This window comes from Scleropages formosus, chromosome 8 (assembly GCF_900964775.1).
Source record: "Scleropages formosus chromosome 8, fSclFor1.1, whole genome shotgun sequence".
NCBI lineage: Eukaryota > Metazoa > Chordata > Actinopteri > Osteoglossiformes > Osteoglossidae > Scleropages > Scleropages formosus.
In genome coordinates this window covers 16683947-16736449 of record NC_041813.1, presented here as the reverse complement: position 1 = coordinate 16736449, position 52503 = coordinate 16683947, and the positions used below count along the sequence as shown (strand labels likewise).

Sequence of the window (52503 nt, the reverse complement as noted above, 5' to 3'; positions counted from 1 at the left end):
AAAAAGATGGTATTCAGGTTCCCACATAGTGTGTGAGTGACAGAGACAGTGTGTTCCACTGATGTATGGATGAGTGACCCATTGTAAGTATTGTATCCAGCAGTGTAAATCACCTTGGTGAATAGGGTGTGTGGGCTGATAACCCTACATAGGGTTCATTGGAAGTTGCTTTGGAGAAAAGCATCTGCTAAATAAATAAATGTAAATATGGTATGAGGGCACCAGGTCAGGAGTGTAGGGTAAAGATGTAAACTACTGTCTATCAGCAGCTATGACTACAACAGCATCAAGGGACAGAGACAGCTCCTTGGTCAAGATGAACCTCAACCCCCCCACAGGACACCAACTAGAGGGTTGAGTCTCATACATTCACTCACACACACACACAGCATGAGTACATACTCCCACTTTACCTCCATGCAAACTGAAAGATGGGAATTGGTTGAGCCGCAGACCAGTGAAACTGAAGGTCACTTCTCAATCTTATCTCAGTAAGCCTTATCTCATTAAACAGTAAGTAAGTTCAATGCTTTAAAATCTAATTAATCATTATGCCACCTGGTTATATTTGTGCCTCATTTTCTACCTTGACATGGCAGAACTATTGAAAACATTCTTTAAGGGAATGGTATAATCTTAGTTATTATTGAGATTGCAACTCTTCAGGCTTTCCCTCAAAGCAATTTAAAATAAAAAGATGTTTGGGACGCTAACTCGAACATTGGGAAATGAGTCGCAGAGTTTATGAACCCCTAAAAAAAAAAAAAAAAGGTACCTTAGTTCCTGTGGCCGATGTGCTCTTCCTGCATCCAGCTGCGCAGGAGATGTGTTTGCAGGGAAAGACATGAGAAGAAGGAGCCGAAGATCCACCTTTTGTCACTGGAGAAGGTTTCAAACTGTAAAGCTGCTTTTATTATTGAAATGTATGCGTCACTCATTTCTCAATAAGCACCTACGACATTAAATGCTATTCACCGAAATTTTTCAGATCTATGAAATATTAATTTCACATACGCTGATTTCTTATTGACAGTGAAAATGACCCACCTTAAGGGATCAAAGATGAATAAAAACACCATGTACCAACAAAGTTATTTTGTTGTTCAAAAAATGAAAGTTGAAATTGGAAAATCTTGACAATTTCCACTGATTTTAAATGTGAGATAAACCCGATATCTTAAAATAAAATTTACTGGTATAACTACGATTTCACATTTAAAATAAATAATTTGTATCATTTAAGACATATATATTGTATATGTGTATTATTCTGTATTTGTTTCTATACACATTGCAGTGTTTACTGTACAGATGATCATAATGATCATTTTCTTTTAATTTCCTGGTAAAAGTTTAATTTTTAAGTGAAAGTCCAAAAGATTTTTGACAGTAAAAAAAAAATCTTTTTATGCCAGTCATTTAGTTTGGTGAGTCACCAGCTGAAGAATAAAACTCTGTCTGGGACTGGTGTCTGTATCATATAAAACACAAAGTGAGTGCTGTTTACAATTTATTCATAATATTATGGACTGAAAGAAAAGATCTGAGAAAAATCAACAACAAACGAAAGGCAATGCGAAGAATGAACTGAATTAACGGCTCCTTGGTTTTCCGTGGGAGCGTGAGGAGAGAATGGCCTTCTGAGAAATCCGTGTTCACCAGGGCACGGGGTTGCCCTTGTAGTCCAGGAATGCGCCGTTTTGCTTTTCCGTCAAAGAGTTCATGACATTCAGGAGCCCCTGCACGCTCTCTGGGGCATCGATTTCACCCTAGTGGTCGAAACCAGAACACAGAGCACATTATTTCTAAGAGCGTTATTTCTGATCATGTATGTGCTCCATAAACATGTTCTACATTATCCATAAAAAAGCGGTACTCTAACAATTCTCTGTGCAGCCACCCCAGTAATATATGCTGGTTAAATGGTGCAATCAGAGAAACTGACTACTTTGACGGTTGCGTCTGCATCTATGTTTCTCTCTCTGAAGTGTCAGCTAAATGAATGAGTATTCTGGCTATTTATTGTTGCTTATTGTTATTGTTACTGGCATTATTTATTGTTTTTTTGTGTAGTACTATTGTGTTGTCAATAGTCTGTGGAGAAGCACCCAAGCAAGAATTTCATAGCACTTTGTACATGTTACTTGTACTTATGACAATAAACCTTGAACTTGAAAAACTAATCACTGCTCATGTCCCCGGGTACTTGTATTCTCGAAAGCTACAGCACTCACGTCTGGACCCCCCATGTCCGTTCGGACCCAGCCGGGATGTATGAGAACAAACATGATGCCATCCTTCTTGAACTCATATGTAGCACATTGGTTGAACATGTTGAATCCAGCCTGAGAGGGAAACAGTACAACGTCCCTTTATCCTCTCAGCACTTGGCATCATGGGACATCATGGCACCTGGTGAGGCCAGGCGTGGTAGTGTGGATACCGTGTGTGACTGTACGAGGTGTACTAACACAGCCACGCGGCCCGTACCTTGCTGATGTTGTAGGGGAACGCCGGGAAGAAGCCATATATTTCAGGGATCGTTGCTATGGAGCCTCCAATGGTGGAGATGTTGATGACGGCAGCTTTGGCGCAGGACATGCCTTGCTCAGGGCTGGCTTTGGCTGCTGCGCGGAGATATGGGAGGAACTCCTGTGTAAGGGAGGAAAAGAAAACATGTTCACATCAATTACATGTTCATTTTCTCATTAAATCAGGGAGCAGGTGGAGCAGTGGCTGGAGCTACCACCTTCCACTCAAAGGACCCAGGTTTGAATCCCACCTCCTGTTGCAGTACCCTTGACCCGAGTGACTCACCATTAAACGACATAGTAAAAATTGCCCCTGTGGAAATGGGTAAATCACTCTAAGTAGCTTATCACTGTAAGTTGCTTTGGATAAGGAGCAATATCATATCAATCAGATAAATGAAGACATGTAATAAATGTACTTTCATTGGCCAGTTGAGTACCATAGTATTGTCAGTTAAGCAGTGCGCTTTGGAGAAAAGCTTCAGCTAAATAAAGAACTAAAAATTTACTCTGTTTTGACAGCACTTTTAGTGAGCGACTTCCGATTTTACCGACAACCTTCAGGCTACCAGTGCGTTTTAACCACTACACCACCTGACCACCTGGTGTCCGTCTAGATGCACATGCTTGGCGACACATTGAAAGGAAACATTTGTCTCGTAGTGTTTGAACTAATAACTGGAGAAAGTATTGAGAGTTCACAGGTTTGCAGTCTAGTTGGGTTAAAAAGAGCAGTTCAAAATAACACACGCAAGCACTGCAGCGGCTGCAAATTTGCAGACAAGGTAAAGGTACGTTGACGAAACGTCACCTTGAGTGCTGCTATGTGTCCTAGAAAGGAGAAAGATCCTTGGTCCTCTGGTCTTTGCAGCCTTTTCTGGTGCACTGGGATGTTAACTGAGGCTCTGCTTGTTGCTCCAGTGGGTGGCAGTGTGACACCTCGTCTCTACAGTGACCCTTAAAACCTCAGCTCTTACATTGTATCTTCAGCAGGAGGCACATGGTGTGACATTAACATCACACGAAGGTCTAAGCCCTGGTAACCAGCAGCAGCTGCCACCAAACAAAATTACACCTGCAGGATCCAGTGAGGAATGTGCCTCATAGTGTTATAATTGCAGTCATATCAAAGAGGGCTTTTAACTCTGAACCCTGAGCAGGTGCCTCTTGCCCCACACCTTAATGCTCTTACCTTGAAGACCCTCACGGGTCCCATCACGTTGGTGTTGAAGGACTCCTGCACGTGTTGATCGGTGGTGGACTGCATTGTGCCACGTATCAGAATGCCAGCATTGTTGACCAGCACGTTGAGTCGGCCTCCCTCCAGCTGCGCCCCCACCTTCTTAGCAGCATCCTTAATGCTGTTGGGGTCCGTGACATCTGGCAGGGAAGCAGGGCGATTCACAATGGCAGATCTCGATTCACACCTTTCCTTCTGCACCAAACCCTTCCAAACATTTCTGCATGACCTATCTCATTTCATTCTCAATCCTAGACTCATTCGTTCCAGAAAGGTCTGAGAGAATTCTCTGCTGGTGCTATCAGGGCCGGCCTTAGAGGCTCCACATCCACAGGGGGCCATGCACTAGGGTTGCTACCTTCAGCTTTGAAAAGTAAGGCACGTCCTACGGAAGGACGAGGAGAGTGAAACTAGAAAAAATGAAATAAATATACACGTTGTTTTGTTTTTAGTATAGTGTAGTGCCATATATTCCCGATACCTAATTTGAAATAATCTTAAATCCAGAAGGATCTGTCGAAATGGTCCAAATCGGGCCCCGCGGTTGCTAAAAGCAGCCCTCGCAACGTGTCTTAGACAGTTGCTGTGTTGTGACTTCACATGCTTCGCAACTGAGATGTCAGCGAGCAGTTTCTCACGTTAACAAACACAAGTGGGAACAGGTTTTGATGAAGGACATCGCGTTTGTGTTCCTGCGAGCTTCACAAAGAGCACTTCAAACAAGGCGGAGACGGAAAAAAGTGTATTTACCAAGTTTGACAACAGTAATGACTCTGGAGTGTTTCTTGGCCAGTTCCTGCAGGGACTGAGTAAAAAGCAAGCGAACAAGAAGATTATTGACAAAATTACCATGATTATGTAACAAGTGGCTTTGCAGATGCCCTTTCTGAAGTTTCTCATGCTTTTTTAATTTATTCATCTGTACAGATGGACATTTTCTGCACCTGTCGCTGGGGCAAACTGAGATGCAGGCCCCTTGCCCTCCCTTACCTTGGACTTGGCGGCATCAGGGTCCCGGCATCCCGCAAAGATGCGGCAGTTGGGCGAGCGGGACTCTGCCAGCTGCTTGACCATCTCGAAACCCAGGCCGCGGTTGGCTCCAGTGATGACAATGCTGTGAATTTTGCTGACAGCCATTGCAGCGAGTTGAACGCTTGTTTGCTCTGCACCTTCTTCCTTTAGCACTTGGCAGCCGTGCTGCCCTGCGCCCTTTTATACCCCCCATTGGCGGTGTTTGCCCCAGGGCTTCTGCCACGCCCAGCGACAAAAATGTAAGGTCGGTGCCAAGCTCCGTGAGTTTCTTGAAACTGTTGATGCCGTGGATGACGGGGAACCCAAGAGACGTCTACAGACCAATATAAATCTACGCTGCAGTTAAGTGTGTCAAAATGAAGTGAACTGATTTGAAAACCAAGCTGTTACAAGAGTAATTATGCATAGAAAACTCACTGATTGACAGTGATGGTGTGAGGGAGACTGCCTGCCTGCTAGGGTACTGCCCACCTCTGCTACTGGCTGCAAGCTCTCAGCTTGGGGTGGTGCCTAGTACTGATTATTTGATTCACAAAGATACGTGGTCATGGTGTAGAGACAAAACTGCATCGTCATGATGACTTTGCATTATTGGTGACACTATTCAACCTGCCACTGAGCGGCATTTCTTCAGTAATGACAGATTTCTCTCATACAATCAGTCACATTTGTGCTCAACCGCACTGTGAAGCACTCACATGGCACAGGCCTCCTTTTGACCTGGGTTCAGAGCCTTTTATCCCCCAGTGTAAGGGTAAGGTGAAGCAAAAGGCCGTTCTCTTGGAGAACTTCCCAAATATTGTGAATCATTTGTACACAGTGAAGGAAAAAACAAACAGAAAGGGCGGTTACCAAGGAAACAATCAAACTGACATGCTGGATAAGCAGAGATTGACACACAGAGGTTCATGGTCCCTGTGTTTACTGTGTCACAGGTCTCATGTGATTCTTCTCCAATGACAACACAAAAAAAAAAATTATTGCATAAATCAGTGTTGATTTCTGGTGCACCACAAACACCTGTATGCATCCTGCAGCTGATGCAATAAGAGCTTACATTTATTTATTTAGCAGACACTTTTCTCTAAAGCGACTACCAATTAACTCTATATAGTGTTATCAGCCCACATACCTTATTCACCATGGTGACTTACACTGCTAGATACACTACATACACTGGCTCACTCATCCATGCATCAGTGGAACACACTCTCTCTCTCACTCACACGCTATGGGGGAACCTGAAGAGCATGTCTTTGGAGTGTGGGAGGAAACCAGAGCACCTGGAGGAAACCCACACAGACACGAGGAGAACATGAGAACTCCACACAGGCTGAGCAGGGATCAAACTCACGTCCTTTGACACCACCCAGGTGCTGTGAGACAGCGGCGCTACTCACTGCCCCACTGCGCCGCCCAAGTGCTTGAATGTCATGGCGCTGCTCTATTGTTCCTTAAACTCAGTATCTGACTCTAAACAAACATTCCTTTTGTCTCAGGAAGGAGGAGGCAGGAGATTAGAGTGACTCCTGTTTTCAGGGCGTGTTTCTTGCTTTTCACCATGAATGTGTGCTTTATGCTACTGTCTCTGCTGCAGCAAACACAAAGAGCAATTCACAGAATCAATTCCGACCCTGAAAAGGACAAAAAAGACAGTTGAATAATAACGCAATATCAATACTAAATGAACTGTAAGATCAGTTCGTGTCAGCGAAAATGCAAGCTGTCCTCTAGGGTTTACATTTATTCGTTTAGCAGAAGCTTTTCTCCAAAGCGACTTCCAATGAACTCTATGTAGTGTTATGAGCCCACACACCTTATCCACCAAGTGACTTACACTGCAGGATACACTACTTACAATGGGTCACTCATCCATACATCAGTGGAACACTCTCTCTGTCACTCGCACACCAGGGAGAACTTGACCAGCAGGTCTTTGGAGTGTGGGAGGAAACCAGAGCACCTGGTGGAAACCCACACAGACACAAGAACATGCAACCTCCGCACAACTGAGTGAGGATGGAACCCACGTCCTCTCTTACCACCCAAGCGCTGCGAGACCGTAGCGTTAGATTCACTGCTAAACAATCTTCATGCGATGGTCAAACGCTGGAATTCCGCACCAGAAGAGTCAAAGGAACGAAGCTGCAACAAACGAGCCACGCATGGTGGACACCTGCACTGAGAGCAGACCAGACCATGACTTTGCTTAAACAGGCCAGCAGGACCATGAGAGGCAAAGCTAAAAGGCTTATGAGGAGCACAGGGGGTCCAGCGACAACCAATGTGCTTAAACACAGTGCATAGCTGTGTGCATGATAGGCCTCAGATTGGAAGAAGAATGTCCTAGTTGTTCTGTCATGGAGGTGGTGGAGCAGGTGCTCTCCATGCATCAGGAAATTTGACCATGCAGCGATACAGCATGTTAACATGGCAGCCAGCCAACAGGGACACCACCATCCATTGGCACCAAGAAAAAGCCCCAGCGCAAGGAATTTGCAGAGTTCACCTCAGATGTGAGCGGCTGGAAGGCCAACAGTTCCACTGAAGTCTATACTTATACCTGACAAAGTGTAACGTATCAGATCATACATGAACCTAGCTGGATTTCATCTGTGCAAAATATCGTGACATCTGTATAAAATCCAGTTCCCATCACTTGACAGCTCTGATTACATGTCCAGATAGCTCTGCGTGGGCTGTTGGATCACATTTCTGAAAGTAAACATTCCCATTGTTGAAAAAGGGAGGCGACGCAATCCAGGCACTGAGTCTCTCCAAGCGCGTGTGTGTGTGTGTGTGTGTGTGTGTTACAGCTGAGGTGTAACTTAGCAAATATACCCCATGCCAGCCATGACGAATACCTTTCTGGGTCCAGAAAGGTGCTCATGCAAAGATCTGCATAGTGTACAACAGACACAAAGTCGGTTTATGGTGGATTTAGAACCAGGGGAAATGAAACTGGAGGTCACCGTTTATCAGAAGTCAAAATGATGCCTGGGGGGCATCTTAAAATTAGGATGAAATGATCCAAAAAATTCATAAAATTAACGACAAAAGCATTCCCCCAATGCTGCACTTAAGCCATGGCACATTAAGCCATGGAAGTCCTGAACCTCTGTCAAAATTCAGCACAACCTGGACCGGTTCATCTAACTACCTCTGCAGGGGAATAAAGGGCAAGAAATCAAATCTCCTGTTTTACCGCTTGATTTGCGGAAAAATTTTGGCAGCGTTGCCGAAACAATAAAACCGTGTTAATGATTGAAGGCAATTAAGCAGAGCTTTAGGTCCAGTTGTAGTTAAACTGACCCTGAAAATGACACAGTGCCTAAAGCATGGATCACTGGGGCAAAGTTTGTAGGATATCGAACAACGATGAACAAGTAGCTGCGCTCGGGGTGGAATCAGTGCCTGTGTGTGCATGTGCGTGCATGCACATTGGGTAGGGCTACACTCCCGCTGCACACTCTTCGTAACTTCTCTCTCTTCCAAACATTTACAAAAAGTCATGTTGGTGAATGTCTCATGCTGGGAATTCAGAGCACACGGCTTGCATCCCACCCCATTACCTTCACTTCACTTATTGCTAGATTAATTCAGTATTCGCTTATCATCCAAAAAGGGGGGTGTGGTGGTGCAGCGGCGCAGCAGGTTTGGCTGGGTCCTGGTCTCTGGTAGGTCTGGGGTTCGAGTCCTGCTTGGGGTGCCTTGTGATGGACTGGCATCCCGTCCTGGGTGTGCCCCCCTACACCCTGTGATGCCGGGTTAGGCTCCAGCTTGCCACGACCCCGCTTGGGACAAGCAGCTTCAGCAACTGTGTCTCTTTTATTATTCAGAACTTACATTTAAATCCATTTCCACATGCACAGCTATTTTAAATTAAGATTGCAGCATTTAATCCCATAAATTCTTCTAAGTTTCCTGTTGCCAATTAGCAGTCACATGATCTTGAGAGGTATGGCCGCATTTGTCTCCTCCTACATGGAAGAGTCCATTTTAGTGAGTACGTGATCTAGTCTACTACTGGGGTTGCCAAGAGCTTGTCTGTCCACTTCTTACAAAAAAAAAAAAAAAAAAAAAAAAAAACACAGTTTGCCATTTTATCATTCATTTTTTATTAGCTGAAGTTGGTAGCGCCGTGAGAATCCAGAAGAGCAGTGCAAGCGCAGCCAAGCATTCGCAGATCACCAAAAAAAAAACTCCAGTCTCACCTCATGTTCACGTCTCTCTGCCCACAACAGGAGAACTGGTCAGGCTTGACTTGGTGGAGGTGGAAGAAAGCGGGAGAACCGGTCTGGCTATGGAGGTGGCCCCGGGAGCAATGCAACTGGAGTTTCCCTGTCCTTGGGAGTGCATTGTCCCTGGGAGGTCTATCAAAATTCATGCTCGGGACAAAAGAACGTCCGCCCAGCGTGGACCTTTTTGGCGGTGGGTTCGACTGGCAGTGCGGATGTCAAAGGCAGTGATCAGCTTTCAGCATACCTCTCGCTCACCATTTTTAGCGCCGTTAAGTCAGAATAAGAGTCCATTATTCAGGAGAGCGAGTAAATACCAGGCAAAGAGAACGTTCGTTCCATTAAAAACTCACGAAAACCAGCAGTTCGCAGGTTTTACATGAGGCGCAAAACAGTTTTAATGCAAAGTGCCACCAGTCCTGTGTTGTGCGTTGCTCTTTGCTTCTCCTCCCGAGTCCCATTCAGTGGTCCCTCCCACCTTCTGTTGCCATGCTCGTTTCCAGGTTTCTGCGAACTCCTCCTCACAGGTGGGTGCTGTCCGATCGGCCTGCGTTTCGAGCGCTGCTCCGGTTCGGCATCTGAGACAGGGGGTCGGGTCGGATCAGATACCTGCAGGGGAAGGAGGGGAGCCACAGGGTTATTCCGTTCATCGATGGCATCGTACAGAGCCGCTACATAGCCGGTACACACCCTCTATGCTTCATCAGAATCGGAATGAGTTTTGTTGACCAAGCGTGCTGATGTACACGAGGAATTTGCTGTGGTTCTAGATGCTTCCAGTATTTAGACAACAAACAGCTGACAAAGAATTAGAGAATAAATAAATCACATATTTAAAGAATAAGGGGGTGTGCAGTGGCACAGCAGGCTTGGCTGGGTCCTGCTCTCTGGGAGTTTGAGTCCTACTTGGGGTGCCTTGCAATGGACTGGAGTCCCATCCTGGATGCATCCCCTCCCCCTCTAGCCTTGCGCCCTGTGTTGCCGGGTTAGGCTCTGGGTCGCTGCAACCCCACTTGGGACAAGTGGTTTCAGACAATGTGTGTGTGGGATTCATACAAAGTGCAGGAGTATGCAAACACACACACACACACACACACACACACACACACACACACACACACACACACACACACACACACACACACACACACTTTCAGAACCACTTGTCCCATACAGGGTTGCAGGGAACCAGAGCCTACCCAGTAACACAGGGCATAAGGCCAGAGGGGGAGGGGACACACCCAGGACAGGACACCAGTCCATCACAAGGCACCCCAAGCGGGACTCGAACCCCAGACCCACCGGAGAGCAGTACCGTGGTCCAACCCACTGCACCACCACACCCCCAGTATGCAAACATGAGAGTATAAATAGTAGTATAAATACAAAAAAAATGTAAATAAATAAGAAGTAAATTATGAAAAGTGATGGGACGTTGCACTCATGTACTTACACGATGTCATGAAGCTCCAGTCGAGTGTCAGGAAACGGGTTGATCAGAATGTATGACAGCGTGTTAGCCTGGTCTGTCATCCCATCTGGAAGTAAGACAGCACAGCATGGGACACAGTCAGAGTGCCAGCAGAGGCCAAGAACGAATTTAACAACAGCAACACGGGGAAAAAGTGCCCAAAACATGGACCATAAACAATGCATGAATGCAGGAGATTCCAAAAAAAAAGCAGAGTTCATCTTTTTTTCTAAAATCCATGCAGCAGAAAAAATTTTTGCAAACTTACCTGATGGACACAAACACGTTCTTGACAAACTCAAACGGAAAAAAATGTCGAGGAAACACAAACAGGCAAACGCTTAAGTAGAGCTGAGCCACCAGACTCAGCCCACATAGTGTCCTAGGAGACGGTCAGACATTTAGCAGCCTGTAGGGGGCAGCAGCGAGACTAGCAAACACGATTGCTCATCCACATAATGTCAAGCATATTTATATTTATTCATTTAGCTGATGCTTTTCTCCAAAGCAACTTACACTGTTTAGCTACTTACAATTATTTACCCATTTATACAGCTGGGTAATTTTACTGAAGCAATTTAGAGTAAGTACCTTGCTCAAGAGTACTACAGCTGGAGGTGGGATTTGAACCCGCAACTTTTGGATCCAGGTAACCACTATGCTACCAGTTACATATACTCACACGTACACAAGCGCACACACTCACTGTATCCAGATGGCGACAGGCCCAGGTGCTTCATTCGAGTGCGGACCAGGGAGTTAAGCTCCTGCCTCTCGGAGCGGCGGAAGAGCGTGAGCCGCTGTTGACTGATGCGCTCGGCAGCGCTCCCGGGGCCTTTGGCCCCTGTTGGGCCCCGTCCCCCCTTACGGCTCAGCCGCCGTGCCCACTGCATGCTCTTGCGGCGCAGGAGCGGATGGTCTGAGGAGGAGGAGGAGGTGGGTGGTTCAGATGATGTCGAGTTGCGATGGGGAGCGGCTCGGCACAGGAGGGGCTCATGGCCCTCGCGGGTGTCCTCGCAGTCCTCTACGCTGATGGACACCTGGGACTGGGGAACATCGCACCTCTAATGTGTTAGAACATCGGACGCAGGTGTGTGCATGTGGGCAGTGTGGCGTGTGTATGTGCACGTACCTCCGAGGCAGGCAGCGCACGGGACTCGGTTCGATAGATGCCGATGGGGATGTCCCCAGTAGAGGAGCAGAGCTTCTGGTACAGTCGGCCATAGGTGCGGATCCACAAGTCCTCTTCAGTGATCTTCATCTGCCAGACACACTGATCATAATCATCGTTGTTCCCCCTCCAAAATACCCAGCATCGCTGCAGTCCCCCACCACAATACCGAGTTAATGATGTCAGCTTCAAGCTGTTGCTGTCATTCATCACTATCACCAGTATACTTACAATGCTCTTATTGACTTTCTTCACCAGCAATGCCCCTTGCAGCACGAAAATCTATTAAACTCATTTCTCTGCAATTATTCGCTGTGACTTTGTGAAACTTGCTTTGAACGATGTTTGTGCGTTACTCTTTAGTTGATAAGGAAAACTCACGTGTGTGTGTGTGTGTATGAGTACTTACGGCACACAGGAAGCCTGACCCGGGTGTGGAGTCAAGTCCGAGAAACAGCCTTGTGATGGAGATCATGTAGTCCTTCACAAAGGACTAGTGGAAAGACACACATGCACCGAGAAGCACACAAGGAATGGGTCACATACACCAGCATTTGGCAAGCCAAGTGGAGAAAATTTGCACTTGAGGTGCAGACCAAGAAAACTGAAAAATTCTCTTGTTACGTGTAATGTTGGCTCTTTGTCACACAGAAGCTGAGCAACGAGGAGAGGATGAGCGGCTCTTAGCCCGGTGTAAACCAGGATAGCGCGTGGGTTAAATTTACCTGGTACAATAGGGTATCCAACATGCTCACGCTGAAGACCTTCCCTGCGGCGAAGGGCAGACGGAACATGAAGACCAGATTGGAGCCTTTCTCTCGCTCCTTCTGTGGGAAAGGTGTGTGATGAGGCAGAGATCGAGGGATGAGATGAGAAATGAGCCCCACTTTTGCACTGTAGCAAAGGTACCCTCAGACAGAAGTGCTGAACGTTGACAAAAGCTGCAGAAAATATGCAATGGGTGAAAATCATGTCAGATATGATTTAATAAGCATATCTGCTGTAAAACGAGCAGGGATGTTGTTTGTGATGCAGCCGAACAGACAGCTGGTGTCAGATTAATAGGCCACTTTTCTTGTTTGATGTTTGTCACAGAGTCATACATCTTCATTACTTCCCTTCACTTCAGATGAAGTACTTATTCCACGCACATTCGTGTGCTGGGTTGTTCACCGTTGAGCCTCGGTTCGTATTACCGTTATAAGTGAGAAACAGACTTTTGGAGCTCACTGATGGCATGTGGCACCGAGCCTGACAATGTTGTCAGTGCTGACCCCACCCTAACTGTTACTGCCAGGGGAGCCTCACCTTCTCCAGTCTGGAGAGAGCCAGCGAATTGTGATCCTTCACCTTGAACTGCATAAAGCGCATGTTGGCAGGGTGGGTCAGCTCGGTGATGATGCTGAGCGCTGGGAACAACCTGTGGGGGTAGGTGGGGGGGCACAGTTAGCACATACTTCAGCGGAACCGGTGGAAACGCTGCTGCCGCCCTCTTTCTCAAACACACACCACACAATCTCATCATCTGCAACACATACCACATGGAGACATTCCAGTGGTCTTTATTTTGAATGTATTAGCTTCACGCAGGAAAGAAAAAAATGCGTAACCATAGCATTTAGTGACAAAGGACAATGACTGAAACTGGCAAATGATGAGTCAGCATGCACTAAATAACACACGGGGTGTCAACGGAACGTGCCTCAGTAAATGCAAGGTCAACCCTAACAGGACAATCACCTAAAGAGGGTCTGGACATTGACAATGGTCTTGGCGTCAGCCATGTAGTCCTCCTCGGCAATCATGGAGCTCTCTTTGTCCACTACAACCATGGTGTCGGCAAACGTGATGCCACAGCGGAGAAGGCTGTCCAGGCTGGAAGTGAGTGGCAAAGCAAACACAGAGGGGAGAGGGCAGTGATGGGGTGTTCAGTCTTCACCAAGATGAATAAATACTGCTTTTCCAGCTCCTGTTATTATTATTATTCCTGTTATACAACTGCCAACGTGATGCTTCTAATCTTATTGACAGCTTGATTAAACTAGAGAAATTCAGGTTCAGTTTTAACTCTAGAAATGTACAGAACTTGATGTGGCAGGCTTGAGAGTACAAGTCTGGGTCGACTTCTTAGCCACGATGTAACCAGCCTCCGTACTTAGAGATGAGCCTAAATTAGAGAAACGGCCACTTCAGCCAAGAGTTTAAGTTTTTAGAAAGAACAAGGATCAGGATTAATTTCATGGACCCAAGATCAATGGACTCAAACTGTTGCAGGAGCAGAAACGTGGAAATGTGAGAAGAATCTCCATAAGGGCATCGCAACAACGTGTTACAAAGCAAAATGAAGCAATTGTAATTGCGTGAATTAGATCTGGTTAATGGGGAGAAGCGGCGGGGGGTGAAAAACTAGCGTTCGCTCCAATATCCTGCACAATAGAGACAGATCTCAAGTGTCTTCGTTTAATTAAATTCTGAGAAATACGAAGCACCAAGATGAACTAGTTTCCACATTTTTCTTTGTTTAACTCAATAATAACAATTAACATTGTTATTTTAATGACTATTATTATATCACATGTAATACTATACAATGGATAGAGCCATTAAATTTGGTTGTGGATGGCTGCAGTTCTCAGTCAGGTTCTCATACATGGTGAGGGGTGTGTTGGGGTAATGACTTTTGATCTCTCACTTGTCAATGGAGCCCACTGTGTAGAAGACCATGGGGAACCAACAGATGGCCTCTAGGAAATCGGCCTCAGGTCTGGGGGAAGAGCAGCAAGGAGAGGGGAGAGTTCGGACCTGAAAATAGCACTCGCAAAATCAAACAACAGAGGAAATAGAGGCGGGGGAGGACGACCACTGACCAGTGGAAATGCTGATGGAAGGTGAGTAAACAGTGGAAATTTAGACAGAGAGCCTGAAACATCTGAAAACAGTGTTGTGACGTGAGCAGAATATGGACCTCAGCAACTGATGGAAATCTCAATGTTTGATGAGTAATCAATTGGAATGGAGAGAGACAGTCAGTAACCAACGGCAATGGTAATACTAGGTGAGCAACCAATAATCAATTCTGTATGCAACTACTAATGCAATGCATGGTGGTAAAAGAGGTGGTATTGGACAAATTGGTTATTGAGAATTGCACACCTGCATGCATACATCTGTATGTCTTTATTGGTGAAATTAAATTTCGTTTACTCCAAGTTGTTTGTCGCTTTGGAGAAAAGCATCTCATGAACTAATAAATGCAGTAAATGTAAATGAGTGGCCTGCAACCAGCGGAAACAGTGATGGGAGATAAGTATGTGATCAGAAATCGTCGATACGCTGAAAGTTTTACGCTGCTACTCGTGCCATTAAAAATCTCTTGTCTGCAACTATGTCTCTCTTTCTCCTAATGTAATGCACAAATTGTGTTTTCTATGAGATGTACGCCACTTTGGAGAAAAGCGTCTGCTAAACGAATAAATGTAAATGTAAATGTAAGTAGTCAATGGATATGGAGACGGAACTCCGTGGAAATGGAGAGTGAACCGAAGCAGCAAGGGAAACGGAGTTGGATGGTGGGCATCAACAGAAGCGGTGACAGGACTGCAAGCAACAAGTGTAAATGGAAAAAAACTCAATAATACAGTTTGACAGCTTCTAGGCTCAAGGTGGGAGCTACTGTAATTACGACTCACAACTAATAACTCATCTTTCACACCTTTATTAAACCTTTACAAGCTTAAGCAGTTTTGGTTTGATAACATGGTTTGAGGATTAAAGACCTGCAAGCAAAAATGTTTCTTAGGACATTATTAAACATATGACAAAACCTATCTGTGCCTAATGTGGACACAGATTTTCCTCTCCGAAGACCATTACATGCAGCCCTACCCCCTGCCAGAGACTCACGAGTTCTCCAGCAGTAGTACAATGGGGTTGAGCTCCTTCTTGGGCCGGTAGTATGCCCGCAACGGGACGATGAAGTTATAGAGGCCATTCCCTGCACTCTCTGCAGAAACAATGATGAGTTTGTTCTTGAACCCATAGGAGCGGGCATCCTCACAAGGGGAGTGGTGACAAGCCTGGAAGGAGAGAGAACAATTAAAAGAAGTGGGAGCAAAGAAGACAGAAAGTAGACCGTTCTTGTGGAGGAGGGACTAAATGCAGGAGGTGGCGTTTATAACGATGGAGCCGGAGTTTGAACTCCAGGCAGGTTGGCTGGCGATCTCTCACCTTGTCTAGTCGAAGGCAGCAGAAGGGCACCTTCTCCTGCAGGAGGTGGCAGAGAGTGGGTGAGCTGCCAATGTAGGGCGAGTTGAGAGGGTACCCTTTCACCCACCTTGCAGACAGAGACAGCAGGTCACCCTTGAATACTCAACGAACCTGAGAAAGAATATCTTCGACATTGACCTTAAAATTAAAAATATAATCAGCTGTCCCCATCTCCCTTATTACCACCTCCCAGAAATAGTCACCTGCAATCCTACTACATGGTACTCAGGCATTAACCCAACTCAGTTACCCAGAATTCCTACTCACTGGTACTTACTCGCAGTGTCCCCCCCAGTATGGGCTAGAGTGGCCTGCACTTCCTCCTTCTTCTCCATCTTCCCCCGCCTCATCATCGGACTGGTCCCCCAGCAAATCGAAAGTGGGGCCGTTGACTTCCCCCAGGTCCAGAACTGGGGCGATGCTGTGCCGTCTTTGCTGGGTGGAGTCTGCTGTGGCGGGAAGGGTCAGTGTGTTCCCCCCGCCGACAATTGGTTTGGCCCCACCCCCATCCCCGCCTCCGCTGCCACCGCTCCCTGTGGTAACTCCGCCTCTAGCTCCGCCCCCAGCTCCATCACTGCTGTCACTGGAGTCATGGAGGTCAATGGCAACGGTGCCTGTAAGGGGTGGAAGACAGTGGATGGTGTGAAGGGGTAAACAGCAAGTATGCTTGACAATATGAAGCCGCCACAAGGCCTTGAACGTATTGTAGCTACGGAGTTTAAGGACCGCGGCGGCAGTGGGAGGAACTGACCCATGCTGGCAATGATGCTGTGGACGGGCAGGCGTGTCAGCCCATGGTAGATGTTCTGGGGTGCGCTGTCCGCCCCTTTCCCAGGGCCCCTCAGAGACTCTCGGTGGCCCCGGACAAAGGCAGAATTCTCCTCCTTGGAGACGTTGATGTAAAAGCAGGTGTCGGAGGCAGCCATTATGTGACATGGTCCGGGGTTCAACAGGATGTTGGCAGTGTCTAGTCTGCGCACTCCAATCAAACAAACTCCGTACCTGCACCAGATAAAGGATAGGTGGGAAGAGATTAATATATGTTTGTTTGTGTGCGTGTGCGTGTATGTACGTATGTACATAGGAGGTAAGGTTGAAAATTCACTCACTTCTTCTGTACATGGAAGGAGGTGAAGGTGAAGCTCTTGCCCTGGTACTCCCCGAAAAATTTGCTCTCCTCCAGGCGGATGTGATGCACCTCATTGGCTGAGCAGCGACGGTAGGTGCGCTGCCATTGGTCCGTGGAGCTGGCCACGCCCTCCCTAACAGCGATGGATTGGCAACGAGAGGGAAAATGTCAAGAGCAAATGTCAATTTCCCTTCATTTCCCCAGAAACAGCTATTAGAGGCTCGTGTTTCGGTTAACCTTTCGGGAACATCTGTCAAACATGCCTTTTGAAGCCCCGATCCACAATGAAACACCAGTGTGCAGTGATGTTAGAGCATCACTGTGGAAACCTTTAACGCACCGGAACAGGGAGACTCTCGAGATATCCGATTTTGCGTAGCGTTCAAGTGACAGCCTGGGCATCGGTTTCCGTTTGAACTTCCACGGGAGGCCGCGATTACAACCTTTCTATGCACCTACTGCAATCCTCGCTCTAGTCAGAGGTAGCGACACACAGAAGCGGAGTGTGAGGGGGTGGCTGGGGATGTCTGTTTCCGTGAGTGACAACATGAGGAGAGGGGGTTAGACATCGGTGAGATGAGAAAAAAGGCTTCCTGCAAACAGAAGAACATTAAACAGCAGACTGAGGGATCCAGGATTCCCGTAGAGGCCTCACGCTCCGGTCTGCTTTGACAGCTCCGCCAAGGGCGAGTCGGCCGGGAAGCGAGTGGCGCGGACGAGCGGACGTGTGCACTCTTAGGGGTTGGCATCGCTTGTTATTTCTGCTACTGTTGTATGAAATTATCACAGTGCAAATGGAGGAAAACTGCACCCAACACACACACACACACACACACACACTTCTATGAGGAGATATCCGCAATAAAAAGTGTGAGCAAAGCACTTAGTTGCTAGGCTCCTTTTTATTTCTCTTCATCTTCATGGATAACTAATTGCCAACATGACCCCTCCAGTCATAGGCTTCCTGCCACCTGTTTCTTGCCCCCCTTGGAGAGGCACTGACCTGTTGAGGGGCTGGAAGGCACCTGCATTTTGCCTCCAGGGCTCCAGAGGCGCTGTCCTAGAGGGAACAGGAAAGAGAGGCAGATAAAATCTGACAGATTTAACACCGAACAGACAATGCTATATAAGCAAGTGTGTGTTCTGTTTACATTTCAATTTATTGTACCACTGCATGGGGGTGCGGTGGCGCAGTGGGTTGGACCGCAGTCCTGCTGTCCGGTGGGTCTGGGGTTCGAGTCCCACTTGGGGTGCCTTGTGACGGACTGGCGTCCCGTCCTGGGTGTGTCCCCTTCCCCCTCTGGCCTTACGCCCTGTGTTGCCGGGTAGGCTCCGGTTCCCCGTGACCCCGTAAGGGACAAGCGGTTCTGAAAATGTGTGTGTGTGTGTGTGTGTGTGTGTGTGTGTGTACCACTGCACTTTATTCCATAGTGTTTTTAGTTTAGTTGCTAGTTATTGTGGGGGCGCGGTGGCACAGTGGGTTGGACTGGGTCCTGCTCTCTGGTGGGTCTGGGGTTCGAATCCCGCTTGGGGTGCCTTGTGATGGCCTGGCGTCCCATCCTGGGCGTGTCCCTCCGCCTTCAGCCTTATACCCTGAGTTGCCGGGTTAGGCGCCAGTTCTCCGTGACCCCATATGGGACAAGCGGTTCAGAGACTGTGTGTATGTGTGTGTTAGTTATTGTGAATTGTACTGTAATAGTATATGCTGTCCTCTACGTCACACCGTGGCCCAGGAAAAATGCGATTTCACGCCGATGTATGTTCTAAACACATTGTGGAAGTGACAATAAAGTTGACTTTGTGTGTGTGTGTGTGTGTGTGTGTGTGTGTGTGTGTGTGTGTGTGTGTGTGTGTACACGCATGCACTTACTGTCCCCTAGATGAATGGATCAAAAGGGTGATGAGTGTGGAGGTGGCAGGACACACACAATTCAGGGCCAACATAGCATACTTGAACTCCTCCTCACACACCACATGATCTGCGGAAGAAAGAAGGGCAGGCAGCAGTGAGACACACACAAATGGACAGTTCACGCCGTTCATTTGCTCGAGTTTCTGTTGAGGATTTTTCCATCACCATTAGAATATCTATCATTGCTATTGGACCGTTTACATAATTATTGCCGGTTTTTGACATCTGAAGTTAATTTGTATACATTAGGCCTCATTTTTATGTTAATGTCATTGGTGGCAAGTCTGCTGGAGAAGTGTTTCCTTTGTGTAGGTACTTAACCGCTGTCTCTGTGAATTATAATAGGCGCTTGTTTGTCTACGTGAGAGCGACACAAATAACACACACCAGTCTTATTTATGAGTCAAGGGTTCGATTTGTCATCCTCACAGCGCCGCCTGTCACTCAAGCGGCAGCTCCTCAGACTGCTGTCGGATCTCGCACGGTTGTTCAAAAGGGACCATTATTTTTAACTGCTCACAAAGGATTATGTAACATCAAACGTGACATTTAGATAGCAGCACGCGCCAAGGCCCACTTGCGACAAGTCATATGTGGCTGTCCCACGCGGCGCGGCGAACGAGCTGCTAGGCATCAGCCAAGGAGAAGGAGGAGGCATGACCCTGAGGTCGTCCGTGGGTCATAAGGTTCGAATATCACGGCGATCGTGTTTCAGAGGAAATTAGCACAGGCAGGTATTAACAGCAAGGAGATTAAGTGAAATCACAGGAGATGCTGAGAAAAAAAAAAAAAAAAAACCATACCTCTGACATGGAAAAGCATGTATCCAACGAAATGAAGCTCCTAAAACGCTGTATATGCACATTTCATCTTAAACATCCTTCCTTCATTAATCTGTAATGGTAAAGAGTTCATGCAAATTGGAGCTGCATCATAGAAACATCACAAAATACATTTAAAGGCTGTTTTTTTTAGAGAGGGCACTGCTATAAATAGAAGAGATAATTAAGTGGACAAAGACCCGGCAAAGCGGTAGTCCCAGCAGCCTGTGAGCTGTTACGCCGTGAGATGGTGGCGTCCATGTCGCCACCGCACCACTGTGCATGTGGGAAAACACGATTCGATTGTCACCACGTCATTCTCTTGGGCCACCCCTCATGCAGGTGTGTGTGGACAGGCCATCCTGCTATTTTAGGGCTGTTGCAAAAAGGGCTCTCATCTCTGGAACCCATTTTTCTCTCTCTCTCTCTCTCTCTCTCTCTCTCTCTCTCACACACACACACACAAGTGCAAAGTTTGTTTCACGAAGACACACAGCGCGTGCACGAACAGAGCTGTTAAATTCCACTAATGAGGAAAATGCACCTTTCTTCCAGCAGCACCGGATCCCCTCTTTCTGGTCTGTTGGCTTTTTATTATTTTCCTCATTTACTCAGGTTTGCCAGAATAGTTTAATCTCAATTTGTGCATTATTTACTTATCTGACACTTTTCTCCAAAGCAATTTAAATACTGAGCCACATACTGTAAATTGATTCAACCATTTACACAGCAGGGTAATTTTTACCATCTCTGTGCAGAGTAAGTTCCTCGATCACGGGTCTTACAGCTTTAGGTTGGATTCATACCCAGGATTTTTTGACTGCAAAATAACAGTTCTAACTATTGGGCTACCTGCTGTCTGTGGAATGAAAACTTGATTTTAAAGCTTTGCTATGCCTATATGCTTCTGTAATGGAGTATTTAAGAATGTCTAACTGCCGAAACGGCCTATGCAAGAAAGCGCAACATTCCAGGCACTTCGTCCCTTTCGGTATCAGCCTGTTCCCATAGGATATCAAGGGAACGCAGATTTACGTAGTTCCCATGGGACTGTGCGTGATAAAAGGGATAAAACTGGCGACGGTTGGGAGTGTTTTATGAAAGGATGGGAGATTGAGGGGCACCTTGACCTGTTTGGAATGATGAAACAAAAACATGTATCTCACCCATGCTTGCGAAGAACCACGCTAAAATATAACCTACTATGCTCATGTGAGACAAGAACCACCAAGTGAAGAAAGCAAATGTGCATCGGAATATCGACTTCATTGCTCAGCTCCGACAGGTGCAGTTATGCTTAAAGGACAGCTAATCTAGCTTCACACCTGGCGGGTTGCTTGAGGAAGCACAGGTCATAAAGCGGAGAACAACATGGCTCGGCCGTGAAAGAATAAAGAACTTAAGAGCCCCTCCAGCAACCTGAACCCCTGGGAGCCCTTGATTTCCACTCCCAACCCTTTCACACACGGCCTTGCCAGCAGATATCGGCAGATGTCTCCATATCAAACAAAACCATTTCAATACCCCCAACCTCAAGCCAAGCGGTCTAACTGGGCACAGTTAGATTAATCAGGACTTCCACCCCTCCAAGAGCGCATTACACATTCTTTCTTCTCTCCATGATCAATGGAGGCGTGTGATGTGATCGCACCGTTCTGCGATCTCCCTGGTGAGGATTTATTATGTGGTCAGGACTATCCATGCGCAGCTAATTAAACAAGCAAGCAACTTCACGCAGGTGAATGTCTTGTTTGTTGACACACTTTCCACATGGCAGACGTATATAATCTGCACTTGGATGGGGGGGGGTATCTGGCAAGAGCTGGGAGGGACACCCACAAACTGAACAAGCATGGAGACACATGTTACCGGTTGGGTCTGGCACACAGTCATTGTCTAGCACAACTAAAGCCATCATTCATTTTCACTTCATTTGACATTTTTCTCCAAACCAACTCTTCCAAAGCAACAGTACTAAGGTACTTACACGGATTCACTCACTTATACAGCTATGTAATTTTCACTATATCAGAACAAGGTAAGTACCTTGATTGAGGGTACTACGGCATGGAGTAGATTCAAATATGAGTCATTGCAAGGCGATGGCTTTAACCACTGTGCCACCTGCTCCCCATCTAGTGTTACCACATCAGCAGCCCTGCTGTCAGCTGCCAGTCAAAGCAGCAGCAATGCAGAAGTTCCCACGATTGCCCCAGGTGGTCTGCAGCTCCAGGCCCATCATCATGCTACTTTCCAGCTGTCAGTCCTCCACCAAGACACAAGGCCCAGCTGGAGGTATGCTAATCAAAGGGATACAAGTATGTAATGAAGAATACAGGTGTGGTACGAGTCTTGCTCCAGAAGTCCAAAATTAAATAAATAAACCAGCACAGGTGTTTTCGGGCTTCTTTAACCAGGGTTGAGAAGGCCTGGCCGTTATGTGACCACTGGACGGTTAACAACACGATGGCAAAAGTCAAAGAGGATCATTTCAGCTCCTTCGCACTGTCAGCACTGCTCCTGCTGAGGAGGAGGGGAACATGGCACATGGATGTGGGTGGCAGGGGGGTGGTTTTGCAGGAAGGCTTTCGTTATTGTGAACCCCACTGAATTTGGCTGATATGCACTCTTGAGCATCCAACGGGTAGTTTTAACAAGGAAGAGAGATGACTGACTCAGAAGGAGCACCGCAAGACCACAGCGGACACATCACACACCTGCACTTCGGGTCCCTTCCCTCCCACTCTTTCCTTGATGCTGTTGCTCTACAAATGCCAGCAATGTCACCATATCCCATCCCCCAAGTGTCCCAAGAGCCCTGGGGAGACCCATAAGCTGTCCTTGTCACTCTTCCAGCACATCTTCCCAGTGAAAAATCACACAATTATCTGCTATTAACAACACGTTGTGAGGTCAGAGGAACACATGTCGGGCTCCCATTCATGTGCTCCTGTAACTCCGGTACTGCAGCACAGGAACAGTGAGGAGCAGTGGAAATTGCAAAGATATAGAAATTCTCATACACAGGCTGAGTAACTGCGTGTTGCTGTCACACACACGGGCCATCAGATCAGTTTTTCACGTCAAAGGACACGGAACCCATATACGAGTGTAACACACTTCCCTTATGCAACAGGAACAGGAAAAACCACTATAGCAGTTTATGAAACCATATAGACTGGTACAAAAACATTTACAGTATGTCCATCACATGATCGCTTTGCATCCACAGCAGGTATTTTATTCTGTATTCTGTGGCTTCTCTACTTGTATAATTTTGGGACAGAGATGCACACTTGATGTCAAACCCAACAGGTTGTAGTCAGTCTGACTACCTGTTTGCTGGTTAAATCTAGTGTATGAACCTCTGGATGACCTTGGAAAAAACCACTGTTCATGTAAATAAAGCCTTAATGTAGCAGTCAAATGAAGAGCATCTAGCGTCTAACATTTATTAGTAACGCTACACAGAGCCACTAACGGCATGGTATCGGCACACTTTACAGAGCCAAAGACATCGGCAGTGATCTCGTGAACTTTATATCTTTATATAACAAATATCCGTTAGCCAAAAAATCTTGAAAAGAAAGCAAAGAGGCTTCTAAGGCACAGAAAGATAAACTGAAAAGAAAAAAAAGTAAGAGATCAGTTAGAAACCATATTTTCTGTCTTATAGCCAATTATTTTTATTGCTATAAGAAGTAATGGTAGCAACCTCCTGTGATATTATGGCTCTAGGGTTTGTTTCTTAGTGTGTATGTGTGTATGTTTATTTGCATATACACCTGTTCCTTACCTAATGGGGTTCATTTGTTCCAGGCTGAGGGGATTGAACTGCACTCTGTTTCACGCAAATATACAACATGCATGTAACAAATTCATTGCAGCCACAGACACACACACACACACACACACACACACACACACTTGCTTGTTTCCCACTTTTCTCTGACCTGCAAACTTCACATGGAATTTGTTCTCAGGCTTGAGGATCTGGACGTAAAGGGGACAGTTGGGTGCAAAGTCCTTCACCGCCCAAGCCCTCAGGATGGTCTGATGATCCTGAGACAATGAAAATGGCAGAGCTGCTTTAACTGAAACAACAGCCACAACAACGGCCTGGTCAACAATGGTCTTCTATGATCATATCCACAGAAGCTGTGAATTACCTACAGCCATACCTATTGGTTCCCATGGGGAACACAATAACTGCTATTGGCTATCACCGCAACAGAAATCACTGCCAGTCTTCAATTACCATCCTAACATTAACATTTATTTATGTAGCTGATTTTTTTTTTTTCCAAATCAACTTAAGCGTGTCAAGTTTGTATAAAAAGCTTCTTAAAATGATTTACCCATTTACAAAGGTGCGCAAATTTTACTGGAGCAACTCAAGGTAAATACCTTGCTCAAGGGAACTACAGCAGGACCGAAGCACATTCAAAGTCTCGCACTCTCACTCACTGATGCATGCCCGCTCTAATGATCTGATTTTCTCATTCTAGGCATGTGACAATGTATTGGGTTTTATGAGGCTGAGAATTAGACAGAACACAAGGGAGGAAGGAAGGAGAAGAACTTAAATGAGGAGGACGAGGAGTGCCAGCTCGCATACTTAACCGTGAAACAAGGGCTGGAGGACAGAAGACAGACAAGAGAAACTGAGAAAATGGGATGTAGAAACATGCAGGGGACAAGGGAACGGGGGGTGGGAAAGAGGGAACGGACTCGGGCAACCTACAGCGGCGATGCGGTCAACTTCGAATCGGTTGCTGAGGATAAAGCAGGCCTCTGCATCGTCCATCCTGTAGCCGAGAGTGCGGGTGGGCGAGGCCATACCAAAGGCAGGTATGGACAGGTAGGACAAGCCATCGAAGGGGCAGCGATGGCACATTATATCAGCGCATGAGTAAGAGAAGAAAAAGGGCAGGGTTAGTCAGATTAAAGTATAGAGGGCTCGATTAACCAGGTTACTGGACTAGAGTGGGCATCAGAGTGGCGAAACAGGGTAAAAAGTGGCAAAGGCTAGCAGAAGAGAGCAGATGAGAGGAAAGAGAACAGGATTAGTCAGGTTGATAGGAGTGAGGGAAAAATGGAAGAGAAATGGTACTTCCCTATTAAAATGCTCCGACTAAGAAAGTGAGCCCAGAGGCAGATATTATATTTCTTGTATTTTTGGAAGTTTTCTGGAGACTTCAGTACAATCTCTAGTGGCATCTGATTTCAACAAATCCACCACCGTTGGACACCTCGCGGCAGCCGGCAGCAACAGTGTGAGTCAGCTGCTCTGGGTTCTTTTCAGGCCAAATGAAGCCTCAAAAAGCCCCTCTGGGGTGTTTGCGTGTTTCTGCTGGTCACATACTTGGCCCTCATGAGGTCCTGGTCCTTGAGGGCGGAGCCTTGCAGGTAGATGACCCTCTGTGCCCACAGCGGAATGTGTAGCACCCGGCGCACCTGGACGTCCATCTCTGCCGGGCACAGTATCACGACATAATAGTCCTAGTGATAGACACACACACACACACACACACACACACACACATAATTAAGTGTTGCTTTCCTTCAAAAAGCACAAAACAGGGTAAAGGGTAGCTCATCCCAGGGGATACAAACTAACAAATATAGTAGGTCCGCAGGTTGCAAATGAAAACGTGTCAGGTTCAACACGCTCACACACACACACACACACACACACACACACACACACACACACACACACACACACACACACACAGAGAGAGAGTATAGGGATCTAATGGAGTTCATTTCAATTCGGATCCTTATGGACTGCTCCTGCTCAGCTTCCTTTCAGATCCAAATGAAAGCAACATTTGGAATTCTATTAACACTTAACACTACTGAGCAAATTAAAGTAATAATATTTTATTCAGCAAGTTACTGAGCAGCAGTTCAGCACTTAAACCAGTGCTGGGGAGGCAGGGTTCCCAAAGAAAGAACAATACACTCCTAATATGCGCTTGGAGTGGGTGTAGGCTACGAGCAACTTCTCATTGGCTACGTTCACCGTACGTTTACATAACATAGCCTAGTTACTGGACAGATTTGGAGGTTTCGAATTACGTGCGTATTAGGACAGAAGAAACAAAACATGAGAGCGAGGGACACGGGGCTTCTCACGGCCGGGGCCTCAAGGCAGCCCCGTGTACCTGACCTCCGCAGTCCAAGACCAAACAACAAGCTACGCAAACTATTCTCTCGCACAACCGATCTAATCTGCCCCCCGCCCCCGAGTGGTTCAGAAAAGCTCTCAGCCCACTGCTGGACCATTGATTTTTTTTTTCTCCCCCACCCCGGCCCTGATCCTCTTTGCTGCAGAAGGTTTAATGTGTTGCCACGGCGCTGGAGGCAGAGTCGCCATGGGGACGGACCTGCAGTCGTGGATGGGCGTAGAACTCGTTGAGGAAGTCCATGAGCAGGTCGATCTTGAGGCAGCTCACGCACAGCACCACGTGCTTCTCCGTCTGCGCCCGGTAGCGGCTGTAGTTCCCACCTGACTTCTGGCGCTCCATCCAGAGGAAGGCCAGCTGCTCGAACTGGATCGAGGGGCAGAGGGGCAAGAAAAGCTTCAGCCGCCGCTTTAACGTATCCTGACAGGGCTTTAAAAATTCGAGGCCTCTGAGGAGTTGGGCCGGCGGCACTAATGGTGGAAGAGTGTAAAGCTGCGTGACTGCACATAATAAACGAGCTCTTACTGCTCCCGTTGTGTTTATCTGCCTATTTTTTTTTTTTTTTTTAAGTTCTAGAGTTTACTACTTTTTTCACACAACGTGTAAAATTGGTAAATTATTAGCTATTTAGTTAGTAATTAATTATTATTATCATTATTATGATAACTGATGCCATTCTCATAGACAACTTATACTGATAGGTTTATACACCAAGCTATTTACACTGATTTACCTGTTTATACAGCTGGGTAACATTGACTGTACCAATTCACGGTAAGTACCTTGACCAAGGGTCCTATAGCAGGAGGTCTGGATTCAGTCCTAGGTCCTTCAAGTGGAAGGCAAAAGCTCTAACTACTATGCCACCTGCTGTCCCTACAGTGAGCTGCACTGAACCGAACCGAGGGAGTGGGCGAAACATCCGGAACGAAAGGGAAATCAGGGCTCAATATGATTGTTGGAGTGGTGCAGGCTACTGAGTGCTATCTGCAGGACCCATGGGGGGCCAAGGGGGTCTGCATTCGCAGAGACAGGGCACTGTGACGGATATAGAGAGAAGTGAGAGGTAAAGGCGTATCACAGTAATAACCCCAGATGGGGTCCAGGGGGTGAGCGGAGGCAGGGCCACACCGATAAATGTCAGGGGCATTTCCAGATGAAAGTTGGGGAGCAGGGGGTCAATCTGTGTCCAGCTGCCACTTCCCGTGCAGCTCAAACACATGCGGCCCCCACCCACTGTGGTTTTCATTTAGAAACAACCCTGTGCCGCGTCGCAGGACCCGGGCCAACTAAGTCAGGTCCCCGCAGGGGGGTTTGAAAGGTCCAGCCCCGCTGGTGCAAGTCTATCAGAACTCGGTGAGGACTCCGTGGTTATGACCCTTCTGAACGGAGGTGAGGAGCGGAGTGGGGGATGGGGGAGGCGCACAGGAAAGGGTCCAACCTCAAGGGGGGCAACTAGCCGATGCTTTCCAGACAGAGCATACAGCATTGTCATAAGCCACAGATCATACCTTCATAAGTACAGAATAACACTCATAAATGCATATGTCAACAGGTATCGATTGCTGGGCGAGGGTTAAGGTGAATGATTCCACGTCAGAGCAGAAAAGCACCGTGACCACAACACTGTAAGTACCACAGAGGCTCTGAGAAATGTGCAAAGGCCGAGTTCATGAAGATGCCATGAAGGTCTCCAGTGGGGACAAAACCAAGGAAGCAACTGACAGTGTTAGGATACTTACTACTATTTACCCATTTGTACTTTAGCAATTGAGGGCAAGTACCTTGATTAAGGGTACTAAGGGAAGAGTGGGATTCAAACCTAGGCCTCTCGAGTGGAGGGTAACAGTGCTAACCACTGCGCTACCTGCTGGCCCATGCAGCGCACCTCAGCACGATGCTGATGGACAAAGCGGAACTGCGACCGCAAGGCTACAGGTTCCAGTGCCACAGCCCACCTGGATGGGCAGCACGATGAGCGCCACGCAGATCATTATGACCACCAGGAGCTGGGAGGGCCAGATGCGCGGCGTGACGTCGCCAAAGCCCACCGTGGAGAAGGTGACCACGCAGAAGTAGAGCGAGTCGAAGAGTGTCAGGTTGTTCCCGGCCCTCTCCAGGTGCTGGATCCCGCAGATGCTAAGCGTTGGGACATCGGAGAAAGGAATCAAAACATGTGCCGCAACTATGGGTCGAGCGTGCGGATACCCACCAGGCGGCGATCTGTGTGTATGCACCCCCTGCACCCCAGTTTCTGAGCGTGTGTGTGGATGCACGCGTGTGCGCATTGCTACGGAGCTGAGAGTCCTCTTGCTTGGAGAATTTCTGCGTGAAATATGCAAGCGGGAGTGCGTGAGAGAGTGTTTGTGCATGTTGCTAAGTGTGTTTTTGAGTGTTTTGAGCTCAAACGCGTGCGAGAGAGGGTGGTTGTGAGTGTTTTCAATGATACGGCCACCAGAGAGAGGTGCGTTTGAATGAATATGCATGCTTGTGCACGTGTGCGTGTGTGTGCGCGCGCGCGCGCACAGGGCCTCGTGGAGTCAACAGTACTGTCAGGCTTGAAAAGGTCAGCTCTCTCAGAAGAGCCCCTCCAGCTACGGAACACGTTTTCACACAGGGCCGGGCTAACAGCAGCAGCCCCAGGGTGACCACAACAGAGGCTCGGGGAAGATTTATAAATAGACCCTGCTATTTTTAGGTAGCGATTGCAACAGAGACCAAAAAAAGGACTGCAGGTTTTATAGTCTTGCTTCACAATCTTACTACGCTTGTTAAAAACAGGGATGAGGTTTAAAAAAAAAAAAAAAAAAGATGAGGCACAGCAGACTTTAAAGACGGAGCATGTAAACCATATCGGTCGCACGGTAGACACCTGGAGCAGCTCCTTGCACTCACCAGGTGAACATGAGGCACACGAGCGTGCAGACCAGGATGAGGACCTGGTTGAACATGGCTGAGTGGGTACGCTGGATGGCTCTGTGCAGATCGTTCTGGAACAGGGTCAGAGACAGAGGGAGACAAATGGCAGGTGAGCAAAAATACTCCCAAATCCATCAGCGTTCGGGGCACATAGATGGGGCTGATGGTGCGATGATGTGGGTTACAGGAAGGGCACTGAAATGACACCGGTGAGAGGGCATGGCTGAAAGGAGCAGGGTGAGATTACGGCATGACGGTGCAGTAGCACTCCCAAGCTCATCTGAAGATGTAGCAAAGCTGAGGTGCGGTCCACGAGGACGGCCAAGCGGGGGGAGAGAGGGGCTCGCGGGGCCGAGCTGAGGATGAATAAGATGGTAATTAGGTTGGATGGGGGGGGTTTGTAATAGAGAGATCAATGTGCAGCAGGGAGCGGGGAAATTGCCGATTGACGCTCTGTTTACTATCATGTTCTCCAGCGCGTGCTTTGCCAGCCAGCAGTTGAGAAACACTGGGATGAACAGGTTCCTGAGCGACGGCACAAACACCTGGCGGCACAGAGGGAAAAAGGAAGCACAAAGAACACAGTTACCGTGTATGTTTGCCATCACTAATCATTTCTGTGTGTTGAAGTCAATGCGCTCATATCAGCAATGGTGTTTTTAAGGGTTTAAATGCTTAGAGGGAGCAAGAAGTGTGAGACGCTTCTGCAACCGGAATGCTGTCGGTTCGAATCCCCGAAGAGGCTCTGCTGAGCATTTAACGTGAGTGTTCTTAACCGTTTAACCTGAATTGAGCGCTCTTGAGAATTTAAAGTGAACTGTTCCCACAAAATTTCAGACACTATAAAACAGCAAATTAATAATTACAATGACAAATTATATCATATTCATTTAACAGACACTTTTCTCCAAAGCAACTTCCAATGAACTCTATGTAGTGTTACCAGCCCATACACCCTATTCACCGCAGTGACTTACACTGCTAGATACACTACTTACAATGGGTTACTCATCCATAGATCAGTGGAACACACACACACTCTCCATCACTCACACACTTTGGGGGAACCTGAACAGCATGTCTTTGGAAAACGAAAACCCACACAGAGAACATACAAACTCCACACAGACTGAGAGGGGATCGAACCCACATCTTCTCGTACCACCCAGGTGCTGTGAGACAGCAGCGTTACTCACTTTACCATTGTGGCCCCCATTGCCACCATAATTGTCCATGGCACCTTATAAGGTACACCATACTAAACTACTTACCATGATGTACCCATCTATACACCTGGGCAATTTTTACCATTCCAGCAGCAGTTTATCCCCTCTGTCCGGTTTCACAAGTTTTTTTTTTTTTATTATTTTCTTTATTTAGATAAGTTCACCAGATTTTTTTCATCTCCATTTGTGCATTATGATTTATTAATTTGGCTGAAACCTCACCCCAAAGTGTGAGGTTTCTATACTCAACTTTTTACAAATATTCACCTGTTTATGAATCTGGGTTATTTTTATTATATCAATTCAGGTCAAGTACCTTGATCAAGGGGTAGGACTCAGCAGTAGGTGGAACTCAAACCCCAGTCCATGGATTGCAAGGCAAGAAGTCTAACCACTACACCACCTGCTGTTCCAATATTATTAATATATAACCATTATTAATAAACCCCGATACAACCTGCGAGCACAGTTCACATTTCCCACTCACCGTGACGACGAATGGAACGGCGCTGATCATCTCCAGAATAAACGGAACCCGCAGCACTTGCTCCCAAACGTTACCCTGGAAACAGTAAGAAGAATATGAGGTTGCGGGGTCAGGAGGTCAAGACTGGGGAAATGTCACAGGCTAGGAGGGGAAGAGGGATGTAACACCTGCTACTTACCCAACACACACGTGGAGCACACTTGGACTATTAGGAAGCCTCATTAGGAGGCGAACCTGTAGCCGTTCAACCGGCACTGCGGTTCTTCTGATGATGCTCGTATTTATCGCATTCGCAATCTGCGCAGTCAGCGTGGGGAGCAGCTGGCCCCCTTCCAGCAGGAAGCCTGATACATGGCTCAGATTTGTGGGTGGACGGTGCCCGAGCATTTCCATGAAAATCAATGAGGTTTCAGTCCAAAGACTGACTACCCTTCACACTCCCTGCTGACCGCGAGCAATTTGCTTCAAAGGAAGCGACTGCTCCGTTGATGTTGCTTGGTGGTGTCGTTCCACTTTTAGTTATATATAAATAATAAAAAGCTTCTGGAACAGCCAAAGCTTTAAAGTCCTGTGATGGTTTATCTGTCAAGTGTTGGAAACCGCAGGGAGGCAACACGGTTTTCGTGTGCCCACACACGCATGGTGCAGAGCAGACACACACAGCAAGTTGTGCCCTCACCTTGTAGCTGAGATACACCAGCAGCATGGTCTCCAAAAAGCTGATGAAAGCCACCAGCACCTGGAGGGTGAAACAGGAGAGAGCAAGGGAGGGAGAGTGACGAAAGTTGCGGAGTTCGACGTGGTGGAATGAGTCCCTCAGAGCTGCTGAATCCCTTCTGACATTCAATAAGTTCTCAAATCCATCTCCTTCAGACCCACTTCTGTCCTGATCTCCTAATTGCTCCACGAACTTGCCTCACACCACCCGCGACCATGCCCTTTGTATTTCCTGTCAATTCTATATGTAGCTGCTGCCATTATGCGGTGCAAGAGAACTCAGTGTCTGTCTAAATCACTTAACCTGCTGTTGGTGCACTTTTGTTTACTCTGACATGTACCTGGCTTTGGAGGAAAGCGCTTGGAGATCCAATAAATATAATACAAATGGTATATTGTGAAAGTGGCGCCGTGTGTCCGAGACGAACGTAAGGTGGTGGTGACACCTTACCTGTAGGGCCCAAAGGGGCACAGGTCTGTTCACCCAGATGATGAGCGACCTGTGGGTTAACAGTAAACAGAAGGGGGACATGTTAGACAGTGGCTGGAAAAAGAGCAGAAAGTGCTTATTCTAACATGAATATTCAAAGACAGCTAACCAGAAGTTCACACACACACACACACACACACCATCTGAAACTACATGTCCCATATGGGGTTGCAGCAAGCTGGAGCCTAACCTGGCAACACAGGGCATAAGGCTGGGGGGGGGACACACCCAGGATGGGATGCCAGTCTGTCACAAGGCACCCCAAGCGGGACTCAAACCCCAGATCCACCGGAAAGCAGGACCCGGTCAAACCCACTGCGCCACCGCGCCCCCCTAACCAGAAGCTTGTTCGTTCAAATCCCAAAAGAGCTCCTTTTGAATCTTTGAGCTACATACACACGCACACACATTATCAGAACCGCTTGTCCCTTACAGGGTCACGGGGAACCGGAGCCTACCCAGCAACACAGGGCGTAAGGCCGGAGGGGGAAGGGGACACACCCAGGACGGGACGCCAGTCCGTCGCAAGGTACCCCAAGCGGGACTTGAACCCCAGACCCACTAGACAGCAGGACTGCAGTCCAACGCACCCCCGAGCTACATACTAAACCTAAATAATGTCAGTGGTACAGCGTATTAGATCACGCATAAAGATTTAACTGTACAGTAGGACCCCAGTATCCACTGTTTCAGTTACCGCGATTTCGCTTAACCGCAGTTGACCGCGGTCTGAAAGAATTAAACAGAAAATTCCAGAAATAGAGTAAACATTCATAATTTAAATTGCGTGCCGTTCTGAGTAACGTGATGAAATTTCGTGTGGTCCAGCCCGGGACGTGAATCATCCCTTTGTCCAGCGCATCCACGCTGTATCCGCTACCCGCCCGTTAGTCACTTAGTAGCCGTCTCGGTTATCAGATCAGCTCTCATGATATCGCACTGCTTGTGTTCAGGTAACCCTTATTTTGCTTATGATAATATCTTATTGTGCCTAATTTATAAATTAAACTTTATCATAGGTATGTACAGTACGTACAGTATAGTGATCGCTACTATCTGCGGTTTCAAGCATCTGCTGGGGGGCTTGGAACTTATCCCTCCGTGGATACAGCAGTCCTACTGTAATTACATTTAAATGCAAATGCAATAAATCACAGTCAAAGCAACAGCAGGATTGTAGGGAGGGAGAATTAGCAGGAGCCTGGGGTGCATAAATCGAAGACAAGGCGCCGTGAAGGGAACTTCCCACACTCACGACAGATGGACACGAGGCGCACAAATCACGGGGCGCGACAGGGACAGTTCTCCAGTAAAACCCCCGACACCACAACAGATGGGCTTGCGCTCCGCTCAACTGGTAGGGGAACCCCCCCACCCCCCACAACCTGAAGGGTGCAGGTCTCACTGAGCTAAAGGCCAGCCCTCTCCAAGTATGATTAGCACAGCATCCGTAAAGCAGTAACCTTTACATCTCATTTGCATGCATTCATTTCGCCGACACTACCATCCTCGATTGCCCTGTTGCACTATATATTTGCATTGTAAACACATTCATGTATTGTGGGTAATCACTTGTCACAGTGCAGGGTCACGGTGGTCCAGAGCTTAACCTGTAGACCGAGAATGTGAGACACTAGGACGCTACAGGTGATCCCCGATTTACGATGGGGCTACATTCCCCGAAACCCATCATAAGTCGAAAATATCGTAAGTCGAAAATTCATTTAATACACCTAATACACATCTCTACGTGACAGACTAGGAGATGCGGATCGCCGAGCATTGCTCCGCACATCGCTTGCCCAGGAAAAAATAAAAATTCGAAGTTCGAAGCACGGTTTCTACCGAATGTCTATTCCCAGCTCAGCGTCATAAAGCTGAAAAAAATCGCAAGTCGAACCATCGTAAATCGGGGATCACTTGTAGTCCCTTGCAGGGCAATCTCACTCACTCACACACATACAGCAGCAAACACTTTTACCTAAGACTGCTGTCATACCATATAATTTGTCATTTATTCAGTTGAAAGAATTGATATCAATGCCTTTATGCAATGGCATGGACACTTCTGAGACTTGAAATTATGGCTTTTGGGTCAAAATGATAGAGACCTCAAAAGGACATACTTAAATCTTGTTTAAATCGTATGTGTTCAATGTGTTTAAACTGGCCCTACAATCAAAGGTCCTGGGTTAAAATAGTTATTCCTCCTGCAGTTCCCTTCAATGATGTACTAACTGTGAATTGGCACAGTATAAATTACCCTGTTGCACAAATGGGCCAATTATTGTAATTTGATTAGTTATCAAACCTAATGTTGTAAGATGCCCTGGACTAAAGCATCACCAAATTTCAAATAATAAAATATGACAATATTTAGGACTTTCACTGATGTTGAGATGCTGGGGACAAGAACAAAAACAGAAGTGATGATGCAACAGTTAACGCAACAGTAACACTAACCGGTTCCGGCTCAGGTCCGAGAGGCTCTACTAATGATGAGGCTCCTGCTCCTCACCTTGTCGATCACTGTGAGAATGACCTGCTGCAATCAGAGGCTAAAATTCTTACCAGTCAAAGTGACTCCACGCGTGTGCCGAGGCGTTCTGCTTGGGACAGTCCGAGCTGCGAACAGAGCGACAGGTGCGGACGCGTAAGCAGCCGGCTGCCTCGGCCACATCTCCACAGAACCCTCCCCTCGGCCCTCTCCAGAGCCACGCAGACCCTCGTCTCCTGCCTCCCTTACCATCCAGCCCTGCCCTCTCGCGGGTCATCCAGCAGGACCCGAATGATGTAAAGCAGACAGCTCAGAACCTTCAAGGAAAAGTTGAAGAGTCGCACCCTCAGACCTGCAGGGAAAAACCAGTCACACAGCTGGAACGCCCCGCAACCACATGGGGGGGGGGGACCACCAGTCTCAGCCGGTCTAACCACTAAACATACAGACATGTTCCATATCTTAGCTTCCTCCATCTAAACACTGACCCACCTTTAAAACACCAAAAATACTCACTGGATCTTTGGTTTTTAATGAAGAAGAGCTTCAGCCTCTCCTTGAATGTGTTCTCGTTCACGTAGAACTCCACCTGCACCCTAAGAACCAGGGTCAGGAGAAGAGGACAGGAACAAAAGGGAGGTTGAGAAGAGGCTGCGAGGAGAGAGAGCGAGAGGGATAGAGACGCAGAACAGGCAGCCTGCGAGGGAGCAGCTCATAATCGCAAGCAGCAATGATCTGAGCAATATCTGTGTGACTATTAAATCTAAGGGATTTGGGAGGAAATGGAGCTTATGGTCATTCCAGAGGTGCATCCTGGCATGGCGAGGACAGTGTCTCTCCTTGGCTTCCCACACAGAGCAATTTAATTATCTCACTTCGAAAATTTATCTATAATCAGCGATGACTGCATTTTCCCCGTCTCCATGTCACATGCTTGCTAACGCGTTAAAGGTTTGCTCATGAATGGTTTAATGATCATTACTGAGGGGTTTGCTCATCGTTTCTAAACTGGCTTAATACAGTGTTTACAAAGCTGTTCATAGTAAGTTCAACAAACGGGAACGGTGTTCCATGACCCTTTAGAAAGGTGATGGAGGGAAGCTCCCAGAAAACAGCTCTTAGTCACATGAACATTTGTATAGTGCTTGCGCGGGGGTGACCGAGAGTCTGTTAGTCACAGATGATCATGAACGAGTGCTCGGCGGTCAAGTTGCTGAATAAGGGGCACCGGCAAGGGATGAGGGAAGGAGGATTGATTAGGAACTCTGGGTTCGACCGGATCAGACAGTACATGGCTCCTCTCTAGTTAATGCTCCAGGCCTGTTGTCTGGATGCTGGGGGTGATCTATGAGCATGTGACCAGATGGCCCCGAGCAGGATTCAGCGCGGAGGAGGAGAACCACATACAGCATGTCCTTAGTTACAGTTTGTCCTGGGTTAAAGAGCGTTGCAGACAGCCCAGCGCACATATGTTCTCTCATAACAGTTTTGTACGCAGTGTCATCTATTTAAACACATAGTCTGTGTCTCCGGTTCTACCCGATAAAGTTGCGCAGGGGGGGCAGATGAGACTGAAACTCAGATAAGATGGCCAAAAAGCAGACTGGGCAGAAAGGATAAGAAGTCTGTGCCCGTATGGGTACAAAGAAGTATACAACTCAGATGGGTGCACCTGCTCAACTTCATCCCATAAATAAAGTACTGTACCGTAATCCAATTTGCCAAACCAGCAATGAATGCCCTGGGCGCCTGGCTCCGTGGCTCCATCTCTCGTGCTGCCCAGCGGTCGCCAGCTGATGCCCGCATTGCCATGGCAACCGGAGCAGCGCTCCCCAGTGGACGACGCTGTCAGTTTGTGATCAAATCTGTGCCTCGGCGCGGTGCACAAATTCACACAGGCGCAAGCACGCACCCACCGAGAACCATTTGCATCTGCTTTAATGATCCTGGTTGCATGCCCGAATCACAGGCCTGCGACCAAACTTCTCAGCTGTCCATATATACAGTATGTGCTCTACAGAGCCGTGCGTAAAGTGATCAAGTCGTCGGACAAAAGGTGTCTTGCACTGTAAGCCGACAGTCAAAAGAGGACGAGTCGCACTGCAGCCCTTCAACGCATAGGTCAGGAGCCACTTTGCTCCCAGCGCAAGTTATTCCTCATCTAGTATTACTGTTGAGGGTTTCTACAGCACTGGACAGCCCTAATGTGGATGACGGTAAAATAAATTGTGACTTTTACTGCAATCTCTTTTGCATGACTGACTGGAATGGGAGAGTTGGAATATTTTCAGGAGTCATGCAGGTTTTACAGTAATTAACTGTAATAGCTGAGAAAAGAGGATCAAAACTAGAAATTACCAATATATCCTCCTGTGCCTGCAGTTCTGTATTCGTGCACGCATTCGTAAGTGTGTGCGAGCAGGTCTTTGTCTGGGTTTGCTTGTGGGGTTCGTGTGTCTCTGGCTGAGTCACGTCAACCAAAGCGTGTCGAAAACACACCCGCAATGATGGGCCTTAAAGAGCTGAAGAAGTTTCACGGAGGAAAAGCAACTTCCTTGTTTTGTCCCCGCAGCCAGAAGTGCTAACAGAATCTGAAACAAAAATTAAAGCTGATGGCTAATTAATGGAGATTTATTATATATTAATGTTATAAGTACCGTAACATCAAATGACAGCGAAAACAATCTCAGGTTGTAGAACAAGCTGATCCTCCTTTGGTTTTGGGTATTAAAACAAAATGAAAGTCATATCTAGTGGCAATTTTGGGCAGGATTTTCTTTGTGTTAGAGCTTGCAACAAAAGCACCCAGCGGAAGTGCTAAGCGCTCCAACCCGTTCGGGGTACAAGCTGCCACGTATTGACGTCTCATCTTCGCAGACTCGGCTCAGTCTGATGTTTATTACATGAACATCTTCCATCACAGCTGTTCCTCCTCTCTAAGGAGTTTTTCCCTTTGTTTCTTTTCTTTCTTTCTTGGTAAACACTCGGTTAAAAAACATCCATGGAGACAAAGGTGCACTCAGCTGAGGAGAGTGGCGTCCAGAAGCCAAGGGCTGAAAGGCATCCCGACTCTCACCTATGTAGTGGGAGGTGCCAAATAGACATCCCTTGATTTATTTGTGGTTTGCACAAGGTGAATATTGGATATGTACAGTGTGTATATATATATATATATATATATATATATATTATATACTGTATATATATATATATATATATAAAACTAGTTATTTAACATTTTTATGAGAAGAGAATGACATTAAACGGAAAGCCAGTTTAAAATTACTAAAAATGATGTCTTCACATATGGTTAAGATGATTTAATCAATTACTCCTATACATAGAGCATATCCACTGTTTCTTACCTTGTTTTTGAACACTGGCATTCACAAGACCAGACACGAGCTGTAAACACTGTGGAAGTGAGTTGAATTAGATGGTCCATACTCCGATTCTGTTTAGACGGCAGTAAATACAGGTTACTTTTGCATTTCTATGGCGAGAAATCTTGGCAAGAAAGATAAGTGAAGAAAATGCAATTAAAAATAAATTAAATGGAAAAACGTCTCTCCAAAAATGTCTAAACTCGACTGTTCGTAATACAGGATGGCCGTGCACACCAAAAAAATACTTTAACGCAACTGAGATGCTAACCTTAAGAGTTACACCAGGCCTTCAAGGCCCACAGCTTATTCATAAAGTGTGTGATTAACCAAAAGACAAGACTATGATTCTCATGTAATGCACAATAGTGGCTAAAAAGGAACTCCATCTGGACATGTCCCTTTTCTGTTGAACCTGTGACTGAACTATTGTGACTTGAAATGTTCATAAAAGTTGACCCGACCACACCTCCAGGAAGGAAAAAGACAGGAGTTCTGTGGCAAGGAGCTCCTTCCTGGACGCCCATCACCTAGGGTGCAAAGTATTTTCAGAAGCATCCTTTGAAGTTGTCACGCGGAACACAGGGAGCCGGGAAGGCTGAACCCAAGTGCAGCGTTGTTCGTCAGAAGTCGAGGGAAGAGGCAAGTTCTCAAAACCTGGGACAGGCGAAGGGTCGGTCGATCGGCGAACGGGACGGGAACGAGGATCCGTGGACGTGGTCGGAGAACGAAGCAAGGAGTCAAAAAACGGGAGATCGTGAACAGAGCAAGAGTGTGTGTAGTTACACGAGGAAGGACGGTTGTCCCAAACGAGATTCCGCAACGGTACGGGAGCTGGAGGGGGTCTTTATAGGGTGAGCGATTACTCATGAGATAGTGCGGAGTCAGGTGTTGCCGCTTGTGCTGTGGGCGTGGACGCGGCAGAAGTATCTTTGGGTCATTTTGTTTTTATTCATTTATTTTTTTAACTTTATTATTATTGTGACAGACACAAAACCCACACTTACCGTAGTAGCACACAAGGGATATTATTTCCGGAGTTATCACCGCACATTGTCAATTTCTGCCTGTCTCTCAAAAATCTTGCCGCGATTCCTGTGTGGCCGTGTTATTGCTGAGGGGGCTGGGAAAAGCGGGAAGCCAATCGATCAAATTAATCATGGGGCACCCCCACAGACCATGACAGAAAGAGTTTTAGAGTAGGGTTTGGAATCTTTAGGACCACAGTGATGTGGGTGGGATGGTAATCCTGCAAGGTAGGCACAGTCTCAGCCTGGACTAAGGTAGTACATGAAGTAAATCCTACCTTACATATTCCTGAGCGTACGCAAAGAGCCATATCGATTAGGGTGTGTATCATCAGTACAGAGCATCCCTCTCCTGCCCACAGCAGTGCTGACTGCAAATCCACCACCTTAGACACTACACCACCTACTGGGACCCAGCAGGCTTACAAATTTACCAGGGAATGTGACAGCGGAGACCCTAAGACCTGTCAATTCCAGCCTGATAGTCTGTCTTTCACCACGCTATTGTGCTCATGTGAAAATATAAAATGCCAGAAACAGAGAAACACAATGAAAGTGACTCAGCTGGAAATGGTTTCATGAAAGTACGAGGGGTTTTGTGAAAAAGCTTGAAATAACCCTGCATTTCTTTGATAGACAACGTTCTTCTGCATGTCTTTAGCCTGGAGATTTTACTGGAAAATATTTCATCTAAATTAAATGTATTTTATGTGATCAACTGGTTTTTCACTGGATTTTTCCGGTGACCAGAACGGTTGCAGATCGCTTGCCACCGGGGTTTGGGTTGAGACTCTTAAGACTGCTGAGCTCAGAGCCGGCTCTCTTCCTGGTGTTCCCCGGGGAAACGGCTTACTGGCGTGCACTTCGTGTCATGGCCAGGATGAAAAGGGCCTCCTCACAGTCCAGCGCAGTCCAGGGTTAGGGAGTTAGGTGCACATAAAAAGGAGATGAGGAGGGAAAGACACACACACACACACACACACACACACACACACACACACAAAGCAGGGAGTAACAGGGAGGAGGAGGTGATAGAGAAGCAGGACACGACTGCTCTCCTATCGCTAGGATACCCAGCACGAGGAACTCGTGTCTGGCACAATGGAGCAGTCCTGCCGCTCTGATTAATCGCATCCACAAAGAGACCGAAGGTCCAGGCAGCCAAAGACGAAGCGTATGGATGGAGAGAGCTCTCCTAGCAGAAACAGCTCCTCTTAGCTCATTTTCCACCGAAATGATGAAATGTTTTGCTTTTCTGCTATGCAGCTCTGGCAAAGTACGTGACAGAAACACAACGGGGGGTGTGGGGGGCTGGCATGCTGTCATAATGACATATGAGTACAGCCCGAAGAAAACACATTTAACAGTCACTAAACACATTTAAAGAATCGGATCAGCCGGGGCGAGCTATTCTGGTGTTTCAGAGCTCTTCTGGCCATTCGGCGGGGTTTGTTTTCTCAGGTGTAAAAGCTTTCACTCACACATGCAAGAGCACAGCGAAACTCCCCCGGCCGGATTCGCAAGAGGTCGTCTCGATCAGCGCCACGACAGACATCTACTCCCAAACTGGGAGTGAACAGGTGGCGATATTTGCACAACACAGCAGGATCTCAACACAGTTATAGCCAATATACAATACTTAGTATTATTACGTGTGTCTACTGTACATCTGCATGGGCAATACTGACCATCTCTCCTCCAGTACACTGCACTTTTAGGTCAGCAGGTATACACCCCCTCGCAGCCCATCACATGAGCAGCTTCTCGCAGGAAGTGCGCCAAGAGCGTACAGCATTCATACAGAAATAGCCGTACCTGAGACGAGCCCCCGGACACCTGGAGCTGTCAAGTTTTTCTATCGTGAGATTAAATCGGGGGGAAAAAAAAAAATCAAAATGACAAATGAGCTCTTGGTTTTGGATTCCTTGGCTTAGGTGACAAGGTATCCGTAGTCCCACAGAGGACTAGAAAATGAACATGGCACATGGAGACTCTGTACTTGGTAGGAGTGACTCCATTGTTGGGCATTGTGACTCCTGCAAGTCCAGCTTGTATTTTTTCTCTCTTCTGACAGGGTCTCCTGTCTTTATGGAGCTTAATGGTAACCCTCTGAGAGTAAGACTGAATATAATATCAATAGAATATAGACTGGGTCTGAGTCACAGCTCTGGAGCGTTGAAGAAGAGCGACGTGGGTGAATCTTCCCATGTCTCCAGACCCCCCAGCTCAAGGGGGCCACCAGGCCAGGTTATGGTACATCCCACTGAAAGAGTTGTGTCTACGTGTTTATGTATGCAAGTCTTCAACCAGAACCCCTAGGCATAAACTGCACTGTTACAAACCAGACAAATCAGTCTGGGATCCTGAGGGAGGAACACCTATCAATAAGCATGGTATATAAAACGGTGTGCAAAATGGGCTTTTACTATGACCTGCTGCTGTTGGGTCTATGGAGCTTATCAGGATTAAACCTTCTCCTCTGCCTTTTCTCTCTCCTTTCTTCTTTATTTCTACAGGCCAGGCTGCTCCCACAGCTTTCAGAAACATATTTCCATTTACATATTCAGCCACACTTCCAACCATGTGCCTACAGTCCAGCTGCACTTCCATGCACACCTTCAGCCTCACCTGTGTTCCAATCACATGCCCAGCTGCAATTTGGCTGGTTATTTTGCTGCCCCAACCACATGCCTTCAGTCAGACACATCAGCCAAGAGCACCTTCAGAAACTCCATAATCCATCATTTTGTCCCCAACATAATTCTGTTTCCACAAATCTGAACCAAGTAGTTCTCTGGTTTAGTCATAATGCAGCAAAAGCCAAAATGCCTCTTTTCAGCCATGCCTTCAGCCTTAGTCAATTCTCACCTCAACCATACCATTCTTCCAGCCACATCCCTGGAACTGTATCCATAGTCTTTCAAAGTCTTAGAACGAGCTATACAGTGGTACACCACCACCCCCGCTCCAGTGCCCCAACAGATCCTCCATGTCAGCCTGGCGCTGTCGACGTCCCGCAGTGAGGGACTCTGGCCTGACTCAGCTGTCCTCTCTCTGCTCTCATCCTGCCCTGGGCAGTCGATAGGAAGCAGGTGCCCCACGCTGGCCTCTGCCACTTTGTGTCCATGTCCACATATTTATTCTGTCCCCAGCATGGTTGCCAGTACTTCTCTCCCTAACCGTGTGGCCCCAGTGAGCTGATTCATTACATGGCTAATCTTAAAGGGCCCCCAGAAAGGCCATCTGCAAAGCAAATGGATGAAATATGATAAGAGTCTATTGCTTTCCGGGGCCCTGTCTCTGTGGCAGCTTGTCCGGGAATAAATGAAATTCCTCCAGAATATCCTACTAAAATTCAACTGGGCCCATGGGAAACTGCAGCTCTGCAGTGTGAATGTTAGCAGCCAGATGGAACTGGAGGACCACGTCCACAAAAAGATCTACAGGTGGCTCCCCAGAGACCCCAGTCGCATCACTACCTCTGTGACCCGCAGGCCAGGTAAACCAGTCCCAAGCGGGACAAATTATTAAACGCTTCTGCTGCACTGTGCCATCTCCTTGCCCCTTCCTCTCTCTCGCTTTATTGCCGAGGCCAGAAGCGAGAGAATCAGAAGCTCATTACATAAATATGATTTAAGAGGGCTCCATCCAGAAGTGAAAGAGTTCAATGGAAAGCACTAAAATGGAAATAAATATCCTACTTTCACAGCCGACATCTCCATAAGGCTGGGTGCCACGCTGACTCGCACATGAACGTGCCACATCCGCCCTCATCCCCCGTCAGTCCTTTCAAGCGCTAAAAGCCAGGTGCTTTGTCTCTCGATGGGAAGAAGTGCATTGTGGGAAGCAGTCCCCTCGCTCCGGCACTTGGGCGACATGGCAGAAGCGCCGAACTGAGAAAGTTCCAGATGAGGGAGCCCTGAGCTTTCAGACCAACAATAAGCATGTTTAATCCATCTAATTAGACTCGGATCTGACTTAATTAGTACCCATGACAGAAGTATTCCTCCAGAGCTCATTAACTACAATAAAGGACTTGAACCATTCAAGACAGTTAAAAGTAAAATGGAACAAAAAGGAGAGTTAAAAATTATTGACTACAGACAGATTCACTTTGCAGCTGCTGAGAAATAGTATAATAACACTACTTCTCCTGTACAAGTCACTTTTGAGAGTTGGGCCATGTTTATAGTTCAGGAATTTATTTCAAAAGTCAGTCGACCGAGGGAGATGGAACACGTTCATAGCGCACCTTCCGCTCTCTATAGGTCACAGGCCTTTATGCTACCTGTTTATGTTTCTCCAAAGACGTTTTACATCCTCCCAAAAGGCTCCCTGCTCCTTTCTCTAATTTGGTGTTGCAAATTACATCTTTATCTGCTGCTTTGTTTTAAATTAAAAAAAAAAAAGACAAACAGATTGGGCTCTGCTTAATTTAGCGTCGCCGTGGCTAACGGACGACTGCTCTCGCTGAGCCGCACCGAAGGGCCGAAGATTTAATTCCAGTCTTCGCCAATTAAAATGGAGAAGCCTGTTAATCACAATAAATAGCTTTGCTTTGGTTTAATTGAATCAACGTGTTTACAAAGGGTACGGTGGGAAAGGAAGGGGGGCCGTGGAGAACATTCTGTGCTCCTCGACGATAAGCTGACAAGTCTTTTGCGTCGACCGGCACCCTCTCAGCCGACGTCTCCCCTGTAGCTTCGGAGTTAAAGGCCACTTTCGCTGTCAAGATTTGCTCTCTTACTTTTCCCTCTCCACTTTTTTCCCTCCCCTTTCTGCCTGTTCTTTCCCTTGCTTTTTGCCATAGAGGCAGCAGGGGGCGCAGCGATTTGAGCTCCTGTCGCACATTCGAAGGACTTGATTGGAATGACTTTCACCTCCTGCTGTAGTACCCTTGATCGAGGCACTTAATCTGAATTGATACAGTAAAAATTGCCCAGTTGTACAAATGGGTAAATCACTAAGTATATCAAGTCACGTAAGCTTCCGCGGCCGTTGTCACGTTGAGATTAGTTTCTATGACGACGCGGTCTACTCCGGAAGACGCTAAATTCCAGTCTAAATCACTAAGTTACTTAACATTGTAAATCACTTTGGAGAAAAGTGTAAATAAATGCAGACGTTACGGTTTTCTTTGGTAATGCTTTCATCACAAACCGAGTTATGATGTCACCCATCTCTGCAGATGGATATTATTCCAGTTTACAGTATGGGGCGGACATGGGCAGATGAAGCACTAACCAATCTCACCTCTCACCCATGTACCAAATACAGCCATTACCAACAGAGGTTTCACCGGGCTATTCTAACCCAGACAGGGAGGTTGGGGCACCCACCACCATCACATCCACCTCCTACAGAAATCAAAGCACAATTCATACCATTTGCTCATTTCCAGCCATGGGCTCATCGGGATCATCGTGCACAACAAAGAGCAACTCCTTCATTTAGAGCGGCACGTTAAAAATGCTCGGCACAGACCTGACGTATGGTCCTTAATGATGTGCTGATAACCTGGCTTGTCATTTCCTCGCAGATTAAAACTGAATTTTTTTTCCCCACCAACAAATTACTTTTCTCAGGCTCCGGCCTGGGTGTCCAGCATGTCTCTCTAGCTTTCCCCGCAACAGCTGAATGGAAAACACACATGATGAGGTGAAGAAAAGAGGGGCTGTGAAGGATGGGAGAGGAAGGAGGTAGAAGCAAGAAGGGCTGGGAGGGTGAGAGAATGGGAGCGATACAAGCATAATAATGAGCAAAGAGAAACCCGTCAACGAAAGAAGCAACGATGAAAATTATTACTCAGACTTGTGTTTCGCCTTGGAGAAAAATGTCTGCCGAATTAATAAATGTCAAAGACAGAGAAAGAGTGAAAGCTCTAATCTGTATGGAAATTCTGTTTAGGAGTAACTTGATACCGCGGGTGCGGTGGCGTGGGTCCTGCTCTCCGGTGGGTCTGGGGTTTGAGTCCTGCTTGGGGTGCCTTGCGACGGACTGGCGTCCCGTCCTGGGTGTGTCCCCTCCCCCTCCGGCCTTACACCCTGAGTTGCCGGGTTAGGCTCCGGTTCCCCGTGACCCCGAGGACGAGCGGTTCAGAAAATGTGTGTGTGAGTAACTTGATACTGTGCTTCTGTACAGAGGGAAAGGTGGTTTTGACTCTCCTCTGTCGTAAGGAGGTGGTGGTGTTATAAGGCTTGTGGGCTCTTGAGCGAGCTGGATGTAAGGATCCCTCCGTTTCTGGTAACAGTGAAACTGGGGCTGGATGCCAAACCATAGAAGATCAGGCCCCATATCTCTGAACATAAGCCACAGGTTACCATGAATAAAGGTATATTTACATTTATTCATTTAGCAGATGCTTTTCTGCAAAGTGGCATAGATCTCAGAAGAAAATACAATGAGTGCTTTACAAAAACTGAAGGAGAGACTTGGATGCAGACACGTGATTCTGGAACAAAATCAATTTGTCACATTCCACCATTTGACCCAGTGTACATTACACGAGTAGATGCACGCAGGCTTTTCAATTATTAAACAAATAGTTAAAAATTAAGCACAAGAAACGTACAAGTTTATCAAGCACTTACAAGATCAGGTGAGAAGTGAGTCCGAAAAGTAAGTTTTGAGACCCTTCTTAAATGTAGAGAGAGTCAGCATTTCTGAGTGAATATTATAAATAGAATTATTGTAGAAGTTCACTGTCATGTATCTTATTTCCTTGTGCAATATTCTGTAGAATCTTTGCCAGTATTTACCCTGTGTTTTAGAGGATGCATAAAGCTTGCACGTATGATCCAACTGCATCCTCTTGCAATCAAATTCCATAAAAACGAGCCTCAGTCCGTGTCATGGAACCTTGAAAATCTCTTCTGCATCAAGAGACGTCAGTGCATCCTACGTCGGAGAAGACAATCAAGGTAACGTCTCCCCTCCTTCACACATCTCCTAATGAATTTGAACCATTGGTAATACGGCAATTGCTTTCAATTTCGGAATTGTGGAGGATATGCGGATGTATGAATTGACAAAAACGGGCACAATTTGTCACTTCTGAGATGCATCTAGAGAGGGGGAAAATGAAGGATGTTAGCAGGAGTTTAAAATGCCTCTACAACACAAACTGAGAAGTCTTTGTCTGGTTCCAGAATGCTGGAGCTGCTGAAGACCTGGTTTCTGAAAAAGACTGGCACAAGCTCCTGTACAAGATGTCTGAGTGGCGGGAGGGAGGGGAATGCCATAAACGGCCACGGCAATTGAACAGCTACAATCTGAGTGTTACATCTGTCTAGAAAGCACAAAGCAGAATCGCTCTCTTCACATTATCTATGACTATCTTGGAATTTGGCGCACCTTAACAGCACTACAGAGACATGCTGCAGTGCGCATTTACCTTTTAGCCAAGGGAAACAATCAGATGCAGTTTTATATCATAACAGCGGTTTAGTCTTTCATTCTCGCCTGTCCCTGCAGCCCTGGTCTTAATAACTTTAATCATACTTTAAGATAACTTTAATGGCTGACCATGTTAAGACATACAAGGAATTTAACATGGCAGAGACTCCTTTGGACACATTAAAGAACATCATCATCATGCAGGGGAACTGTTTGGGAGCAATATTACATTTACTCATTCAGCTGATGCTTTTCGCCAAGGCAATATTAAGCTACCTATAATGATTTACCCATTAACACAGCTGGGCCAGTTCTGAGTGGAGTAATGCAAGCTAAGTACCTTGCTCAAGGGTAGTACAGCAGGTAATAACATTTGAACCTACAACCTCTGAAGTGAAAGGCAACAGCTTTACCTACTGTGCTACAGGTTGCCCAGCTGCAAGAAATAAATAATGTAACGACCCCGCGTTACTGTTTTAGGAGGGAAACTACTAAATGTAAATAGTTGCATTCTGGGAAGCAATGTGAAATGTGGGTATGCAACCACTGGGGGCATTTAGTGGGAAAATGATGATGGGGTGACCGTGTCTACAAGTATGTTGGGAGAGAGCCTTGGGGTGCTAGGGAGGCTGGCTGTAGGTACAGATCCTAGAGGAAAGGGGGTCTTTGGGCTAAGGGTATTATTTCCCTGGTGCTGGTGTTTGAATAAATCGTTCATAATAAAGGCTGCCTTTGTGTTCTTTTTCACCCCATCCAAACCCACGGTGCTACGTGCCACAATAATAAACAGTATAGTACAATTTCTTACAGACATGTTCACAAGCATGTAAGATGGGTCTGGAGACAATAATGTCAGCAAGATTAGAAATAGCGTATGGTTGGTGACATTAAGAAATACAGTAATAAGCATTAATAAATATATTACTTTAGGCTACAAGCTCTGCTACCAGTGCAAGTTTTATTTGTATTATATTACTTTAGAGATGGATGCCTACAGTGGAGTCTTAATGTCCATTCAAGTATGGTTATGAGTTACGATGTGCACTTCAGGTACTGCTTGAGGGAAAACACAACTTTTTTCACCTTGTTGTTTATTTGATTACAGTCATGGTTGAATTAAAATACACACACACACACACACACACACACACACACACACACACATTTTCAGAACCGCTTATCCCTTACGGGGTCACGGGGAACCGGAGCCTACCCGGCAACACAGGGCGTAAGGCCAGAGGGGGAAGGGGACACACCCAGGACGGGACGCCAGTCCGCCGCAAGGCACCCCAAGCGGGACTTGAACCCCAGACCCACCGGAGAGCAGGACTGCGGTCCAACCCACTGCACCACCGCACCCCTCTGAATTAAAATATTTAAATATTTATTAATTTCATGCAACAGATAGAAAATTAAACCCTTCGCGGCCTCGAGGATTGACCCCCATCACTGGGCTGATAGAGGAGTTTGTTGTAGCTCTGATCATATTCATAATTCCAGAAGAGGGACAGTTTGACCAACAGAACACCCATTGCTGGGCTGATTGAGGAGTTCGTGGTAGTCCCGACTATTTAGATAATTCCATCGAAATAAAATTCTCATGTGAACATGCGCTCACTGAGTCCGTGCTGGAGTGTGTAAGGGACGAATCGAGACAGTCTTTACAAATAGGCTGGAGAGTCATCTAGTTATCTAGGCACAGCATAAGTGTGTGGGGTGGGGGAAAACACACACATACCGGCCTAATGAAACAAAGGACTCGCAATGCACTGTACAAGCTTCTCGCAATTCAACTAAAGAATTAACCTGTCAATCACAGCAGCCCCCCCGCCGCTCGATCAGTTGTTTCTCCATCTAATGCCATTTGCATGGCTGAAATTACACTGGCAGGCTGCTGACAGAGAACTAGAAAAGATAATTCCTTGGGTAACCTCCCCTGGCCCCTCAATATATCAACAGACACACACCTTGCAACAAAGGAAGATCAGTAGGCTTATACAGCGATGACAGATAAGCGACAAAGCAAATTCATGCAATGTAGCGTCAGCGTCGGAAGGAGCAAACTTGGTATAAATGATAAAAGCGATCACTTGGTGAATCCTTTACTGATATTAAGAGCTCTTAGAAAGATTAACACTTATAAGGGCACCTGTCCATCCTTATACAATAATACACAGTGAAAGATGTTCAAACAATGCTTCATTACAGCAGTTCTGCTTTAATCTGGATTATAAACAAGGACTCTGCCTCAGAAAACAGCAGCAGTTCCCCACCTGGAGCAAACATGTCAAACTGTCATAACCACTGCGCCATCTGCATTCACCTACCGATACTGCGTAAGGATGCCAGGCTGTATCACATCTTATGTTCTTCCAGCCATCAATCTCACAGCATTTTACAAACCTGTTTCACGGCAGGACAGACTTCCTTCACGGCTGATTTGTATGGGGACATTTACAAAAGGACTGTGCGTCAAATGTTGTTCCTCCATTAATGCCCTAACCTGTGGAACAACCACACTACCGCATACTTTTAATGCACTTCAGTCAATGTGGGCATTGTGTTTCATCAGAGAACCAATACTGTGTTCTTCAATGGCACTCTCATAGCGCTGGAGGGATTTTGTTATTCCTTGGAGTCAGACCCCACAACCTCTGAGCGACAGGTCTGTCACTCACAGCATTTTAATCATTTGTGCTTGGTTTAGGGATTTTATGAGTTACATTTTTCAGATCATCCGCTCAAATCAGAAATTAGCTTACACAACATTCAAACCAGCAAGGGTTCAAAAAACACTGAACCCGTGCATCCATCCAACCAACCAAAGGCCGGAAAGCTGACAAGCCCCCAGGTGAATTCTTACTCTTAAAAATGGTTTGGCTTTTTTGTTTAGCCCCACTACCCAAAACCTCTAGGCAATCGTTGGGCTCTCTGGGAACGAGGATTTGTGACACAGCAGTCTGCCCTGGAAAGAAAGGTTCATCATGATTTCCTCAGTCTCCATCCCAGATGGGAGGGCTGAGTCTGATCAGTGGGGGGGACACATCCTCAATACTATTTCAGTCTGGGCACAACAGATGTGAAAATAGGACTATTTCTTCCCTCGCAGGCTAACTGGAATTGAAGTGTGGTATTAGATCACATGGTATCACCCCCCAACACACACACACCTCCCCTGTCCACACACACACCCAAAGATCCCCTTGTGAACCACAAATCAGTGTCATTTGGCACACCACAAGGGAGGGAAAGAAACACTTGTGACCCCACTGAGACTCTATAACACACTGCGCACCCCCTCAACCCCATGCGGACTGGTTGCAACCCCGACCACTACCAGATGGAAAATGGAAAATCTGCAAACAAGTATGAAACAACATGCTTCCATGCTCATCTGCATTAACTTCTGCTGTTTAAATTCAACACATCTCCATTAGCATAACAGAAGATGTGGCAGTAATAGAGTCAAAATATCTGTCCGCCAACATCATCCTATATATAAGACTATTAGTTCCATACCTAACTTGCAATACTTTGCCAAGAAATGTGATTTACAAAATATTAGTGTGTAGTACTGGCTGATACAGCTTTAAAAATACTGTACGTTCCCAAAAATATCGGTCATACGGTCTCGTGCGTCGTCGATTTTACCACTTTTGTTCCGTTTTTACGCCGAAAAAAAAGCGTGTAGGGCGTTACACTGGTTCTTATTACGTCATCACATATGATAAGTCAAAAACAAAACGTGGCTCCGAATATGAATTTAGAATTTTAAGGTGTGCCCCTCGAAAGAATCCTGGACTTGATGTAATTAACATGTTTAAAGGGAGGGAAATTGGTTTTTGAACTTGTGCAACGTGACCCGGTGCGGCAGTGCCCGGCGTTACATACCTGTTGAACCCACGGAACACCGCACAGTCACAGAGTCGTTCGGAAAGCGGCGATAAAACCCACTTATGGACATATATTCATGCGCCGCATATATAAGATTAAGAATGTCTGCGTCCTATCCCAAACAGATCAACACGCCGCCCAATAAACGTGTTACTCTGGTCATTACGATGCTGTATTATTATTATTATTATTATTATTATTATTATTATTATTATTATTATTATGACTTGGGTTCAAATAGCTGATCCGTTCGTTGAACCTGCTGGATCTCCCTTTGGGGTGAAGTTATAAATAAAGTTGGGGTCCTACCTGTCGTCTGCCTGCCAGTCCCCCAACAGCAGGTCTCGGAAGCGGTACCTCGGGGGCAGGGGCAGCACCTCCTTGTCCAGTTCCACCATGATGATCCTGGCGTCGGGATGTCAGAGGTGCAAACAGGTGGGGGGTGAAGAGCGCGACGATGCCACCTCTGCTGCTTCACTTTTGACGGGGGCCTGGGGGCTACGGCACGGGGTTCTGTGCTAAACGAGCATCCCCAGGGGGAAGAATGCAATGCGGGGTGGACGGCGGTGATGCTCGCGGAGCAGCCCGATCGTTCGATTCCAGTTGGATTTGGGCTCGCGCGGGATGTTCACGCGCGCAACTGGTTGCTAGTTTCGCGAGCGCGCTGAGTCGGGGGCTCCGCGGACAGATCGGAATGGTCCGCTCGCGCCTTCATCATCAGCATCATCAGCATCCTCGCTACAGCTCTGTCTGCAGAGCGGGTGGTCCGTCGGAGCGACTGCCACGTCTACGCACTCATTTGGAGCCCCTGTCATCATGGCATCGGCTCCCGCACATCATCCTCGCGCACCCAGAGCCGCTCCTACATTAACTCCTGTTGCGTGATTTTTTTTCCGCCCCTAGTCCACAGCGCATCGAAACCCCGCTCATAAATTTAAATAACGGCCATAAATTTTAGACTAAACCGCATTCTACGCCTTGAATGAGCGCGAAATCAATTAAACCCCCGATCCCTGATTTCGTTCACGTGGACTGGTTGTAGAGCGCGTGCGGCAGGACCACCGCTTGCACCCGGGGCCACACCACAGGGCTGAGGGTCACTTCATGCCACCTGCTTTTTTTATGGCAGGTGAGAAGAGCCCAAAAATACCCGCTTTCCTCGAGAGATTCCTATGAAAAGCTGGTTACAAAGTTAACAAGAAACGCAATTAAATTGATGAGAAAAGAGAAGCTGAAGCATTTGAAAAAGAGAGAGCAAAAAAAAAAAAAAAAGATGCGGATGAAAAGTGATGGAGAATTCAGAGAGCGGGTCCAAGAACGGGGTGATGCAGAAATGCTATATAAACCGCACTCTTTATGTTAATGACGAAATACTGCTCGCCTGAAACGCCACCCGACACGCGAGAACAGGTGGACCTCCCACTCACGCGGCATTCAATCACATGTATCACTCTATGTATATGTAAACAGACGTTCCTCCAGTAATTACTGTTTTGTGGTTTATTTCCCAAAGCTGAAAGACCTTCAGATAATTCATGAGGACAAACCCACGTGTTGTTAAGTGGGCAAAGCGACTGCTTATGCAAAGGTTTTGAGAAGTCTCCACCATGGTAAACTTACCGTAAAGATCATGCCCATGATGATGTGCATGTCTCGGAAAATGCGTCTTATAGCGACATGACTTATTAACAGGCATATTTTCCCCATAACACATAAAAGAAAATGTCGTTAATGTAGACTGAGCGTCCCAAACTTTATCAGTTGGTTCCATAATAAAACCAAAAACCTTTCAAATAAGCATTATCATTTAGACTTCGAGTTTCTCGAGGGAAAATATTATTTGCGATGCTGTGCGTATGCGGTGGCGCAGCGGGTTTGGCTGGGTCCTGCTCGTTGGTGGGTCTGGGGTTCGCGTCCTGCTTGGAACGCTTTGCGATGGACTGGCGTCCCGTCCTGGGTGTGTCCCCTCCTCCTTCACCCTTGCACCCTGCGTGGTTAGGGTGCGGTTCGCCATGACCCAGCTCGGGACAGGCGGCTGTAGACTGACTCGTGACTCTGTGTGTGTGTGCGTACATGTCTGCAGCTCGGGGAATAAAACACTGCATCACAGGGGGCAATAAACGCATATATTACTCTTTAGAAGATGTGCCTGGAAAGCAGTTTTCAAGGACGAATTTTACAAGATGAAATTTTATTTGTCCATCATCAATAAGCACTTATTCAAGTCCCAATCCTGGAGGTACAGAGCGTGATGCAGGGTGCAGTCTGGACGGCAGTCAATCACAGGAGAGTATTATAAAACACTTGCTTTTGTAGCGTGCAGTTTCATGGTAAAACGCGGTCCTCTGCCAGTACAGGCTACAGCAACGTTTCTTTGGGGTAAGTAAGTGCCTGTAAGCGTCCAGTAGCCGCAGGTGACCAAAAAAACAGCAAGGGGCCGCATGTCGAGTGAGATGCAAAAGCTG

The 52503-nt window shown here is 46.8% G+C and overlaps 2 protein-coding genes across 4 annotated transcripts; both read right to left on the bottom strand.

The window, feature by feature from the left end:
- Window positions 1–1330: 1330 nt before the first annotated feature.
- On the bottom strand, window positions 1331–4942 carry LOC108935771 (C-factor-like). Its single transcript, XM_018754630.2, has 6 exons — window positions 4762–4942; window positions 4522–4576; window positions 3724–3911; window positions 2491–2652; window positions 2235–2345; window positions 1331–1769 (listed from the first exon to the last, which is right to left on the bottom strand). Exons 1-6 carry the CDS (start codon window positions 4906–4908, stop codon window positions 1656–1658), a joined length of 777 nt encoding a protein of 258 aa, XP_018610146.1. The 5' UTR covers window positions 4909–4942; the 3' UTR covers window positions 1331–1655.
- A 4139-nt stretch (window positions 4943–9081) lies between these two features.
- kcnt2b (potassium sodium-activated channel subfamily T member 2b) lies at window positions 9082–50436 on the bottom strand. Of its 3 annotated transcripts, XM_029253990.1 has the most exons (29): window positions 50348–50436; window positions 34855–34934; window positions 34588–34690; window positions 31803–31851; window positions 31314–31373; window positions 30635–30709; window positions 29383–29466; window positions 28898–28992; window positions 27961–28141; window positions 26204–26368; window positions 25177–25313; window positions 24556–24619; window positions 23765–23873; window positions 18949–19057; window positions 17059–17211; window positions 16701–16951; window positions 16522–16563; window positions 16267–16440; window positions 15911–16050; window positions 15587–15759; window positions 14376–14447; window positions 13424–13558; window positions 12992–13103; window positions 12409–12510; window positions 12093–12176; window positions 11645–11773; window positions 11219–11558; window positions 10495–10579; window positions 9082–9650 (listed from the first exon to the last, which is right to left on the bottom strand). In XM_029253990.1, exons 1-29 carry the CDS (start codon window positions 50434–50436, stop codon window positions 9563–9565), a joined length of 3480 nt encoding a protein of 1159 aa, XP_029109823.1. In that variant the 3' UTR covers window positions 9082–9562. The 3 variants fall into 3 exon arrangements, with proteins under 3 accessions (XP_029109823.1, XP_029109824.1, XP_029109825.1); XM_029253991.1 differs by lacking the exon at window positions 14376–14447; XM_029253992.1 differs by lacking the exons at window positions 14376–14447; window positions 17059–17211 and having other exon boundaries at window positions 11219–11576; window positions 11639–11773.
- Window positions 50437–52503: the final 2067 nt, after the last annotated feature.

Bases quoted from the DNA above. Each gene is read 5' to 3' on its own strand.
- LOC108935771 (XM_018754630.2), bottom strand. From the start codon at position 4,908: ATGGCTGTCAGCAAAATTCACAGCATTGTCATCACTGGAGCCAACCGC. The intron at 3,912-4,521 runs GTAAATACACTT...CTTCCCTGCCAG, and splicing joins CATTACTGTTGTCAAACTTG to ATGTCACGGACCCCAACAGC. The intron at 2,346-2,490 runs GTACGGGCCGCG...TTTCCCTCTCAG, and splicing joins TCCCCTACAACATCAGCAAG to GCTGGATTCAACATGTTCAA.
- kcnt2b (XM_029253990.1), bottom strand. From the start codon at position 50,436: ATGGTGGAACTGGACAAGGAGGTGCTGCCCCTGCCCCCGAGGTACCGC. The intron at 26,369-27,960 runs GTGGGCTGTGGC...CCCTCGATCCAG, and splicing joins TCATCGTGCTGCCCATCCAG to TTCGAGCAGCTGGCCTTCCT. The intron at 19,058-23,764 runs GTCAGAGAAAAG...TTTCTTCCGCAG, and splicing joins ATTCCATGTGAAGTTTGCAG to ATCATGTGGTGTGTGAGGAG.